Source organism: Thermobia domestica, chromosome 5 (genome assembly GCF_964235325.1).
Source record: "Thermobia domestica chromosome 5, izTheDome1.hap1.1, whole genome shotgun sequence".
NCBI classification, from domain to species: domain Eukaryota; kingdom Metazoa; phylum Arthropoda; class Insecta; order Zygentoma; family Lepismatidae; genus Thermobia; species Thermobia domestica.
In genome coordinates, this window is record NC_137458.1 from 216,205,741 (window position 1) to 216,277,829 (window position 72,089).

General features: G+C 34.7%; 1 protein-coding gene across 1 annotated transcript; it reads left to right on the top strand.

The window, feature by feature from the left end:
• Window positions 1-17,004: 17,004 nt before the first annotated feature.
• LOC145686401 (uncharacterized) lies at window positions 17,005-49,070 on the top strand. Its single transcript, XM_081759687.1, has 3 exons — window positions 17,005-17,327; window positions 43,982-44,164; window positions 45,736-49,070. Exons 1-3 carry the CDS (start codon window positions 17,255-17,257, stop codon window positions 45,951-45,953), a joined length of 474 nt encoding a protein of 157 aa, XP_081615813.1. The 5' UTR covers window positions 17,005-17,254; the 3' UTR covers window positions 45,954-49,070.
• Window positions 49,071-72,089: the final 23,019 nt, after the last annotated feature.

The following is a 72,089-nucleotide window of genomic DNA, read 5'->3' on the forward strand; positions in this document are numbered from 1 at the left end:
GTCGATTTAGAGTAACCTCTCTTCCGTGTAGGCGTTCTCCCAGCTTTCTTTCTTTCTTTTTTTTTTTTTTTAAATAGACGCTTCATTCTTCTCTTTGTGAATTTTGAATTTCGGATTCTGATTCGCCGCTTGAAGTTCGTGACACCATTTCCCAAAAATCGGTTGATAGCTTGGTTTTGTGTTCCTAGCGTCTGTTCTGGGTTAGTACGTGATGTTAAAGAGTTTCATAAGCACTTGCGAAGATTGTAGATAAAAAAAATTTGGTTCCTGTGTGTCTGTGACGTGATATTTGTGATATCGAGGTACTTAGGTAGTGCGACAGTATGGCTGGAGTAACAATAGTAATTTCATTACCATCGACTGGCGAGGTAGAAAGGTGGGTGGTCTATTAGTGCGGTTGACGTTTTATGTTTTTTTTTTCTGAAAAGCAGAGAAACTTCTTTACCTGGGACAAATGAAAGAGGTTCGCTTGGCTGCTAAATGAAACAAAATAAAATTTTCCTTGACTTTTTAAAATAAATTGAATTTACATATAAATATGTTTTAATTTGAATATATTAACAATTAATTGAGTGTGTGAGAGTAATTGTCACTTGTAACTGCTCCAAATTTGCGCTTAATATATTTTTTCGCTTGAACGCAAACTCTGCGTTAGTGTGCTTTGGTGACGTTCATTTGAATTCGTACAGTTTACCTTGTATGTGCCTTCCGTTGATTGTGCTGCCACCTGGTAGTACTGAAAGAAAGGAGAGTAGAAGAAAAGGAAGAGAAAAGTTAAGAGAAGTGTGCAATCCATCAGGGGGGCAAGGTGGGGCGCTCTCCCCCTAGAGGAAATTGTACTTCGGAATATCGAAAATCCAATGGAATTTTTACATTAGTTACAGTTACAGCAAAATTTGAAACTATTTTTTGAAACGTCGCTGCCCCCCCCCCTTAGAAACTACAACATGGGTGCCCTTGGAAATGAGTGAGAAGAAACTAAGATATTCTGACTACGTGTTTATGTGAAGCATGATTCAGCATATTTTCTTTGAATTTGAATGTTAATCTCGTTCACATACGTTAATTCAATATATTAACTGCGTAATAACATAAGAAAACTTAAGTATGATATGTTGTAAGTTATCTACAAAATTGGTGACTAACGCCCTAGTGACGTTTACCAGTGTTCCTTTAATACTAAAGTAAAACTCTACCACGTCATACTTAGTAATAAAAAGTGATTGAGGACGAGATACCGATTCCGCGGACAAAGCATTCTGCGGAAAAGTGATTATGAAGAAGGACAAAAATACTGTATTCCAGTAAAATCATCAAATATTTCAATGTGCTATGAGCAAAATCTATAATAACCTCACCATGAGGTACCTACGAAGCAATCATCTTACACATTCGGCAGACACGGCGATATAGACATTTATTCCCAGAAGATTAAGTGGATATTGGAACGAAAGGACTTATATTTCGCAACGGCGATTGTGCACGTGCAGAATAAAACAAAGATAGAGCAAGGGAGCTTTGGTCAAAATGTGTGTATTTTAATTTCTTTCCGGCAGAATATGCAAGGAGAGAAAGTGTTCTTCAAAAGTATTGAGATAAATCTGTTCGCCCAATAAGTAATTAATCATTATATCGCTTGTTGTAGAGTGTGGATTTGTTTTTTTTTTTTTTTCTTTAATATGTTATATAGTACAATATTTTTAATTTCATTCTTGGGAAAACAAAAAGCGTTACATGTACCTCTTAAACTATTATGGTTATATCGGAAAACGAAACAAATCACTTTCATAGGCGAGTACCATGTAAACTTCTTCATATAACCCGCTCAAAGCTGGTTTGTTTGTAACCAGCTAGCTGAACAGGAAGCGGAAATGACGTTTACTTCACCAGCGTATATGCTTGTTTTCGAAAAGTGGAGATGAAAACTGCTTTCATTTGTTCCATAGAAATGAAAAAATGGATATTCAGAAACACAACAAACAATTTGATGTGTCATGTTATGTTCTCAAGAAAGGAGAAAAATGTAAAAACAAAATATTACTAAATAGAAGTATTATATTTAATAATAAAATATTCAGTTCATGCTTTTTAAGTATATAAACGTAGTCGTTGTTTCATTGTGGCACAACAATGTAATAATATGTCAGAAGAAAGGTGTTAGGAAAGCAAGAAACGGAACAAAATATATAAATAATTGTTCACAAATATTTAGATATGCAATTGTTTGTTACTGAACCAATGCCCACAAATGTGCACATAGTACTTTTTGTAAAACAATAACAAAAATTCAAATTCTGAAACATATATGGAAAAATATGATTTTAAATTATGCAGCATACAAATAATTGAAATATGGTTTTAAAAGGTTAGTAGTCTGGGACCGAAGGGGTTAAATCAATTCTGTTAATTATAGCAACATTTAGAGTTTAGAGTTTAAAAATGTAATACTATCTAATTTATATATCAAAATAAATACTATAAATTTATATATCAGCATTTTCATATTATTAAGGCTGTCCTAGTATTCACCATTACCGTCATTAGATCATACTGGAATCTGTGTAGCACTCGAAACAGACCGCTTTCGAAGGTGTATCGTGTATCTGTACAAAAGCACAGCATAACTATTTTCAAAAATATTTGTTTTAATATTACAAAGATTGGTCAAATACAATCCACTGTAGTTTGATAATGGTAAATATTAAACAAATGCAACTTCGTAACCACCTAACTTATATTGCAGTAATACCCCTCGTTGCCACTCAGCGACTTGTATACTGAGTAAAATATGAACTTAATAAAATAAATATATCTGCTGAACCTGTAAACAAAATATTTACACTTGTATATGACAAGATTATCTAGGATAAAACTTAAAAACACAAATACAAGTGAAATTCAGAAAACACTAACATTCTAGGGTTCGGGAAAGATTTGATAGACCTTTCTTCCAGTTGGATGCAATACTTTATTTTTTAATTATCTCTCTAAATGAGTGGAAAATTTACTTAATTGAATATACTTACTCTAATTGTTTCAGAAAGTGAAACAGGCCTGCTTCTCCCCTCCTAAATAAATGCTTAATAAATTGTGCACTTCAATTAATGAAGTAATTTCCCAAAAGTTACTAAGTTCGCTTAAACGACAGAGGTCTGAACGTGCCTCCTTATATATACAAATCATCATGCTCTTAAAATTCTCTAAAGACAGACTCAGTAGTCAGAGAGCTGTCTGGCCTAGAGCCCCGAACATGGATTGCCCTTAATTGGACTAACCATTAAAAGGATTAACTAGATAGTATTGCAAATGAAGGATAGGTTGGATAAAGTCAGGATAATTTCCTCATTGAAGAAATATAGCAAAGATGTTCAATAATAAGGTGAAATGCTCTTACAAAGCTTTCATATTCACGAACATGAGAAATCCACCTCAAATCAACAAAACAGTTGGCCGTAAACAGCATGACTGCAAAAAACCAGAAAACCTTGGTCCTGTTCTAAAAGAAGGGGAAGAAACTTGGGCATATATTGGGAAATTACCTTCCCCAAATATACGCCTCCTGAATCAAAGCTGAATTTTAGCACCTATTTCCCAGCCATTATTATAGAGTGACATTAAAATTTCCAGAACACCGGAACCCAGCTCAAAAACGAGATTGTGTGCAAATTTCTAATTGTTTCTTTAAGCCGATCATGTCCCCGGTTACTACTACAGATGTGAAATTCGTGCACGAGTCTGCGTTCTAAGTATAAACTCCGAACTAGAGGGAAAAACTAATACTAAAATCCTGCTTCAAAATAGGCAAATTAGAACAGAGATTTTTCGAATGATTCAGAAGGCTTTTGGCAAGCAACGAGTCTTCAGAATAACATTTAAGAATAGCAAAGCAGTATTGGAAGAATGAAGTCAAAATGATCCTCCAGCGTGCACTAATCTCGTGACATACACAAAAGAACGGAATAGTTTTTAAAGTTAATAACATATTTATTTGTCACTTTACACAGGCATAACTCACCAAGTTTTTCACGCATTATCGGCTGTTAGTATCTCATGATTACTTCTGAGCCCGGGATCAGTATCTAAGATGGCGTTACAACAGCAGAAGGCTTCTTGTGTACTTCGTTTTGAGGTGCTCAGATAGTTATTACAACACAGCGTACAAAACGAGCCACTGAGAATAGCATGGGGAAATGGTCCTATACTTTGTGTAAACTAGATTCGTGACGTTTCAAGAGTCATCGTTTATCGTTTTCTACGTGATGTCTCGCAATAAGATGTATGATCCAAAATCCTTCACTGAAGGAACTGTGTCAGGAGACTCATGTTTGAACTCGGTAAAAAGCTTATACCAATAAAACGAATGAAACTTATACCAACAAAACTGAATACCAATAACTATTATATTCTATAATTGGACGGAGCTATCCTCATATTCACAGCAAGATGAGAATGCTTTTCAATGATGTTCCACAGTGATGGGATCGAGCACAGTGAAAATGAAGACAAGAACCTTTTATCCTTGGCCAGTCCGTTAGCCGGATTTTCATTCATGCGATCCCTTTTTCAAGATTCCCTGAAGACAGCGTTTACGTTACCACCATTGCAAAGTCAACCCAGGATTTCATGATCGAATAATGTATGCACTACGGACCATAACAACGGACTTCCCATCATATTGCTGGAATAATTTTATAATGTCTTGCGACCCAAAGTGCAAACTTTGAATAAACACATCAGAAATTTGAACAGTTCCGTTGCCAATGATATATGTTGTTCTCCTGTATGGCAAGAAATATTTTTATTAACTTTTGAAACCACTTTTTTAAGTAAGCCTTGTATGGAGAAGCTCCCATGCACTGGCGTAAATAAAAGGGTTATTGTGAGCTTTTAACCCTTCAACAAGATATTAAGAAAAAATAGTTAGTATATATGAAAAGTATCAAATTTCTAAAAACAAAAGATATAATGAGAGTATACTTTAGTATAATCTTATCTTAATAGGTGGCGTGGTTTAGTTTTACAAAAATATCCATTTTTCTGAATTTTTTTTGAAAAGTACGTACCTGTCGATTTGGTGTATGCCTTACCTGTAAACAAGAGATTTCCATTTAATGCTAATAATATTGTAATGAAAAGAACATAATTGTTCTTCGCATTTATACTTACTATGAATGTTATGCTGAATTCATACCATGTATTATTACCATGGGTAAAAGTGAGGGGGAACGAGGGGGACATCATTCCCCCACTTCCAGAAAATATCTTTGGCGTCCCCCCGCTTTTTAAAAATTACAATAGGCAAAGAGGTACGGCTTGACGTCATGCGTCCCCCTATTTTCAGATCCACTTTTACCCTTGGTTATTACTCAGTCCAAAATATTTTGTTGTCGCGGATTCTGACGAGGAATTTCAAGCTTAACAAATATAAAACGATAATCATGCCTGTTGTTCTGAATGGTTGCGAAATATGGTCGCTTACCCTGAGGGAAGAATGTAGACTGAAAGTATTTGAGAATCAGATCCTGAGAAGAATATTCGAACCCAAGAGGAACGCAAATGGGGAATGGCAGACACTTCATAACCAGGAAGTACATACAGTAATTTATACCATTTATCAAACATTGTTAGGATCATCAAATCGAGAAGGCTCAGGTGGGCAGGTCGTGTATCCAGAATGGAAGAAAGTAAGAACTCTTCCACTGTATTAACTGGAAGTCCAATCGGAAAACAATCATTAGGAACACCTAGGCGCAAATGGGAGGACAATATTAAAATGGAACTCGCAGAAATAGATATACAAGGTAGAAACTGGATTCAGTTAGCTAAGTATAGAAGTCAATGAAGAGCTTTTGTGAATGCGGCATTGAATCTAGGGTATCATATGCGATAGAGTTGGATAGTTAGTTTGTCTTACTTACAATATTTGCTTCAACAAACTAAATTTTCTAGTTGGAACTCGTCGTCATTGAATGTGACAGACGAAAACACAATAATATTTTACAAAACATAACTCCCTGACCCAAGATAGGATTAATGAGATCACCATTATAATTTATATCTTATCACTAACCTTAGATATCGCAATGACCTTTCCAAACTTCTCGCAAAAACATATTTGACGGTTTATAAGGCAGCTGTTCGACAACACTTATGTTAAGATTAATCTTCACAAACTTATGTATTGCAGGTCAATAATCAAGTCTAAAAACAAATATTTCGTGTTCAAATACAAAAATAAATATACTTCCAGCTAGTGGCGTAACTACGTTTCATGGACTCCCCCGCGAGAGAATACCCAGGGCCCCCGCCTTAACAACATTTTTTGTATGTGAAATGATAGATATAATACTACTTTCCTGCAGAACCGCAACCACAGGGGGTTAGGGGGCCTGGTCCCCCTAAACTTTTCGTGGCCCCTCCAGTCCTTAACACAAAATGCTATTATTAATACAAAAAGCACAATTTAGTTATTTGTAAGAGAATCTTTAATGACTTGGGCCCCTCTAACATATTCACGGACCTCCAAACCTCTATGGCTGGTTACGGACCTACTTCCTGTATTGTAAATATTGAATTAAATGTATTGAACTACTAGGCCTAAATACTCATAAATGGAAACCACTTTGTTATACATATAATTTATTCAATAAGCTTCACAATGGAAGATGGATTACCTCTTTGCAGTTAGTGACGTCAGTCTTCACGAGGAGTAGCAGGAATTAATTGAATAGTTTCCTTCTTGCTTTCCTGTCGGCAAAATCCTTTACTAACTCCCGTATATCCATTTTTTCAGTTTCTTCCGCATTTATTGAGAGCAGTGCTAGATTACTGAATCTATTTTGGCCCATTTTGTTTCTCATATAGCTTTTAATATTATTATTTTTAATTTCAATTTTGAGAACGAGCTCTCCGCAGAACTGACAGAGATAGGGAGTGTCAAAAACAACAAATACGCGGTAACAAGTTCTGAAAAGCTAGACGCCAATGACATATTTCACAATTAAAAGCGGTGTTAGGTCAAACACAGAATTCTGAACACTCAGCTGTGTATTTCATATTTCAGCTGTTGCACTAAGCAAATTACTTCCATCGGAAACGAAAACCAATATCACAACTGTAAGTTGTTTGAAGTATCTGTGCCCTTATTATAATTTCGTCATCAGTGAGATGAGTTATATTGGCAGGCAACAAAAAGGAAAATTTGGATACTATATCACGCAAAGATGTAAATTGTAAAACAACAATGTAACTGTGAACCCGCCAAAGAAAAATATATAGCCTATAAAAGCCGGCCGAACCGACATTCCGTCTTTTTTGTTCGCGGTGTGTTTGGCCTACACGTCGAGCCTCCCAAAGATAGCCGAAAAAAGGGGAGAGTGGAAGAAATTGCCGACTAATACAAAACTGAAAAGCAAGCTGATTCAACCTATTAGGAAGTTAGAGTAAAGGCCAATCTACACCATAAAAGATCTTGTACAAGATTTTGTAGCTGTCATAAAAAAATCTTGAAACCCAATCTTTCTATTCTTTGTGGTGGACAAACACCGTGTGCGTGGGTTTTCTCGGGGTTCTCCCGTTTCCTCCCACTTTCTTCATTCCACCATTTCATTCATTACTCATCATCACCGTCTCCTTTAGCCTAACCGGCATAACCGTGGGACGTAAAACTCAAAATTTCATTTCATTTCATTTCCAATCTTTCTATTTACTGTCTACACATATCAACTTCTTGAAAGCAAGAAAGACATTTCCACCCATGCAGCACTGCGCTCTAGTGGACAAATAGTGAACCTTCTCATTACAGGGTTCTGCCTCGATGACAAATGGGTTTACCTGAATCACCTGAATGAAGTCTATCTATATATCGTATTTTTCTTCACATTTATGTGGCTTTCAGATATTCACTATTTTTAATTAAGAGTTCAAATACAGAATTACACACCTCCAATTTAAAACATTTGACCTTTTTCTAAATAAAGAATCGCAAAATTTGAAATATTAAAGAAATTGGCCTTCATTCCCTTTTCAACATCGAAATTTTTGACAACGCTGCAGCATGTGTTCAGTTATATATAACAAGGTGTTGATATGCCGAATTTCACGTCCTTTACTTAAGGGATTTCTAAAATACTCTCGGTAAAACATTTGAACACCCATTACCGCTTCCCCATTTGAGTTCGTATTTTAATTTAAAATCCTTTCTGATTCCATGCTATCATATTAAAATGATTTTTCTTCCAAATATCACATTTTTTAGTATATTAGTATGACCTGGGCCAGTGGTGTAACTACAATGGAGCGAGTGGAACAGTTGCTCCAGGGCGCACAGTAAAAGGGTGCATGTGCGAACGGACTTTATGCAAAGAACGTTTGAAATCATTTCAAAAGGTACGCTATGACTATTAGCAATTAATTGGCAACAGCCGATACCGGAGGCGGATCCAGAAATTTTTGAGGGGGCGTATAAAATGGCTGTAGTAACGAGCCCTGAAACCAAATCCAAGCGGTCAAAATGCAAGGAAAATTCTCACAAGAACAAAATCCATAGGACAAAATCACAGGAATATATTGGATGTATCAATGCACACTATATATGATTTTCTCCCTTCAATTGTCATATATTCTAAAATGTTATCGGTATTTTTTCCACTGAAATAACTTTCTCTTTCTTTTAAAATGCTGAAAACTCGTAAAATGCGTAAAAATGTTAAATAAAAGGGCAGATTAACTTTAATTACTTTCACATAGGCCAATATGAAAAGTTCTGGGTATTCCTATTTATTATATCTTTAATATATTTGAACTAGGTTTAGCGTATTACAGTAAGACCATTCATTTAATTACTAAAAGTAACTGTGATGCTACTTGATTTTTAAAAAGTCGTTCTTCTGTGGTAGCATATAGGTCTTTTTTTGAGTAATGTATAAATATTTATTTTAATTTTGAAATACTGATCAAGATTTTTTAAGCAAAGATTAAAATGTGAAATATATACTTACTAAAACAATCTTAAGTCTTTTATTGGGTTTTCAGCATTTTTAAAAAATGTTATTTCCGTAAAGTGAAGAATTTCAGGTAACATTTTAGATACATAATAGTTGAAGAAAAAAATAATCATTATTTTATTAATCTGCGCCTATGACTCTGTCGCTTGCATTTAGCCGTGTCGGATTTGTCCTCTTGAATTTTGTCCTGGATTCGTAATAATCACTTTGGAAATTGTAATAGAGGCTGTAAGAAGTATAACTATTTCTCCAAGTTTCATCATAAATTTTAGATGTTATTCTTGTTCTTCTCGGAAAAATGACGAGGATACAGTTCTTTATCAGCAGTGTTATTCACATCTACTTTAGTAAAGATAAATGTAATTTTTTAAAAATACCTGCGGGCAAATGCAAAATTGATTGACTCAGTTGCAAGAAAACCGTTTGACATTGTAACTGAAACAAACATAAAATAAACTTAATTCGGTATAATATCAAATTATTTCACATCAAGATTTTATTCATTTTTTTCAGTAGTTCATCTCTAACATGCTAAGAGTCGCAGCACGTAAAAGGTGCCACAGTTCACATCCTCAAGATATATTTCACCATATATTAAGCAAAAAAAATGCAAGAGGATTTTGACCCACAGCATCTTGATGAAGCGCAGTTGAAACCGTTTCTTCGACTTGTTGAATTCCATGAATAAACTTCCAAATAGTTGGGTGGGACATTCCTACCAAATGATGAAACTTCTAGTTCCACGATTCGCAAATATTATTTGTCCTAGTTGCTGTTCAGGGTGGCTTGGTGAACATTCCAAGTGTCTGGGGAATATAGAAGGGGCACATTACGTAAGCGAATATTCCCAGACCAAGCTTTAACACGGCAATACGCGCCGGACACGTAGTACTATCAAAATAGTCCAGAAGTTCCAGCTCTTCCTCTGAATTCTCTTGTATTAATTGATGCACATCTGCTATGAGAAGAAATGCCAATCCATTCGTTTTCTCGCAAAATAGACGAATATTTTCATTGCTCTTGTACCGTTCTGTGAGTCCAAGCTCTTGGACCTTCCTTCATGTTGACTGAGTCAGATGAAAAACCCAACGGTGTATACGACTTGAATTTCCAAAAGTTGCTTTTACAGCCGCATTTCCTCTATCTTGAAATCCATAACCACAGTTACAGGGTCTGGATATTCACTAAATTCATTGCACTGATGCACCACCACACGAAACAGTTCTTCATATGAATTTTGTGTGTTGCAGTGCATTAAGGCGTAGGCCTACACCTAGTAAAGGAAGTCTTACCTCAAATAACATATACGTGATTTTTTTTAAGGAATCATTGAAAAAATGCCGTCCACCATCCATGTTTCACTTCTCAATAGCTCCATAAGGCTATATTTAAAGACGCTTATGCTTTGCCTCTATTTAGTTCAACAAAGGTGAAAAATAACCGTGACAAAATTTCCTATATGATAATATTTCTGTGAAAGAATTACTGGAAATTTAATCTCTAGTCTCAAATACGATATCTAAAATAGGGCTATGTAACTCATTATTTAATAATAGAGGAAGCAACTACAGTTTTAGAGGAAGCAACTACAGTTGCCCTGTACAAAAGCTCCAATTTAAGCAATACTTTACATGCAGTAACATAACTAGGTGGTTGCATGTTAAAAGGACATTAGAAGAACTTAAAACACTAAAACGGCGTAATCGAATTTTCCGAAGAAATAAAATTAATTTCGATGATTTTTTCCAAACCAAACTTTGACTTTCCGCTGAATAAAGTCGAAGTCACTACTCCAAAAATGAAATGAAATGAAATCTCTAAGTTTTACATCCCACGGTTATGCTGGGTAGGCTAAAAGAGGCAGTGATGAAGAGAAATGAATGAAATGGTGAAATGAAGAAAGTGTGAGGAAACGAGAGAATCCCGAGAAAAAACATGCACACGATATTTGCCCTCCAGAAAGCTCACGTGGCGCGAGTTGGGATCGAACCAAGAACCCCATGCACCAGAGGTAAATGTTCTACCACTGAGCCATCGCGGCCTCTATTAATAAAATTGCAAACCTTTATTCATGTTATAAGTCTACAGCATACAGTACATATATACATTGTATTATTTATACCTTTTATAAACTATGAGATGTAAATAATGCCACGGACCTTCTAACGTCGTAAATATATTTCACGTGAATTACTTTTCTATATTGAAAGTATTTATGGCGAAAACCTATCAACACGATATTTTCAGATTTCGAACATCCAAAACTGGAACGTTACGCGCTAAAAAGTAGGTCAGATAAGCTAGTGAATCTGCATGCATAGTAAAACTAAGTGAAGTTGACTGATAGTAACTCCCCCTCCATCACATTTGGTGCCTCAACTCTCTGTGCTATTCGCCTATCTTCACAAAATTGATTCCCTCCCTTCACAGTGTTTCACGAAAAGCACTTGGACCCAATAGAGCGCTCAACTCTTACGCGTTTGCTCCATAGGTCAATTTCAGCCACTGTCAAGTGAGCTTTTGGTGGACAAACACTGTGTGCTTGGGATTCTCCTGTTGCATCCAACTTTATTCAACCATTATCACCTATCTCATCATCAACCATAAGTCACGTTAACATGTTACTAATATATTAAACTTAAAGCGAGTTATACTAAAGTAATCGGTAATTAAAGGAATATTTAATTGATGTTATAATAACTGTTGTACTTACTCAGGCTTTTGTTTCCTTCCTTTGTTCTTTTTAGTTGTAAACAAACCTCGTTCAGTAAATGACTCATCATCATCATCATCTTATTATTATTATTATTATTATTATTATTATTATTATTATTATTATTATTATTATTATTATTATTCACCAATTTAATGCCCGAGGCTACAAATATCGTTCGGTAGTTAGTAAATATATGAAGCTTATAATAAACTAATAAGAGCGTGTTGCGTAGTAAAGTATTAACAGCACGAAGTAGAAGATATAGAATGAGGGGTGTTACGACCTCCCATGCCATGATACGATATGCATAAACCGACTCGCAAGAAAACGACAGTTGTTCTTTGTTCAATGACGTCACTCATGATGAAAGAAACAACTGTCCATAGGCGGTCAGAATCTCACATACAGATGGATGTATGAAATATATAGCTGACGTATGTGATATACGTATACATGTGTAGTATACGGAAGTTTGTTAGATGTCAGACACCCTGCAGCGACATGATATAATGTTTAAATGAGAAAAAGGCAGTAACTATGTAGTATATGGATAACGTATGCTCCGTACAGATTTCCGTACTAATCGTAAGGATTCCATATATTTGTACAACATACCGCTGTCCGAATAACGGATTTTTCTCAGTGTACACATAATTCTATACTATATGCAATAGTATCATATATACTTTGATTTTCATATTTATATTGTCAATGTAAATAGCAGCAATACAAAATATCAATATCAAAATACTTGTATGTTTTTTTGTAGTTTCAATCAAATCATAGGGTCAGATAATGGGGGATCAGGGCCGTCTTACGCATCCTTTTGCATTGTTTGCTTAATATATGGCCAAACATGTCTTGAGGCTGTGAACTGTGGAACCTTTTACGTACTGCGAGCAGTGGCGGTTTTAGCGGGTAGACACGGGGCTACCCAAAAATATATAAAACTGAAAATATATAAACACTAAAAGATATAATAAAAAGTAAATATATTTTCACTTTTTCTATTAATGGTAAATAATTATTTAATAAACAGCATCAACAACTACTGTAAAAGTAATTTCCTATTGTCATTAATCAATCGAATGTGCATATGTATCCATACGCGAGGAGCGGACCTACCCAAAATTAAAATCCTAAAGCCGCCCCTGACTGCGAGCTTTAGCATGTTGGAGGTGAACTACTGGAAAACAATACAATTGAAATGACTTGATACTAGACCGAAGTAAGTTTGTTTTATCTTTGTTTCAGCTATAATGTCAAACGGTTTACTTGCAACTGAGTCAGTCAATTTTCAATTTCTATGCAGTTAGCTTTCTTTCTTTTTTTTCTTTTTCTTTAATCACATTCATTTTTACTTATATAGATGTGAATAACGCTGCTAATAAGAGAATAGTATCTAGTTATTTTTCCAAGAAGAAAAGTAGAATAACATCTAAAATTTATGATAAAACTAAAAGAAAGAGTTATTCTTCTTACAGAATTATTGCGAAAAAATGAAATGAAATCTTTAAGTTTTACGTCCCACGGTTATGCCGGTTAGGTTAAAGGAGACGGTGATGAGATATGAATGAAATGGTGGAATGAAAAAAGTGGGAGGAAACGGGAGAACCCCGAGAAAACCCAGGAGCATGGTGTTTGTCCATCACAAAGTCCACACGGCGCGAGCTGGGATCGAACCAGATACCCCAAGCAACGGAGGTGAACGCTCTACCACTGAGCCACCCCAGCTTCTATCTATAATCAAAATATAGGCATAATTAGAATAATTGCAAAACCTAAGGATTTCTGCTCAAGTACAACCCTGAAAACTATGTACATCGGTTCAAATTTCCATTTAATCCATCATATATATATATATATATATATATATATATATATATATATATATATATATATATATATATATATAATATAACATTATTTGGTGACAATCAGTTTATCGGAAAAAACATTATTATTATTATTATTATTATTATTATTATTATTATTATTATTATTGTTATGAAAATTAGTAATTGTGAAAGATAATAATTTCGATTAAAGCTGCTATGATTACAGAATTTAGCTTGTAGTACCATCCTGTGAGGAAGCTAAATTATTTCGATGCCTACATTCATGGAACCGAGCTGTTAACAAAAGAAGAGACACTTGTTTTCCCTGGCAGTCGTAAAAATGTGTATTTTGGCTCTTCCCCCTCCAGCCCAAAAGAAACCGTTGTTTCGGAAGCGGCGCAACTGGATTTTCTTTTATGTCAGCGGGAGGGCGATAGCAGGTAGCAAGCAAGACGGCCCAAAAAGTTGGACACTGTTGAACTTCTTGCAAGATGGAAAAAATGTTTTATGACCCTATCAAGACTATGTCTACACGGGGAAATATGGTAGGGTTTCAAGATTTTTTTTATGACAGCTACAAGATCTTGTACAAGATCTTTTATGGTGTAGATTGGCCTTAAAGGGCCCCTTGGAAGTGTCGGGCCGCCCCGCATTGTGGGGTTTCGCGCCATAGTAGTTACGCCCCTGCTCCCAGCTTCTCAGCCATTACCGTACTTCCAACAGATATGGACTTGTTTCTTTTGCCATAAAAACTATTTCACGGCATTCTCTTCAACTTTAGTTTCAAATCAGAGCATAAGTACAGGAACATAGGAACATGTTCCTGTTCATAAATACAGAAACTTTTCTCACCGATCGGTCCCGATTACCCCTTTTTAATACATTTTTCCATAGCCGATCGATATGAAATCTCGTGAGGTTAATGTCTTTCGAACCCCTATTCAACGTCCGCCCTCATCCCCATCAACGAACAGATGGGAAAGTATGAGCAACTTCTCTTAAGCAACCACGTTACTTGAATCTTATGAAACAACCACTTGTCAATAGGACAAAAATGCCATAAAGAAAAATATTAAGATAACATTCTATTCGCTTTAACCCTTTCTCCATTTCCTTGACTGTAGCCTTGAACGTTCGGTTTTCCGGGCCATCGCTAGGTTCACTCAATTTCCGCTCCCTGTTTAGAGGATCCAGTACCCTGTGATTGTGTCAAAAATTCTACCCAACCCTTGTTGTATGTATATGACAGTGTTTGCAGGATGTTGCCACATCCTCAACAAATGAAGATAACAGGTGGAAAAATGAAGACATAAGTAACTTCTGCATAAAAGAGAACATTTTGCTATTTTCTTAAAACTTCTTTTTACCTATTCACTAAGGACTGACTGTTGTTTTCTGATAGGTAGGTGGTGAAAGAGGTTTCATGAAATAGAGGATTTCTTGTAATGAACTTCTTTAATATATGTTACAGTGTGTGTCAAGAACAGTGTTGCTTCCAAGCACACTTTCGACGGGGAAATTTACGCTCCCGAACTTCCCTCTAGCTAATATAAATTAAAATACGGCCCTTAATATGGAGAATATTGTCCGAGTGCTACCCCCTCAAAATTTTATTTTATCCCCTCACCCCAACCTAGAGAAACTTTTCTAAAAAAAAAAAAAAAAAAAAAGGAAGTTTGTGAAAACTCTTTTAGTTTTACATTTAAAATCTCGTGTACGTGAAATGAAAAATGCTAAGTGTTGAGAACAGGGTACCCGTGATTAAAGAAAATGCAAACACGTAATTAAAGAAAATGCGAAGTGTTTAACGAAAATAAATGTTCGAACATGAAACACACACCAATCGACAGGCAGTGTAAAAGATCATACGTAGTTTACGAGTAAAATCGAGAAAACTTTTTTTTTTTTTTTTTAATGTTTGTAAACCTAAAAGTTATTGCAGTATGAGAAGCAAGCCCTCTATTAAAATGAAACTGATACTGAACTATACCCTCATCAAACTCTTCGTTATGAAGCTAACAAGGTGACAGTACATGACATAGTTAGTGGAATACAGTCTAAAATTATCATTAACTTTTAACTTTTCATTCCAGTTTATGTTCCAGTTTATATTCATTAACTTTCCAGTTCCAGAGTTATGTGCACTCATGTCCAAAATTATTGTCACACGTCTATAAATATGTTGTTGTAGGAATATAATTTGATAACGAATTTATCCGGTATTTCTTATAATGTTAGTGTCTGTATAATCAGCAAAGACATGTATATACATGGCAAATGTCATGTCAAAAGAGCAGTAAATAAGAAAAATAAAACGAAAATAAAACTTTCTTGTCGATTTAGTAACATTTTGTTTTACTCATTCTAATGTTCGTGTTTATATTCTTTTCCTATGAAATTTACCACAAATATACCTTTCCCGATTATACACATAGTATCAGTATTAAAAGCACCCTGCAAAATCATTATCAAATTATATTCTTACAAGAAGACAGTTATAGATATGCGATAATCATTTTGGACATGAGTGTATATCAGTCCATAGATCATGTCGAGATGAACAAGATAACATACTTGAGGATAAATTCTTATATGTAGTTTTCGAGAAAATAAAAAAAAGGAAGTTTTATGGTACTAAACATACGTCGTCTATTACCGTGACATTTTCTTGTTTTGCTCTAAGTTGTTATTTATTTGTATAATGTATGTGTAGCACAACTGTTAACTAGCAGATTGCAGTTTTTTTTTTTTTTTTTTTTTTTTTAGCCCTAAAGATTAACACAGCACTCTTTACGCTTATTCTACTTGTTAACCAATGAAATTCATTCGTTTAGAATCTTAATATAAACTAGGGGCCGCGGTGACTCAGTGGTACAGCGTTCACCTCTGGTGCTTGGGATCCCTGATTCGATCCCATCTCGCGCCAAGTGAACTTTGTGGTGGACAAACACCATGAGCGTGGGTTTTCTCGGGATTCTCCCTTTTCTTCCCACTTTCTTCATTCCACCATTTCATTCATTTATCATCATCACCGTCTGCTTTAGCCTCGCCGGCACAATCGTGGGATGTAAAACTTAAAGATTTCATTTCATTTTTAATATAAACTAGTTCTAAAAAGATAAACGATTTTTCTTCTTTATGTTACTACTACTACTATTCTGTACTTTAAGTTCTACTATTATCTCTAATACTTGAATGTTACTGTTATTGTGTTAATACTGTTATTATGCTGGTATAATCATTGTTAAAAAAAAAAAAAAAAAAAAACTTTTCTTTCTTGGAGGGAGGAGGAGGTGTAAGAGAATGACAGAATATATGACCTTTTGTTCGATTTTCTTATCCTTTATCTCATGGATGTATCCAAGAAAGTAGGAACGAAAGCTTCGTGTGTTGAATTACGTTGATGGAGGAAGAAAAAAGCATTGTCCCCCACGTGAATTCTTTGTTGAAATGCACGAAGGCCTTTAGCCTTTAGAATGTGAAATGAGTAGCCGGCTGTTTCTGGCTGGCCATCCCACATCCTGTAGGGAGCTGCTATCAAGTGATGAGAAGTAATTTGCTAAGTAGAGACAATTTTATTACTTGTTGTCTGTGTGTGTGTGTGTTTGTATCTTTCAACAGTGAAGAGTGGAACACTGTCTTAATTCGAGTGTTCCACAGAAGACTCTAAATCAAGCTAATTTATTGATTGAAGAATGTATACCTGTACGATACTGAACAATTATTACTATGTGCAGATCCTCTTGGTAATAGTGTCAGCGAGAACAAGTAAGTACGAGGTATCATCATTGTCTTTAATTCTAAAGTTCTTGTAATTTATTTCTTTTGGTGTAGATTCCAAAAGCACAAAAAAAAAAAAAAAAAGATACTATCGTTAAGTGCTAATTAACCACCATTAAGCAGAGTGAAGGTTCTGTGAGTTACCAGAACTCCTAACGGAGCAATAATAACAATATTAAACTTCATTTTACGTACTGAGAACAACTGAAATGCAGCAAAAATACAGCACTTTGTCACATTCTACATCATCATTTTAAAACTATAGTTTAGTAAAAGAGATAAATAATGATTAACTTTTTAACATGAATTGATAATAAGATAAGGATTATGTCAATTCCTAAAACATCGAGACGTCAAAAATTAAAAGTAAAGATAAAAGCAACTACTAAGGTATATTAAAAATTCTAACGAAGTCACATTTTAAGATATGCATCTTTTATAGCTTGTTAAAAGCCTAGAGATTAAAATATGTTTCCTATTATGTGGTTGCAATAATTTTTTTTACCCTTCTACCGTATATTGGAACTTTAAAATCTACATTTTCCAAAATATAGTCCGAGTTACTTACATCTGTTGTCAAGTATCATTTACACAAATACAGAATCAATTAAACTTCTCCTGTAGCGAGTGGTTTCAAATTAAAATACGTTTTCCAGTATTCACACGTGCTAGAGTAACAAGCCAGCCCTAACTCAAAACAAAGTATTATAAGAAAACACTTTTGGATCGTATGAAGTTTGTTCACGAGAGTGCTTGTTAGGCTGTTCCAAATCACAATAATAGTAATAATAATAATAACAATAAATTTTAAGTTACACATTAACATGAGCGACTCGGACGAACATAGCGGTAAACGCCACTTCTGATGAAATTGAGTTATTAGGAGGAATAGGTTGTGATCGAATTACGAGAAAGTCTGTAGGTAGTTGAATTTCGGGAATGTATCTGCAGATGGCAGAATAAGCTTGTTTGATATGTGTTATTGCATTGAATTGCATGGAATGTTGAACAAGTTAGAAACTATGACATACTATTATGTCTCCTCCAGCCGCTCATATACGTATATTTATATTACTGCTTATAGAGGTTTACAATACCAGAGTGTTTAATATGTAAACTAACTTTGTGAGCACTTAAATTGTTAAGCCGATTCTGAATGCAAATGTCATTTCTTAAAAGATTTCATTAAATTATGTTATTAATAATTTAGTACTCCTAAGTGAAATTAAAAGTTTTACTTTAGTGTCGCTTATTTGTGCACTCTAGACTAAATGAATGAAAATGAATAATGTCGAAGTAATTGTTGAAAAGAAGGTGGTGGAAGAGAAATGAGAGAATCCTGAGAGAACCCACGGACACGTTGATATTCACAACCTCAGATTAACTGAGATTGAACCTACGATCTCTTGCATGAGTAGTGAGCACTCTACTACTGATCATGCACCTTACGATTTTTTAAACGAACAATGCAGAGCAGATGTATCGGTCGTTGACAAAAAATTAGTTGATCTACTTGCATATATATTTACTCGTGTTTACTGTATTTACTCGTGTCCTAAGAAAGGCGCCCACGGACAACGGAGCACTATTCTACAGGCCAAAATAAAGCAAAAATGTTATATGATGGAAGTCCCTCCGGGGCCTCTTTCAACCAGGGGTGGACTGGCTATGTAAAAAGGGCGCGGTCACATATTCTGGGAGGGCGCCGTCCATCCGAAGCTTTCGCTTGTATGGAATACTCCCTCCTAATAAAAGGAAGAGCCGGGGGCTTTCCCCGGTAGTACACAAAAAACAACAAAAGATTAAGTAGCTATTGCAGTTAATTACGATAGAATTATACATGTTCAATATTTTCATAAACAAAGAGACTTTGAGTACTAAATATATTAGGTCTATCTAAATCTGCACACTTTAACTGAGACTACAAAAATCACACCAGTTGTTTAAATTCTTCGGCTACATTTGTTAACAGAATAATTATAACTGAAGATTTGAGTTAAGTTTGGGGCTTATGCTATTTTTCATATTTTGTCCTTTTAAAGCTATGTTCATCATAACATTAACTTATTTTTCATCTATTTTTAAAACCGTTGATAAAAAGTATACATGAAATATTTACTACAAAAGTAAATTTAGAATTATATACCTCCTAGCAAAAAAAGAAATTCAAAAACAAAACTGGAAAATGAAAGTAAAGTCACTACTTTATGCTTGAAGGAGCCTTCGCATCTCCTTGCTTTTCTCACACATTTTGTCAATAATAAGATTGTTGTCTATTTTGGTAAGAATGTCTCTTTCTGAGTTCATCAAGAACAATCAGGGTGCGAATTACCGGGGGAATGAGAGGGATTTTCCCTCTCAATCACATTTTATTCCCCCCAAAGAAGTCAGCTGAAGTATACCCACCGGGGATGCTCGCTTCCCCCTCCCCCCAAACTATGCTCAGTAGAACTCCAAATTTCTTCGGAATGATCGATGTAAACTATTCAGTTTGGTCATTTCTACTTACCACCTAATTACCCACTATTTTCAACGTTGTTTAGTTGAACTATATTATTATGACTACGGTTGTTACTTGCAACTGTACCTTCGTACCCTTCAGTTCGTCATCGTTCGTGAATTTGAATGTACTAATTGCGTATAACAAAGCCACATATGGATTTATAAATGTTCTTAGCGGTTGGCCAAGAAGAAGTAAACAAATAGCTTCTTCCACCATACTTGGCGAAGTTCGGACATGTCATATTCATCCTCTACATTTGTATCGATTATCATCTTATTTTAATTTTTGTTATAACATGTTATTTCATTTTCCAGTGTACTCTTTGTTAGCACATGGTCTTCATTCCTTAGTAGTTTGTGTGTATGCAACTCAAAAGTTGCATTTAATTTGCGATAATTAGCATAGTAATCACTGCCTTTGACAGTTTATTTACGGAAATGAACTTTTGAAACTGTTCTCAAAATCTGAGAAATAGGTATTCTTTCGTAAGTATATGTTAACGTACGCGCTGGGGATACCCTCCTAGTAAGCAGACATGTTAGTGAAGGAGATTTTTAGGTGAATAAGCGCATAATTGAAGATTTGTTTCAGCATTTGTTAATACGACTGGTTCTCTGTGTCATTGTCCGTGTCTATATAAGCATTTCAACTGGAGCGTTTTTTTTTTTTTTTTTTTTTTTTTTAAAGTTAACCCTTCATTTTTCCATCCTTCTTATCGCTGTACAGTTTGCTGTCCACGCTAATAATATTGTCTGAAAAACTTTATTTGAATAACGTAGCCCATAGTGAATCAACTCATCTGCAACCTAACAGTAAAGTAATTGTAAGTGTTGACTTCCTGAGCCCCATCATGGAATCGATATTTGGAGGGAAAAAAGTCGTGAAGAGCGCAGCTTTAGCGGGGAGTAGAAGCACAAGCTCGAAATTTGAATTGAGATATTTTAAATATTTGGCCTTCGATTTGACCTTGATGTCAGAAATCGAGACCAGCAACATTACATTGCTCCTTTGATAGGCTAATATCTAGATTTTCTTTTTCTTCTTTTTTTTTTTCAATGTCCGGTTTAACATAATTTTAGTGGTTTTCATAAGACTGAAGTTTTTTTTTTCTACCTGTATGTAATAACGCAAAGTGGAAGATTTCAATATGAGTGGAAAAATTAACATATGCTTGTGATCATGGCTATCGCTCGGGCCGAATTATTAACTAAATAAACCTTAGAGAGCTACGGGGACAAGAGTGAGCACAACATTTAAATACGTTCAGAAAGGTTTGGTGGTGTGTGTGTGTGTGGTGTGTGTCAAACAATATATACGTGCATAGTTATTGTCGGTAGATTTATTAAATTAATAAATCTCTTTTTTATTACAGATGTCACATACACACAAACACACACACACACACACACACACACACATATATATATATATATATATATATATATATATATATATATATATATATATATATATATATATATATACTAGCAGCGTTCACCCCGCTTCGCTGCGGTCACCCCGGAACGCAATAAACTTTGTTACTTAGATAATTTTTACTTTTTCGCTTTCAAGTGATATGATAAAAACCATAGAAGATTGCACTAATGTTAACATTATATCGCCTGTCATTTATGTTAACCCGCCCCGCTTCGCTGCGGTCACCCCAACCCGCCCCGCTTCGCTGCGGTCATCCCGGAACGCAATAAACTTTGTTACTTAGATAATTTTTACTTTTTCGCTTTCAAGTGATTTATAGCGCCTCTCAGTTATGTTAACCCGCCGAGTCACAGGGTCATGCGGGTTGCATATAAATACGTTTATTTTTATACCTATGATGAACTAATAACAAAGGATTTGTACGTATGGACACCTGAATGGTCAATTATCTCAAGACACTGGTAATTGAAAATTAAAGTGATATGATAAAAAACATCTAGGGTCCACATCCTAACAACCCCCCAAAAATGAAAGAAATCGGTTCAGCCGTATTAGCGTGATGAGCGGACAAAGGATTTTTTGTACGTATTGACACCTGATTGGTCAATTATCTCAAGACACTGGTAATTGAAAATTAAAGTGATATGATAAAAACCATCTAGGGTCCAAATCCTAACAACCCCCCAAAAATGAAAGAAATCGGTTCAGCCGTATTAGCGTGATGAGCGGACAAAGGATTTTGTGCGTTCTCTTTTATATATATATATATATATATATATATATATATATATATATATGGGGGGTAAGGCATTATTGTCTCATTTTGAAATTTGCACCTTCAGACTTTATGTTCTGTTGGCCTAATTTTATCCCTCAAATATAGATTATCTAATTCGCACACTGAGAACAATGATTCCAGATGTTCATCTGTAAGTCTTGAATGGGGTCTTGTTTTTATGTATCTGAGCTTTGAAAATGCTCGCTCACAGGACACTTGTGTTGCCGGTAATGTAAGGAGATACTTATAAACTTTGAATAATTCTTGAGTACATATGGTACTGCAGAATCACATCGAAGGCGCGCTTAAAGCAAGAATTGCACTTCACTCCATCACATTCTATAGACCTTAAATCCACAATATCGTCAGTCGGCCCCAAATATTCCTTCTCATCCTGCATGAAATCTTCAGAAAACTTGTCCTCTTCAATCAAATCTTCAATCGTACGAACCTCAACAGATTCTTGATTCTTATCTTGGTTGTCATAAGGGGATTTTGAAAAGTCTTCCCACATTGATGAAAACGAAAGAAGCTCTTCTTTAAGTTTTCCCTCTTCACAATCAGGAATTAATTCAGTGATTCTTTTCAGTGACAACGAAGCCAGACTTAAACTCTTGACCTTCTTAGGATCAAAACACTATAAATCTAAGTATAAGCTTTGATTTTCAGCAAATCGTTCCTGCATGCTGTTAGAAATTTGGTCTAGAACACAGTTGAAAACGGTTACTTCAAATCTTATTTACTGTCTTCAATTACTTCATCAGAAGCTGATTCTCCTGCCATTTTCTTTCTTTTTCTGCATCTTACCTCAGGCAATTCTGTTTCTATAATAACTTGTTCTAGACTAGGAACATCTGTAATGAGTCCTTCAATACTTTTTGACATTTCTGTTGCAAAATGTTCTGCTGCTTTGTAGACTTCGTCAAACTGATCCCTAGCTTCTTTCAACCTATTTTGAGTTGAGGATATCAGGCGCCATGCTTGGACACAGTCTAAGTTTTTTGTTTGCAAGTAGTCTGATAAGGTGTGGTATGCTGAAAAATCAATAAAAACATCACAGCCACAATGATAGTCTCAAAGGAGCACAACTTTCGAATGAGACATTGCATCATGTCTGACTTTGGAATTGAATTCTTGCGAGTTGCCAATCACACTTAAAGCTGTTACGAGTTCCACGTGGCTATATACTGGTTTTGATTTTCTTGGTCTTGTATCCTTTGAGTCAGGTGCCCAGTAATGAAAGTGTCCAAATATTTTTACAGCAGCGTTGCTTTTACTTCTCCATCGAGTTATCCCAATAGCCTCAAGACGGACGCTTGGGTTTTGTTCCAAGTACACCTCAAGTCGTTTCTGGGATTCTTTCAAAAATATCTGAATTTCCGGGAGAAGCCCAAAGAAAGATATACAAACACCCAAACTCTGGACGATGTCAGTTATCACCAAGTTCAACACATGTGAATAGCACCATATGTAAATGTGTTTCGGATGTATCTCTTTCAGCTTTGCTGTCACACCTCTATGTAGTCCACTCATATTTGACGCTCCATCAGAAGCGTCTGCCACAAATTTTTCGATAGGTCTTTTTACTTCAGCCAAAGACTGTTCGAGGGTTTGAAAGAGGTCCTCTCCTGTTGTTGAAATCACATGTTTGAGGGCAATAACTCTTTCCTGAACAAATCCATTGTTCACATACCGAAGCACTATGGAGCACTGGGCATATGAGGAGACATCTAGGGTCGTGTCCATCATGACAGAAAAAACTCCAGCTTGGTTAACTTCTTTGGCAATTGCTGTTTTAATTTCAAGTGTATATTCTATATACATTACGTATTTGGGCATCTTATAATTTTGTATATGTATACTTTTTCAATGTGCATACGTACGTAAAATAATATATCTACTATATTATAAATGCCATTGTATGTTTGTATGTATGTATGAATATGTTCCACATCTCCTCCTACACAGTTCAACCGATTTTGAGCAAACTTGGCATAAATATTCTTTGGCACCAGGTAATCAACACTGTCGGGGTTAGCAACCCCCAACGCTCCCTTTTGCAGAGGGGGGAGGGGGTGGAAACTTGAACCCAATGCTATTTAAATGGGGGTTATAACAGTACGAATGGTTTTAATGGTATAACGTAAGAACGAGAAAAATAATTTTAACGAAATTTTGGAAACATATAGGTTATAGTGTGACATAAAACAGCCTTGGTATATAACACCACTAGCGGGCCTAACGGCGGGAGTGGGAGGGAGAGACATGTAAAAATGATCCAAAATGACCGAGATTAGAGTCAAATCAATATATTTCGAAGTCGCTGAGATCATTAATGGTAACACCAAAGCCTAAAACAGAAAGAGCAAGGCCGAGTAAAGACCGGATCTGGGGGCGAAGTTTGGGGTTGGTAAGGGTGATATGTAAAAATCATCCAAAATGACCGATATTAGAGTCAAATCTATATATTTAGGGGTAAATCTAATATCATTAATAGCATTCCCACGCCGAAAACAAAGAGCGAGGCCGCAGGCCGAGCAAATACCAGGGTCTAGAGTGGGGTCCTAGCTGGTCAAAGGCTAGTGAATTTACAAAATAATTATGTAGCTTTGTTTTTTTTTCTTTTGTTGTTGTTGTTGTTTTTTTTAAATATGTTCTGAGAGGAAACTGTGAGCCTTCCCGAGGCTAACACGGGTCTTAGTCCCTCCCGAGGAGGGCGCAAAGGCACTGATGTGAGGAGGGCGCAGCGGCCATCGGGCCGGTACTTGATTATGGCCAGTCCACCCCTGCTTTCAACCGCTATGGAGAATCAAAATTTTACAATGTGGCAACGTCGCAGATTAATATGGAACCGTTAGCAGTACTCTACGAATGCATCAAGCAGTTAAATTGATTACTACACTAATAAGTGATGCTAGTGTTCATCTTTATCGATTTTAGCTACCATCAGGAAAAAAATCAATGTAACTATTTGATAGATTGGTAGACTGCATGGTTCTTTATTTGGGACGTTCTCACATAGTGCAATTCGTGACTCCAGATAAGGACCCGAAAGGTACAAATATATATTACTTGTAGATTAGTGTTCTGTGGTCCATGGGCGCCATTTTTAGAACACCCGATATATATATTGCAGCATTGAAAAAATCCAAATGAAACCTTCAGTAAATGCCTTAGTTGTGTTTTAGTGTTTTAATCAATGTTATTTTATTTAGATTAAATTTGAATTGACTTTTACCCATTCCCAACCAAGTTGTAACTATAATTATGCATTTTACTTTTAAGTTATGGTTTCACTTTTACGTGATGTTTTAGTTTTACTATACGTTTAATTTCTGATTTTATTTCTGTTTATGCGTTTTAGATTGGTACTCCACTTTATGTAAACGTTCTGACCACTTGCTTTATAGTATGATGAGGACAGTTTCGTCGCTTATTTCTCCATTGAACCTCCACTCAGTCAATGGGGACGTATCAATTCAATTTAGCACCTTAATAAGGCTTATAAGAAATATATGAAGTAAATGGTAAATACAAGTGAATGATAATAAGCTCATTGAATGACATTAAGATAATTAGACATGCAATGATTGACGGGAATTCACTAACAATGTGATTGACCAACTTAAATAAGAGAGTCACCGTAACTGAACCGTGCTTTGCGTATCAGATTTGAGTGCTAGTCGCGTGCCCAAGGAGTTCTTCTTATTGGAAGCGGCCCGAAATAGAAAAAAAAAAAAAATCATTCCGTCTTTGTCAAAATTCATATTTGTATCAATAAAAACATTCTACCTTAACATGTAACTTATTAAACGTTTTACGTTATAATATACGCTAAACGCCATATCAACGCTGCACAAAAAAGCTAATGGTCGACTAAGAGACCTCTAATATGCTTTTTCCTGGCATTTTAGCTCGGAATAATTATTATTTTAAGTAACTCCTGAAATAATTTAGAATGCTAGGTCGAGTGAATGCTAGACCTAGTGATAATCGCAGCTAATCCACATATATAAAAAGTATGTTTTAACCCTTCAGTTATATGAGACACATAACATTTCTCAATGTGCCTGGAACCTAAAACTTTGAACTGAAGCAATATTATCTTGAAGCATTTTCAACGTCATTAATCTTTAAATAGTTTTCATTTCAATTTCTCCGAAAATAATAAAAAACTGTTCTATGAATAAATAAACTCACATTTGTAATATAAAACAAACATCATAAACTCAAATATTTATATTGATTCAGTTGTCATTAAGGTTTGATTTTCGGTGGGGATGGAGTACTTGCTTCGAATACAAACCCTAGTAGTGGTCCGGATCAGGCGCGCACCCAGCAATTTGTGTTGAGCTGGTTTCCAAGTTTTTGGGGGTAGGAGTCGAATATTATAAGAGACTACGTTTATATAACTTGGTAGTATTAAACTGATGTTATTCTACATCCGAAAAGAACATAAGTAATTGATAAGCAGTCACCTATATGCTAAGAAAAAAAATATAGAACTGAGTGTTCTTATAAGAAAGAGTATAGATGAAATGTAAGAACAAATTGATATCCTACATTAATACATTCTCTTAAGTTGATTTTGAGTTTAACGCCCCTTTCAGCAGCGAGGCTATAAGAGACGGGCCCTACTGATTAACGTGGAATCCGAACCACATCAGCTCCCGCCGGGGATCGAACCCGGGTCTCGTACGCCAAAGGTGAGAACGCTAACCGCTTAGCAACGAAGGAGCTTTAAATAATCAATTCTCTGCTGAACAAGTATAGTACAGTGAAACCTCCCTTAACGGACACCTCTCAATAACGGACACCTCTATAATGCGGACATTATTTTTTGTCCCGGCAAAAATATATGTCCTCTTATGGAACAAAACCCTCCCTTTAGCGGACACTCTCAGATACGGACGCGGACAGTCCTTTTCCCCCCCAAACGTTTCAATAACCTCTTCATAGCGGACAGGAATTATTCTCGGTTCTGCGATACATTACCGTAGACAGAAAAGTCTTTTCCCACAAATGTATCTATCTGACCTGGTGAACCATCATATAGAACAGCTTCAAGCTGAACTTGAAATTCTTCTTTTTTCTGTCTGCAATAAATTGCTTTCTGGTGGAAATCCTAGGAAACCTTCAATAAGCAATAACATTCATGCAGGGTCAGTCGTGTGGCCAAGAATTCTATGCGAAAGATCTTCCCTTCCCTAACAAATTTAGCCCTTTTGCCTCTGGGCCTTGCATCTTTCCCGACAATTTCATAGATAACAAAACATTGTTTGTTTTACAATAACATTTTCAACGAGCAATGTTTCCTCTCTTACTTTTTTTTGGGGGAGGGAAGCAACATTTTTCTTTTACTTATGGTGCTGTAACAAGCCTGGGTTGGAGTTCTCCCGGCTTCCTTTTTTTTTTTTTTTTTTTTTTTTTTACTTTCTCTAGTCTTTGTGATTGGGACCAATAAACAAATGCACTCTCAATAACTTGCCTTTTCATCCATTCCGCCAACGAAGATACCGCGTCAGTACCAAGCACACATGTTTCTTCCGCAACCGCACTGAGGATTCTCAGAGGACAGTTGCTAATGAGTTTTATTGCCCTTGTAGAGGGAAAAGCATGCCTTTTTCGCTAAACAAAAGAGTTTAGCCAGTTAGTTGGTTCCTAACGCATCTTTTGAGAAGGTTCTGAAAATATGAAATAAATGAAAAACGCTTTGCCTCCCGCTTTCCCCTCTCATGTAGGAAAATATCCAAACATCTTCGGCATATTATTCTTCATCAGTTGATGCAGTGCAAAAGAGAGTGCCGTGTTGTGCGTATAATTTGTGGGTTGGTTACATTTAGTTAAGTACGATGGCCGCGAAGCGGAAGACTTTAACAATTCGCGAAAAAGTTGAAGTGATCGAATGGGTTGAAAAAACGAAAAGCAGTGCCCGGGTAACTGCCGAGAAGTTTAATGTTGGTAAGACTCAAATTAGTTCCATTCTACAGCAAAAGGACAATATTTTAAAGTAGTGGCGTGAAAACGGCACCGATAGTAGGAAAAATAAATTTCCAAAAAGTGAAGGTCTAGCTGTCGATAGTGTTGTCTTCGAATGGTTTTCAGTAGCAAGAAGTAAGAACATACCAATTTCCGGTCCTTTAGTTCAGGAGAAAGCTAGGGAAGCAGCAAAAGAGCTAGGGTTCGAAAATTTTAAAGCGTCGAATGGCTGGCTGGAAAAATTTCGTACCAGGCACAACATAACTTTTAAAACCATTTGTGGGGAATCAATCGACGTTCCAGTAAAGCAGGTTGAAGACTGGAAGGATAAACTTGAGTCCATTATTTCAGGCTATAGTGAAGAAAACATTTATAACGCAGATGAAACGGGTCTTCTCTTTCGTGCTTTACCTGAAAAGACATTAAGTTTTCGCGGTGAGAAATGTTCGGGTGGGAAAATATCAAAGGAACGATTAACTGTGCTTTTGTGTGCAAATATGGCAGGGGACAAAGAAAAAACATTAGTTATTGGGAAAGCAGCAAAACCTCGCTGTTTTAAAGGCATTGACGTTAGAAAACTACCTGTAGAGTGGACAGCGAACAAAAGATCATGGATGACAAGGGATATCATGACAGAATGGGTTACAAATTTTGACAAGAAAAATGCAAAACAAAAAAGAAAAGTTCTACTTTTCCTCGACAACGCTTCTTCCCACCCACAACTAAAATTAAAAAATGTAGAGTTAATTTTTTTACCTCCGAACACCACATCAGTCTGTCAACCACTGGATCAAGGTATCATTCGAGTATTCAAAAGTCATTATAGGCAGATGATACTCAGACGTCTTATTGCAAAAATGGACCATTCAGTTTCTTCTACAGCACTTAGTAAATCGATCAATGTACTCGATGCCATTGGTTGGGTAAATTTGTCGTGGAAAGCAGTGAAAAAAGAAACCGTTCGGAACTGTTTTTCGAAAGCTGGGTTTTCTGCCCCGTGCGAGCCAAACGTCGAAGACGTAGAGGGTGATGAAATCAAAAGTTCTATCCAGACACTTCTCGTACAAGCTGGACATGGACATGTTGAGGCGTCCGATTACACGTCTATTGATAAAGATTTGTCAATTGAAAACAACGGTACAGAAATCGCTAAAATCGTAAACAATGTGAAAGACAATGAGTGCAGTGAAAGTGAAGAGGAAACAGCAGAAGCAAATTCGTTGGATCAACTCGAGATACCAAACTACAAATTGGCGTGTCAAACAGTTGAACAGTTAAAGAAATTTGCCATTAATCGCGGTGACACAGAAGCTCTCCAATTGATCCAACAGTTACAAGCAAATTTCGAACAGAAACTAGTGTCCGTAGGATGTACACGGCAGACAACTATTGCAGACTTTTTCCCAAGAAATTCATAGTTGGTAAGTTCGTTCTCAACATTTTCAATATTTAAAAATAATACTGTATGCACTTGTTAAGCTATTTTTACTTTTAGTATAGGCGGTATGTGAATTAATGGATTTTTTACAGGGTGATGACATGTACTTAAGAAAATTACCATACACGCATTATCTTTTGCAATATACAAATATATTAACACATCCCCAGCAATATTATTATTTAACAATTGAATTTCTCCTTCATCCCTCCCCGTAATTCAAATACTGTACGTACTAAATACAGTATTTTCATATTGAATTTTACGTATTTACGCTCATACATAATGTTTTTACTGTATATTACTGCATACAATTACCGTTGGGAGAAATTAAATTTCTGAACCTCTCTGTAGCGGACACCTCTCAATAACGGACAAAAATTAATGTCCCATTGGTGTCCGTTATTCAGAGGTTTCACTGTATTACATAAAAAAAACGGATATGTATTGAGAGGTATAAATTTGAGCGGAATGTGCGGATCCGACATACCCGACCTGAGTAAGCCCCGTTGCAATCCACACTAAACAATAGGTCTCGTCAAACAGTGTTGGTGCTGAAAGGGAAAGTTAAACTCTAAAGAACCGTCAAATTCAACATCCCTTCGATAATCGAGTCCCTAGCAATACCTCTGTAGGAATTTGATAGTTGACGACTTGTTTATTCACATTCATGGACAACATGTTTGAATAAAAAATATTAGGTAGACATTCTGTGTCCCGGGCATAACTTCAGAATCCGCCATTTTGGAAAATGGCTGATTGACGCTTGTCAAAGTTCGCAGACATGCACTTTAGCGCCTCTTATGCCTCTTCTAATTATCCGATTGCCATAAGTAATACATCGTTTGAAAGCACATAGAACAGAGATTCAAATGATATATAATTTGTACTCATACTTTCTAAAGTTTAGGAGAAGAAGAAGAAGAAGACATCTTAAAATTTAGGAAAAATATGTTTTTTTTATTCTTGGGCAGTTGGCTACACTTACGCTTATCGTATGACGACAAAAATAATCCAAAGTTTAACTTATTTATGTAAAACATACGCAACAATCATGCAGATCGGTGTAATACAAAGTAAGAGAAAAACCAGAAAACAAAATTGCCAATGAAAGACATTTAATGTTAAGCTTATGGTGCCCCAACATATATGGGGGGAAATTTAACATACAATGTATAATATAGTTGACAGATACATTCAGAGTAATCAAAATATTCCAGTGTTGCGGATTTTGAGGTTACGTCCGGTATGCAGTACGTCTGCTTGAGATATCTTAATTTGAACAATCATGTTCTCTATAGACTGAAATAGTGTGACGTCACATCCGTCTGGTTGCTATGGTGATCGTAGTTTTATTTTCTAAACATGGCATTAGAACCTAAGTACAAAACGAAAACAGTGACGTGTTAACTTCCGGATTACAAACATCAGAGTAAAAGAAACTACGAAAACATAGAAAAAGCAAGCAAATAGGTAAATAATATGTTGAAATATGTCAAGCGTTGAAAGTGAAACGTTTCCCCTGATATCACAGATTTTGTGTTTTATACATTTAGAGGTTACGTTAAGTGTCAAAATATATTTAGCTTATTTTATTATCGGATATTAAATTTAAATAATTGTGGAAAATAATTAGTGCCATCGGTATCACACATTACATTCCAAACGTGTAGGTCGACAAAAATAGTGTTTAAAACTTGTGCTGAACCCCTCATAATTGGATGTTTCCTTGTTATTATATTTTTAAGGTAAGTAGGAAATATAAGGAAAGATCCAATGCATGTTAACCAACCAGAAATTGGTCCAGATTGAAAATTCTCAGAACGTACATGGTTACAAGCTCCGTGTATTTTTTTATTGATTATTTCTTTATTTTGTAGCGACTGCAACTATGTACTCGTATTTTAAAGTGTGGGCGTAAAATATCTGAATATGGCAATATAATTAACAACAAGGATTTCAAAGTAGACTATAATTTTTTCTTGCAGACATATCAAGTAGCCCTATTTGTTCTATTTTCATTGTGCCGACAGCTTATCAGTCTGTACTTTACCAGTATTTGCATCGCGTGTAGTTGCTTTTGTTCATTGTGCACTACCTGGTAATGGCATTACTTATGCAATTTCTATTTTATCAGATTACCTAGAGATGTGCCCCCTGTACAAAATTGTTCTTTATATGTTATTCCGTTAATTACTAGATTTCACTCGTAAATTTTCTAAATAATGGATCCATATTCTTAATCTGTATCTTTTCGTGTCAACTTCACTTTGTTCTCAAAATATTCTAAAATTATTATTAAATGTGTGTTCTTATTAGCAGTATACTTCATAGTATTCCTATCGCTGCATGCGTTTGTTTAGAAAACAACATGGCGATCACTATGGTAACGAGGAGGAAATGACGACATCACTATTTCAGTCTATGAATATGAAGAGAAATGTCGTATGAAATATGAAATACGAAGTATGAAATTTTGATAATTTTGATCATAAGGATGTTACTTTATCGGGATTACATGGAACATACAACATTGTCATTTTGATCTTTCGAGATGCGTCAACGACTCTTAAAACAAAGCCAAATGTTTCATCCATGAATTTAGACAATGAAAGCAAAAGAATGCCAATGCACCTACCATGTCAAATCCTTAGAAATTATCACCATCGTTAAAGGGTATTACATCTCCCAGAAACAATGTAATTTCCAGAATACCTGACGAATTTAAGAATTTCCAGAACATCATATGAAGAGATCAACTTAGTAGCAAACAAAAAGTTGTCAGTTTGTGCCGAGCCTTGTCTCATGTCGAGGACAAGTATGATTCTACCATATCTACATTGAATAGATTCAATGCTGTTATATTTTCGGCCAACGTCCCAGAGAAAAGAGTAGGATTTCTTCCAAGTATTCCATATCCTGCAACAAATGAGGCAGTTGTATATACAGCTATGAATAATTTCCAAGATATAAGGAAACAGCTTCGTCAAGAAGCACTACCAACTGTTTGTGATGAAGGAATCTATAATATTGCTGCTATAACTATAACTATAAAACTCCTGAACCCTGAAGAATTTAAAGATATTATCTTGATATTATTATAGTTCTACATGTCCAAAATTGTTACGAAATACATTGGAAAGTATTTGGCAGGACCTGGAACTGAGCACGCTTTTACAGAGAAGGGTATTCAGTGTCAACTTAATGTCATCAATTCTAAAATGTAACAACTACAGTTGTTCGTTAAAAGCATTTTTAATAGTAGTAGATGCTATTGAACGTATGCAATGGAAATATTTTTTTCAGAAATTTGGGGAACAGTTTCAAAAATTAAAAAAAACGAAGCAAAAATCCTCTTAGATGAAATGCACGATAGGAACAAGCCTTATGCTCAAGAACATCAAAAGCTGGGTGAATAAATTTCTGACCTTCGTCAGAAGCTTTAGCTTTTGTCTCAGATTGCATGGAAAGAAATGAAATGACTCGTTATTGGAATGGATTTTGGCACATGGTAACACTTCTAAAAAATTCTTTCGAGCTGATAGGAAAGGACTGTGGCTACTACATTTAGAGACAATACAACAGTTATTACCAATATTTAGAACTTTTAATTGTATTAAATATATCAGATGGTGTTCATTGTACTTGGGAACTATGAATTTGCTGAGCAGTGATCATCAAAACAACAACATCAAATTTATTGAATTTCATTTTGTTGTTCGGCGAGCAAATACTCAATTCAATGCTGTTAAGCTGATATGGCTTTGGAACACACTATAAACCGGAGTAAAAATTCAGTGGTGGGATAATTGGAGAAACTCGGCGAAAAGGATATGTTGCAGAATGGGAATTAGTCTACCACAAAGTTGTCTACTCGTATATGCAATACTTTTAGGGAATTGACTAATATCAAATTAGTCACTTACGAGCTTGACTTACATCATGAACTGACAAGAAGTCTTGCAGTTCAGCTTGAATCTCATGTTCAGTCCATTCTACGATTTATGCAGACTCATTGTGGCAATCCATACGAACCACATTATAGAACTGTAAAGTTGTGTAACTTTCTGACTAAAGAAGTTCGGAAGATTCAGAATTAATTTTGAGTTTTTTACAGACAGAAGTCAAGGTTCATGAAGATTTTCGTCTTGATAGATTTGTAAATAAATCTAAACTGCTATCTGATCCTATTGTAAGACTGAAGGAACAGAGAAATAAACGAGATCAACGAGTTAAAGAAAAACAATCTTATGGTAAAAAAAAAAAAAAAAACTTTGAAGGAGACCACAAAATGCTATAGGATTCTTGAAATTGCTAAGGAAAGAGGCTATGATACTGATGTAATTTTGAAGTACGAAAGCACACTTTCCAATAGTTTGTTTGATTCAGATGGCTTTACTTTAGCAACTACGAAACATACACTCTTATCTGAGCTACTCAAGAATTTAATACCTGATAATTGTAACCAGTAAACCTTTTTGTATTGTTGTTGATGTGATGAATCAACTAAGAAAAATTCCAGCCAAAACATTAAAACTATCCAGGAAATATGCACAACGGTCTTGGATATGTCTGTAAACAGCAGGAAACAATGTCGGGTAGACTTTGTATTGGATAGCTACCAAGAAGTGTCAAAAAAGCAAGGAACAAGAGAGAGAAGAAAGATGGCTGATACAATTGAACTCCTAACAATTGATAGCTCCACATGCTGTCCCGTGCAGATTGAGACATTTCGGGCGTCTTCTAGAAACAAAGAGTTACTGCAGAAGTGTTTTAAAGATACAATAATTGCAAAGGCACAAGAATTAGAATTTCGAACATACCTAGGTGCGTTAGTAGTCCAGTAAAGATAAGATTGAGAAAGGAACAAATTAGTAACAAGCTGAAAATTGGTATGGAAGTAGGGGGATGTGTCAGGAATAACATACTAAAAGTCCCCTAAAATCCCACTGTAGCTTTTCCCGCAATTTTGAAAAATGTCCGCCATCTTTAGGTGACGACAAGGAATTTATGGAAAGCGTCATCCTTTATGTTTATTCTTCTAGCCACCGTTCTAATTATCACAAAGCCATGAATCATATATGGTTGGAAAGCTTGAAAGACAGAGAATCTAAGTAAATAACATATATGCCCATCGTCTAAATTTCTTTTTTTATTTAAAAAAGATATTTTCAGAAATCGTGAGAAGTTTGCCACACTGACAGTTATTGCACACCAACGAAACACCACCTAAAGATATCCTTGGTATTTATCCCAATCATAGCCAACAATGACACAAATTGGTGCAATACAAGCCGAAAAAAATAACTTATGTTACTTTCTAACCTCTTTGTACAAAAGTGCATAAGGTGACATACACTTTCACGGTTGTAGTCAGCTTCTTTTATCACATAGGACCAAGAGTTATATATATATCATTAGAAATCTTAAGAAACGTAAATTCAAACGAGGTAACACTTATACTAAGCAACCCCAATTTGTGTCAGAAGCGCAAAACCCAAAATTTCGGGACAAAACGTGATTTTCGCATAAATTCTTTAAAACTTGAAACACTGACAATTATCGTATGTTATAAAACTCAGCCACCGTTTTCACTATCATCATTATTAATTTACTTTTAAAATGGCCAACGTTTTTCCCAATGGAGTAAGCTTTTATGATACATAGTTTTACATCACTTAAATATAGCACAAAAATCATTTATTGACAGCATTAGAAAGTAGCAGAAATTGATAGTCTCCTATTCATAGGAAAATCATAATTCACACACTTAAAATCACTCTCAACTACAGTAGTCATTTGAGTGTTTTTTCAAGAACTTCAGCGAAATAAATTTGTAATTCTGAAATAAAATTACATTCTGAATTGGAATTTGACATTGAGGAAGCAGATCTTAGAATTATACCACACTGCATCGATAATCGTTCTAATGTCATCTGATGCGTATGTTGCCATACTACTTCTGCGCTTTTAACAGATGATTTCTTATGGAATACAGGAGCTTTGGTTGATGAAGTCAGCAAACAGCACAATTCCCATTCATACAATAGCCGAACGCTTGAGTCAATCTTTGTGTAAATCTTTACTTGCTCTTCATATATGAACTGGTTGAGATATCACTAGTAAGATTGGAACTAAAACTTCAGCCTTAAAAGCACATCTAGAACTCTATTTACAAGATTTCGGGCTATCATTTCTACCGGATCAGAAGAGTTTTTCTCAAGCTGAAGAATTACTTGCTAAAGTTATTAAACCGAAGTGTGAAGGAAAAACGTTATATGAGTTGAAGTGATAAATGTACAACAAAAGTTTGTTGAAATCAGTGAATGAACAACTGCCTCCTACATCACATTCTCTGTGTACTCATCTAAAACGTTGTTACTATGTTGTTCATACTTGCGCATCAGTCATGGCGCCTCATCACAGAGTAAATCCAGTGGAATATGGATGATGCTTTGACCATGGGGTTTTAATGCCTGTACAGAACATAAATTTCATTCCTGAGAGAATTTTCCATTATTGTGGGTGTAAAAGTGGTTGTTCGAATATGATACGTGCTTGTAAACGTGAAAATGTTATATGCTGTTCAGTTTGTGCATGCTGCATGATTTGTGATAATTAGCAAAATAAATGAAGATTAAGTGTCACAAACCTTTGATTACTGTGAATTTATCTGTGAACTACACGGTGACAAGAAATAACTCGTACAAATTTTGGCATATCTTGCCAGGAACGTAGTGTCCTCTAGCCAGATAAGTGTTGTTTTGTTGGATTCTTGTGTACCTGTACATGTTTTTTTTTTCGGCTTCCGCACGAGGGTTTTATTTTTTATTTCAAAATGGCAACCAAACGTAGGGCAATGTTGGAACTGCGCTACCTTTAAGATTACAAACATTTGCTTGTGTTCCAGAAAAGACAGTCTCAGACGCAGTTCGCGATTTCAGAAGCTCGGCCATGAAGGCGACCGTCCCGGAAGATGAAGAAAGCGCACCATCAACACGTCCAAGAACAGCAAGATCATCAAAAAGCGAGTGCAACGAAATCCGAGGGTTTCCGTGAAAAATATCGCTCGTGAAACTGCAATCAACAGCGAATCGGTGAGGCAAATAGCGAAATTGTAGCTCAACCTCAAATCTACAAGTTCTAAAATGTTCAGCTGCTTACGGACAAAAGCAAGCGCATGCGACCCATTTTTAAGCACGGGACTGCAGGTCAGCGATGGGAGTGCATTCTCTTCACCGACGAGAAACTGTTCATCGTAGAGCAAACGCACAATCACCAAAAACCTGGTTCGCAGAGGCTCCCGGCACCTCAGCCATCGTCGAACACCGCCAAAATCCGCAGTCGGTCATGGTCTGGGGCGCAATTTGCGCAAGCAGCAAGACTCTCGTGTCCGTGGGTCAAGGGTCAAGATCTACCACAAGGTGTACCGACGCGACATTCTTGAGACAGTGGTATTTCCGTCTGCTAAGCGGCACTCCGGCGATACGGAATGGACTTTTCAACAGAAATCCGGACTTGATGTGGTCTACAGAATGGCCGCCCTACTCGCCGGATCTCAACCTCATGGACTACGGTGTATGATCGATTTTGGAGGCCAAAGCATGCACTACACGCCACAAAAGATTGAAATGGTTAAAGCAATCGGGAAGTGTAACCCATTGTCGCCTAGGACCTGCGGCCTATCGCCGAACATTTGAAAGCACGTTGGACCTCTCTATCGCCGCCAACGGCGGCTACTTCGAAACCGGCTAAACATATTGTTCCTCAGTACCCATTCTCTTGGTATTATGTGTTGTTTCGGTTTAATAAATGTATGGTAGCAAACATTCGTCCGGGATATTTCTTGTTACCCTGTATATCATATGTTATATGTTAAATTTCCCCTCATATATGACGATAGATCTATAGTCGAAGTTGAATTATATGTGGACAATTTAGTTTTGGTTGCGTAGTCTCAGTGGAGAACATTATGGAAAGAGGAGGGGGCACCACAAGCTTAATATTAAGTGTGTTTCATTGGCAATATTTGTTTTCTGGTTTTTCTCTTACTTTGTATTACACCGATCTGCATGATTGTTGCATATGTTTTACACAAATATCTTAGTTAAACTCTGGATTATTTTTGTCGTCGTACGGTAAGCGTAAGTGATGCCAACTGCCCAAGAATAAAAAAAAATATTTCTTCCTAAATTTTAAGATTTCTTCTTCTTCTAAAATTTAGAAAGTATGAGCACAAATTATATATCATTTGAATCTGTATTCTATGTGCTTTTAAACGATGTATTACTTATGACAATCGGATAATTAGAAGAGGCATAAGAGACGCTAATGCTCGAGTATAGCTATGAACCATTTCATACCGTACTGTGAACACACTGTGGAACGTATAAAACATGGAAATGACCATAAAAGATCTTCCTTATGACGTCACGACTCTTCGTTATATAAGAAATACAATAGTTCAGTTCCATATTATCTGTACTAATGCTTTGGAGAATGAATATAAAGATATAATGTTACAGTCTATTTTGTTAATCATGGAAGATCTACTACAAATCCAAATTATAGCACCATTATTGAAATTTTTTCCTGGCAATGATATGTATTTATTAGTTCCGGAAAAATAACACAAATATAACACTAGCGAAACCAAGAATTATATAGCTATTATATTGTCTTTAGTCTACGAGCAGAGGCACTCCCTAAGCAGGTATATCTTTCACATTTAAAAAGAATGAAGGAAAGAAAAAAGCTTTTTAACGGGTTTGCATCTGCTCGCCTGTTGTGGGCTTTGTATAAGAATGAAATCAATACAGATATTTTTCAATCACACTCTTTTATTTCACATAAGCTAGTTATGCTTTCGAATATGACATCAGTATGAAAATGAAATCTTTAAGTTTTACGTCCCACGCTTATGTCGGTTAGGCTAAAGGAGACGGTGATGATGAGTAATGAATGAAATGGTGGAATGGAGAAAGAGAACCCCGAGGAAACCCACGCACACGGTGTTTGTCCACCACAAAGTTCACTTGGCGGGGGCTGGGATCGAACCCGGGACCCCAAGCACCAGAGATGAACGCTCTACCACTGAGCCACCACGACCCCCGACATTTTCAGTATATAAAGCTACATAAACTGAAATAAAATCACGAATACTTACGGTTGAAGTGTAAAGTTGAAATTATGCTTAGAGAAATCAACAGAAAAATTGTTAAAAAGATATCTTTTACATTTTCAGGAGGTAAAAAACAGGGATAAAAAAATTCCCATATTATTTTTGAACATGAAATTTCATGTTTTAGGTAATTGAAATTGGAATGAAAACTTGAAATTCGGTATGTTATTAGATTTTTGATAGCGTTATCTAAGTAAACCATCAAAATTAAATATTTTCAATGTTAGTGGAATTTTATGGAGAACTAAAAAAAAATCTTCCCCGTGTTATTAAACTGGGACGCCTTTTACATCCCATAATTATTAGCCGCTTCCGGTAGAATTATTATGATAAAATGATTCCTTCCTGTTTTGCCTATTCCTGTTTCGCCTACTGTTTAGACAAAGGGAAATTTTCGAACTGAGGACTTTTCTTGGGAATTTTAGTTTTATATGAATCCAGGATACTGATTTAACACTAAAAGGACCGGATGAGTCAAAATGACCCATCACCATATTTTAAAATTCCACTGTAAACGTACTTGAAATACTAAGTGAATAATATTTTATGAATTTGTTAATGCTATTGGCCTTAACAAATTCATAAAATATTATTCACTTAGTATTTCAGGTACGTTTACAGTGGAATATTAAAATATGGTGATGGGTCATTTTTACCCATCCGGTCCTTCTAGTGTTAATGTAAGTCACCAAAAGGAAGTAAAAACGTTTTAGCATGAAATAAAACTAAGTGATTAGGAATAAAAGAAATGAAAAATAGAAAAGAGCTATGCTATTCTATGTGTTCGCTTATTTGTCCTTTTTTTCTGTCTTACATTCATAATCAATTTTCCAAATTATGCAATACGATATATATAGTATCAACGTAGTCCATTAAACCTATAGCTCTAGATTTTATTCTCTCCTTCAAAGTATTAATTCGCTGATCTAAGCATTTTTGTACTTCAATTTTGAAGGGGCCAGTGGCTCCGTGGTACAGTGCTTACCTCTGGTGCGTAGGCTCCTTGGTTCGATCCCCAGCCATGTAAGTTTGTGGTGGCCAACACCGTTTCCATGGGTTTTCTTAGGATACTTCCGTTTTCTCCCACTTTCTCATTCCACCAATTATTCCATTATCATTCTCTTTCTTTAATCATTGTCCCCCTTAGCCTAACAAGCATAAACGTGGTATAGTAAACTCAAAGATTTAATTTAATTTAATTTATACTTCAATTTCTGCACTTTTGGCCGGTACGCTACCCCCAGCAACAACATTAGATTTTCATTCTTCTGTTGTTCTTGCTTCAATAACTCCAACAATGTAAATTCTATTCAATTATGAATGTGTTAAAATATTAAATAATACTTTTGATAAAGTGGATAGTTTCAAATATCAAGGATCAATATTAACAGATGAAAATCATATTCATGAAGAAATTAAATGTCGACTAAAAGCAGGGAATTCGTGTTATTATTCAGTCGCGGATTCTATCGAGGAATTTCAAGCTTCAAATATATAAAACGATAATCATGCCTGTTGTTCTATATGGTTACGAAACATGGTCGCTTACTCTCAGAGAAGAACATAGACTGAAAGTATTTGAGAACAAGATTCTGAGACGAAAATTCGGACCCAAGAGGAACGGGAATGGGTAATGCCGGAAATTTCATAACGAAAAACTACATAATTTATACGGTTTACCAAACATTGTTAGAGTCATCAAGTTCTAGGAGGCTTAGGTGGGCAGGTCATGTAGCTAGGATGGAAGAAAGTAGAAACGCTTTCAAAGTCTTGACTGGAAGACCAACGGAAAACGACCATTAGGAAGACCTAGGCGCAGATGGGAGGACAATATTAAGATGGATCTCGCAGCGCAGAGATAGGAATACAAAGTAGAAACTGGATGCAATTAGCTAAGGATAGAAGTCAGTGGAGAGCTTTTGTGAACGCGGCATTGAACCTCCGGGTTCCATAGGCCATAGAGTGAGTGAGTGAGTTGTTCTTGCTTCAATAACTCCAACAATGCAAATATATTGAAATGATCATGAGACAATTTTCTATTCAATTTTGAATGCCTTCCCTCAACACTGTTAGTCGTTCCTGCCGCTTCGCTGTCGAAGTGATTCTACAGTACTCTAAAACAAAATAAACAACGAAATAATTACAGCAGTGCAATGATATATCTGAATTATCTTCTAACTCTATCCATAACGGCTATGGATTTTAACAGTAATAATTAAACCTTTCTGACCAGAGCTACTGTAAATACTTAATTTATTTTAAACTAAAATAGAGTTGCAGTTTTGATAAATTAACGTAGCAGTACTAGATTATTTCCATGCAATATATGTATTTCTTTATAATTTTTTTAGTTTTTTAAAAATATTTTTGTTATATTTTATGTCCGTTATGTATGAGTAAAGGGAACGGATTTGGATTTATCGAAACAGGTGGCCAGTTTTTCACACGTGCACCGTAAGAATTTTTTTAATATATATATATATATATATATATATATATATATATATATATATATATATATATATATATATATATGACAAATTTGAATTATCTACATATAAAAAGTAAAATCAAAACATTCTACTAACCGTAACTGAAGTTAAAAGGAAAATATCTTACATCCATATAACTAAAATTTTAAATTTAAAGTGCAATGTTAATTACTAGAGCCCGGATTTCCATGTAGAAACAAACCCTGAGATATGCATGCAAATATGCACGAAAAATATAAGAAAAATATGCATTAAAATTTAACATTTGCACAGAAAAATGTACTAAGAAAGTAAAATTTCAATTTCTTTCAATACCTTAATGACTTCTCTTGCATTGAATTATGAATGTTTTTCTTAGCTTTTCTTCTTTAAACCATCTGCGTTAATAAGTGAGAAACGTTTAGAAGATCGAAAATTTCCTTTCTACATCAGCAGAAGTTACCGGTGCATATAAAAAACACTTAATTTGAAAGCAATCAAAATTGAATTTACCTAGGATTATGAGCAACAAACTCAACGCTATTTTTCCAAAAAAACAAATTTTATTCTGCAACTGCGTTTACAAAGTGATGCAGTTCACTTTAAATAAAGGATATTTTCTTGTGATATACTTTGAAATGTGCTAGTATGCAGCAATAAAATTCGGACATATGCAGTATCCTGAAAAGTTTACGAAATATGCATGCACATCGAAATTCTGCACTTATATGTATGCGCTATCATATGCCTCCCAAGCGAATCCTTATGTCCGTCGGAAGGGAAAAAATATTTTCCATACGTTTCTGCATGTTAATATAAACATGCATTTTGCATATAAATCCGGGCTGTATTAATTACTAATGTACATTTTCAGTGGAACTATATAGTCGGATTTTGTTACAGACTTTAATAAAATATATCTTCGGTGCGAGTGGTTGCGGGTTTGATTTCCAGTGGGGGCACTCTGTCGAAAAAGTGTAAAAAGCTTTTTCAGATCATCCATCCTGAATGAACTTTTCCTGGGTTTTCCTCATTCACACTGGGTGGCACCTAACTTACAGGTCCCAGAGAACTTCCATCCTTCCCCAATCCTTTCTTCCTTCCCTTTCCCCGGATATATGCTCGCCGAGGGATGTCATCCCTCATACGTGACGGGCTAAATGGCCATAGATGCCGAAAGCCCAGAAATCCAAATCCTAAATCCTAAATTAGTAAAATAAGTGAAGTATGTGTGAAGAATAGTTATAAGAAATTCACATAATGTGATACAACAAAACCGTATAACAGAAACTCTAAATAACTAATATAAGATGAAATAGGAAGTCTGTATCCACCTGTTTGTTTATACCTAACACCATTAAATATTGGCAAAGCATCAGACACTTCTTTACTTAATTCGGCTTGGGTAATTACCTCCCAATAATGTAATTTAAGTAGATAAGCTTCAATTAATATATAGTTTACATTGTTATGAAGTTTTCTTTAAATATTATAAGGTTTTTTCATGTTACATTTGTTAATATTTCATACAGTACAATAAAATAAATGGGTGAGTAGCGTAACTATGCAATTTTCTTCACTTTTCCACTTGGCTATTCCACTGTATATATATATATATATATATATATATATATATATATATATATATATATATATATATATACGATATTACGAGCTATCTTATATACCTACCTGGGTATAATGTATATAAAAATATAAAAATCCATTTCTTCTTAATTTTGGTGCTAGAGGATAAATGAAAAGTGTTAATTAATTTCCGTAATAATCTCTAGAAGTTTTGTTTCATTTTCTCATTATGCTATCTTGTTTCACAATGGTGCCGTTTTAAAATTTAAAACATCCATAATTTCCTTACTATTGTTTGTAGAGAAAAAAGTGAAAAAAGTAGATATGATATTTTATAAAGCTCGGTGCAAGGTTGTAGATCGAGCAAACGCGGAGGTTTGGGTGCGAAACCCCCAGTTAGCCGAAGGTTAGTCCCAAAGGAAAAACAATTACGCAGTTCACGCAAGACATTATGAAAATAACATAAATAAAAATTAACTACTTAAAAGAACATAGAAATAAATTGATTTTAACACTTGTATACATGTTTAGCATTATATGTAGTTCCATCGCACAGTCTAGGGGATTTCATACTGTATAATGCACACGAAACAATTGAGGGTGTTTTCCCTCGTTTTCTTAAAGAGGTCTGTCTTGTCTTGAATTTCTTCATGAAAATCCTGTCTCTACAACAGGAAAGACAGGATTTTCAATTAGTCTACAACAATTAGTCTACAACTTGTTAGATCGGGTTGTAGGTTTTTTTTTTTTTAATTTTATTTCAAAGTTCTATTTGAAGCCATTTTCCAACTGGATAATGCGCGACTATGTGGCATGTAACATCTTATACTTTGGTTGGCATGTTCACCTGATCTCTCACCCGTTGATCACTTGTGGTACACGATCGCAAAATACGTCACATACACTAAGACCTACTCTACCTGCAATTGATAAGTTTTGACAAAGTATTGCAGAAGTAAAATTGCCATATCCTAGGAGAATATCCAATGCCTCGTCGCCTCGCAGCTGTTGTGGACATCCTTACAAATACACGTGCTACTGACCTCTGAAATTTCTGTTAGACTCTCTTCGCACTGTTATACGTTGCACAGAACGGTAAGTTTAATAATTTCACTTTTGTGCCTTAATCCGTCTGCCTCCTTTATCTGGGGTTGCCATCTCTTCTTGTTGTTGGTGTTACATTTTAATGTGCAAGAGTGTATTTAGGAATAATTTTATACTATAAAATACATTGTCAATTAATACAGCTTCAATGTTTTCTTTTTCAGTTTATGCACCCACACTATGTTACGTTTGCAATAGTTTGTACAATCCAGGATGTGAAGACAGCCCACCTCCAGAACAGTACATAACAAATTGTACAGAAACGAAAGGTTATTTGGAATTTCAAGCACATTATCCTGGACCGTGTCGAAAGATAAAACAGTTTATTGATTTTGAAATGAATGAAAGTAAGTGAGTAGTAGTAATTTTACTGTTGCATTAATTGATATGACAAAAGTTAAATAAATCCAGTACTTTTTTTTCTAAAATAAATAAATAAAATAAAATAAAATTAATGGTGCGGTTACTCATCATGAATTTGTTGTTACAACAATTTCAAAATTTTAACATAAAAAAAACCCTGTTGTTTCCAGATCGCTTCTTGTTCTTGGTATCCACGCAGAATGGCAAAATCGGAACAGTGATGAGTTCATTATACAGTTGTATCGTGTTCATTATAGCTTTTGAAATATTTCTTTAGTGTCTTGTGTTAACTGCAATGAGAGAAATCATGCAGTTATCGATTTGGTTCGGAATTGAGCTTTTAAAACCTTTAAAACATTTAAGTAAATCACGAGGTGTTAGCAAGGAATGTGTACCGATTTCATTCTCATAGTAAGGGGCAAAAGATACTATCCAGCGGTAAACATGCATAAACTTATGTGACAGAGAATACGTTTAAAGTAAATATCTTGAAAACCGTTAAAGCAATCAAAACAAAAGCTACACAACATAATGAGAACAAAATGCTCTATCGAAAACCACAGTGTTGCCATAAGCAAAGTAGTGTTGCCAAAATATTTTGTTTGAAATAGCGCCATATACAAGTGGGCACAGATTTAAAATGCACTATTATCACTAAACATAACAGTGAAATGTAGTGGCTCAATGTTGCACACTGTTGGAGCTAAGTGTGCTGGAAATGTTCAATGGAGAAACGTCCCCAACGTGTTGTGCTGACAGTACTCCTACTCCCCCCCATAAGTACGGAACGGTTGCGATAGAGGGTTTTTCCCGCTTATGAATTTTCTTGTTCACTATCACAAATCGATTGACCATAGTCTTGTTCCACATTTCGCGTGACACCTGGAAAAGGTCCCTTGTAAGTACTGATACTGGTACCACCATTCTAATATCAATATTTGTAGATTGCATGCATTTTTGTGTAGGAAGTGAAAGGTATAAATACTGAAGGGAAAACATTGCACAGAAACATTGTGTTCGTATGTTGAACATCCTTTATTGTATGTTGGGCAAAGTATCCTCATCTATGGGGTTACTTTGTATCAAGGTTTATATTTAAATAACTATGGTCATAATAAATGTTCACTAATACACTTGCGCGAATGTTTTCCTTATATATCTAGCTTATTATATGTTTAAAATACAGCGTTTTAAATCATTTCGTCTGTAAGTTACATGCTATTTTCTTTAAAATTCCTTAAATCTGGTGCAAAGTAACCTCGTCTTATGGTAACTTATATGAGATAAAATCGAATTCTTTTCAAGTTCAATGCCACTTGTTAGCACCAAACCAATGAGAGATGTTGAATACTTTTACACAAAATCCGAATCACATGTATCCCCATCAGGAACTGAATTCGATTCAAAAGCAAGAATACTTGTCATTTAACTATAATGCACAATAACTAATATATCTTCATTTGTTATAACTTATTTATCATAATCTACTTATTGCGTTACTCCATTAATTCTATGTAGTTTGTGTATAATATACATGTGATAATTTGTATTCCAGTGCCTCCTGACGAACGAGTAATTCGAACGTGTGGTTTCCTTGGTCCAGATGACTCGGGACGACCAAAAGGAATGTGCGTTTTCAAAGCTGGATATGGAACAAGGCAAGAAATCTGCAGTTGTGGCACAGATTTGTGTAATGAAGCTAATGTACAAAGAATATCTTCGTTGTTGTTAGTTAGTGTTGGTTTTATTGTGTTATTTATTAAAGCAATGTAAGCATTTGAATAGAATGCTGAATACCATTACAAAAGGAGCGACGTAAATTAATGAACTCAAATCAAAAATGTATTGGCAGCTTATGTATAAAAAATATACGCTGAATCCTACGTTCTATGTTTCAAAATTGACAATCATCTTGTTACTTGAAGTAAGGCAAATTGGTTCAATGTACACTCATCAGTCGTTTTAAAGGAGTAAAATGGGGCAACAGCGCTCCGTTGTTGCCAGTTCCCAGTTAAGTTCCGACCCTAAATCTGCAAGAGCTATCTCGTGGCTATAATGGTTAGCATAGTCACGTCTTCAGTGCGGGAAGGTCCTTGGTTCGATCCCAGCTCGCGCCAAGTGAGATTTGGCCGTGTGTGTGTGAATTTTCTCGGGGTTCTCCCATTTCCTCCCACTTTCTTCACTCCACCATTTCATTCATTTCTCATCATCACCGTCTACTTTAGCTTAGCCGGCATAACCGTGGGATAAAAACTTAAGATGTAATTTCTTTTCAGCACGGGAGACCTCGATTCGATTCCTGGAGGGAAGTTATGTTGTTGGATTCCACATTTAGCTCTAGTTCCACGTCTCTTACAGCTTCGGTGCTGAAAGGGATGCTAAACTCTAATCCAATCAATCTAACTCAAAACTAAACCCCCAGTGGCTAATATTCACATCACAATTACATTAAAAAGAAAGATGAAAAGTTGTACTTTTAAGCAAGTACACTATACAATCAGTACAGTGTCAAATATTTGGTACACAGTAAATTTAATTATTTTAATTTATTGACATATAACACAACAAGCACAGGTCTAATTACAGTGTTACATAGTATATACATTATAGAGATTACATGGATTAATAGAACTATTGGTAATAACTACATTCGGCTTACAGAGTTAAAAGACTTCTTGAAACTTTTTATGTCCACTGCCAGTACATCAAGGTTGAAATTTTCTTTAGTTAGTTGGAGGATGCACTAACTCTCATATAGGAGATTTGCTTAATACGTTTGTTTCCGCTGCCGTACAAAAAAAAATGTATTTTTCGAATCAGCGCGCAAATTAGTGGATGGTACTTTGATACATATTTGTTCGTTAAGAGCAGGACAGTCGATTTTGCCATGAAAGAGTTTATGTAAAAATAATAAATCAATATTTCTTCTCCTGAGTTCTAAAGTTTCAAATTTAAAATTTTCAACAAGATTAATGTAGCTTGAAATTTCGGGTAGAATTTTGTTTTCTTAAGTGTAAGAAGCTTTAAAAAGATATTTTGTGTACGCTCAATCAAAGCTGAGCATTTCTGTATATTAGGGTTCTATATAGTACTACACTATTCTAATTTCGACCTGACATATGCATAATACAGCACAATTAAAGTTTGGTCATTTTGGAAATCTTTATTGACTTGATAAATATATCCAAGATTTTTGTAGGCTTCTTTGCAAATAGTTTCAATATGTTTAATAAAGGATAATTTTGAATCAAAAATAACTCCCAAATTCCTTGTAAAATCAAGCTTTTCCAGTTTTCCCCCTAATAATGAATAATCATATTGAATATATTTTTCTTTTCTAGCAAATGTTAAAGAACTGCATTTACGAACATTTAACTTAAATTTATTGATTTTACACCAAATTTGTAATCACTGAAGTTCTAAACAGTCCTGAATTGTTTGAATTCTGTTGAATATTTTAAGGTCATCAGCAAAGAGTAGATTTCTAGAAAATAGAAAGCACTCAGGTAGATGATTTATCGCCAAAATGAAAAGTAGAGGTCCCAGATTCGAGCCTTGAGGGACTCCAGATTTGATTTGAGGTTTGTGATTTCGATACAATACAGTTTGTTTACGATTTTGAAGATAGGAAGCAAAGTATTGCAGAGTTGATTTCGAGAAGTTGAAGGATGCTAGTTTGTTTAAGAGAATGCCATGGTCAATAACGTCAAGTGCTTTAGAAAAACAGTATATATGACATCTACGAAGTACACAGTAAAGTCGAAGGATCAGTGTACCGTATTATTAATGATGAAAGTTTCCATTCTTTCCACCACTTAAATTTCTTTCTTAGTTTAAATATAAACGACTTCATATAAATCTACTACTGTGTGGGGCAGCTGAGTTGACGTTTTAGTTTTAACACTGCTCTCACCTCGACCAATCAGTTTCCAGTGATGTTGCCAACCCTGTGATGTGGAATTCAGATTTGACTGACATGCGAATATTCTTGGTGAGACAAAAATCGTATAAATACATCATACCATTCTCCCACAAGAAGCAAATTTTTTACTGGACATTGGCAATAGAGCATCGTGAGCTCATTCATTGATTCACGCCAAACGTCAATTCGGCTGCGACTTCCATTCAATCCTTTAAAAGGCAAAATAAGTCACTTTCTATTCAACTAATTTGGAAGTTAAGAATTGTCTAGCTGTTCTTATCAACATCAGTGATTCAATAACAAAGAATTAATGAAATTCAAGAGAAAGTAATAATGTTGCTCATTCATGGATGATTGACAAATACGTATATATTGTCATAGTAGTTCGCTATTGCTAATTCAACTAGTGTGGGTAGGAATAAAGAGATGCAAGCTTTTCATAATTGAAGAGCTTTTAGTCAATGAAAAGATTATATAAGTTTTTTTCCTAAAATTCAGTGAATATGTGTTTCTTTTCATAGTAAATGCAAATGTTACATGGATTATATATAAAGTTTGCTTCACTTTTTATGCAAACAGGATTAGATACGTAGATATGAAACCAGAAAGAGGAATATTAGAACTCAATTTACTCCATTTTCTTCATTTTGACTTAACATAGCCTTTTCACCCCATAAGACCTTCAATTGTTATCAAAAATTGTATCTGAAATAAAATAGTAATATGTAGCTATTTCTATTCATGTGTCAATGAATTGTTCCTCATTTAATTGATGAACATTTTTTATGTTATGACACACGTGAAGTAATTTGTCAATAGTTTAGTTTCTATGTGATGTTCATTCAAATAAACGTCAAACGTTACAAACCAGAGTTGTAAATTTACTGTGAGATATGAATGAATGCATTGACAATATTTGAATGTTCATGGTAATATTTAATTTAATAAAGTTTTGTTGAAAAAGTGGTAGATTGGTTTATTGTTATTGGAATAGTTATTTGCAGTAGCAAAGCTTCAGAGTAGGCAGGATAACCTTACCTTACCCGAAAATTTTTTGAAGAAGAGAGGAAAATTTTTTCTTTACATAAAACAAGTAATATCTGTGGATTTTAGTGGTTGGTTTTTTTGAGTACTATTTCATACTATGAAGCGAACTTAGCTTCTCTCGAGATAAAATCTTATTAAAAGTCAAACTTCGGTTAGTACAACCGTAAGAACCGAGGCTTACCGTGAATTAGCTGGATGAACATAAGTTCGCATCTTCTCTTCGTAACATACAGCAGTAAGACATAACGAGTAGAATTATTGGACACTTTTCACACTTTTCACTTACATTTTAAATAAAAGCTGAGAGCAGGAGAATGACTCAACACTGTAATACACTTAACTACTACAGAACATATGCAATAAGTTAATTGTGAATAAAAGAAATAAAACTTACTTTCGTAATTGTATAAGCAAGAACAGAGTGGGATTCGAATCACATGTAATCGCAACAACATTGAGCCAACCAGTGATGACGTCAGCTTTAATTTCTTCGGGTACCCCGAAGTAAAGAGGCACAGACATTTTCAGAAGGGCAGAGTGTTTTTTGTATATCGACAAAAATAGTTTTATGTTGCTTAACTTACATTAAAATACAACATTCTGGGTGAGCAGTCATTGGGTAGATGCCCCCTTGCCTCCTCTAGTGTCATTACTGGAACCAATACAATACGTAGACAAAACAAGCGAACAATCAGTGGAAAAGAAATTGTCAGTTCTCACTTTCAAAAACCAAGTGATAGATTCTTTTGTGGGCATTTATTCCTAAGTTGGTCGTCCGCTTGGTTTTCGATTTAAAAAAGTATAATAACAGCTGCGAAAATTTAAAAATTATCAATTTTAGGATCGCTTTAAAAGAGTATAATAGAGTAGGCTAAGTTAGAGTAAGGTAGGGATAAGTAGGGTAGAATAGGGTCGAGGTAGCTTAGGTTTAGGTAAGTTAGCACCGATTTTGTTAAAATTAATGGAGTGTTATTTCTCGTCTCTGCGTGAGGGCACCAATTGGAGCGTCTCTGTACACCTGCATGCATGTTCAGAATACAAATACCAGTTACTTTTCCACAATCCAACTATGCGGTAACCTTGTGCGAAGTAGTTCCCTCCGCTTGCCAAATAGTTCCACGTTTATAACCGCTTACAAAGAAAAATGAACACAACTTCTGCTTTCCTTACATAGATCTATTTTGTCTTCGACAAAAGCGAATTTTCCCTATTCTCTACATAGTCTTTCCAAACCAAAACAAGACATTCTATTTTCATGTTCTGCACATCAAGATGTATAGCAAACGTGCAAATTAGCAGAAAAAAACTAAAAATAATGGAATTAGTACCATTTGTTCTACAAAAACCACTTTAACAATTACCGTTCAAATGAGATCAAATGACAATCACCTTCAATCGAAAATTGATTCTTTCTATCACTAATTTCTTTAATTTTGTTAAACCTTCATCTTGATCACCTCCCAGGAGGTGTTTTATACTGGCGCAGATGTTGAAATCGTCTCGCCAACAACGCTAGAATGATGTTTGCACTAATTTGCAAAAATTTGATTATTCTGATGAGTTTGAAGTGTATCCGGTAAAATTGTCATGATTGTTACCAGATGTTTTAGTTTATTTTGTTTTATTTGATTTTATTTGATTTTTCCCACCGGATGCAATGTACAGAAAATTTACTGCTTACATGTTGTTATCTTTTTTTTTTTTTTTTTTTTTTAAATATTTACATTGTTAATTTGTAAGAACATTGTTAGAGTTTTATTGATCTGTACATTATTTGATGATAAAGGAGTTTGAACCTTATGGGGGCCCATGCCCTGATATTTTTTGATTACATCAAATAGCATATTTCTATAATTACTATAATGGTTTATATCAGCCACTTCCTCCCCACACCAACAGCCGGGGATGTCTTTATTATTATTATTATTATTATTATTATTATTATTATTATTATTATTATTATTATTATTATTATTATTATTATTATTAATTTTAAATAATTGAGCTGGGATTAGTTCAGTGTGTAGACGAAGCTTAAAGAGGTTTATTATGTCTGAGCGTTTCCAGTGTTGGATTTGATCCCAAGGTTACTTTGTGGATCTGAGATGTCCCAATAATATTTACCGGGACCCATCCTGATTTGGTGCCGGTATTGATCTAATAATATTTTAAATTTTTTCTTTGATAATAGGCATAAAATTGTCATATGGCAGTTTTATGTTCGCATGTAATCCTTCTCTAGCTGCTATTTTGGGTGCTTCATCTGTTATCTCATTAAAAATAATGTTGTTGTGGGCTTTTGTATATAAAAAATTGATTTCTATACCATTAAAATTTAGAGAAAGAATGATACTTTTAATTTGTAATTGAAACCAAGTTGATCTTTTGTTCCCATGTGTTGATGCTAAACTTTGTAAAACACTAAGGGCGTCAGAGCAAATGCATGCTTTTTAAAATTCGGATCGTTTTTATGTATAGTAGTGCTTGCCTAATAGCAAAAGATTCTGCTTCGTAGTGGAAGTGTAAGGTGGAAGTCTATACTTTATAGTTTTTTGATCCTGAGGTATGTAGATAGCTGCACCCACCATATTCTGAGTTTTAGAACCATCTGTACCGATTATCTTAGTATTTGCTGAAAGTCTGTCAATATGTGGTTGCCAAGTTGCCGGTATTATCTTGGAGGAGATATCAGATGATAGTTTCGTCGGGTACGCTGGGATGATGGAAAGGATTTTTGATGAAACTGTGGTGAACGAAGCACAAAAACAGGGCAATAAAGGAACTTCATAAATTTGATCTTGTATCTGTCGTAAATCCAAAAAGCCTCAAAAATTCATGGGAGTCTATTATAATAAGGTAGTCGTTTAATTTCATTATCATATAACATCTGATGCAACTTTTCTATGAGAGGAAATCCTTTTATTGCAAGACGCGAAAAGCTTGTTTCCTTAATTATAAATCTAATGGAATGGTTTGGGCTTCTTCGAGTAATGCATTTTTAGGGCAGAAATTCGGTTGAGAAAAATTAGTTTTAGGCCTTTATATTGAATATCAGTTAACGATTTTATGTTATCTTGTGGTATGGGGGAGAAGAATATCGCACCGTATACCAATTTTGCTTCTAAACATTGTTTATATATCGTGTACAGAATTGAAGGGTGGACGCCCCATTTTTGAAAAAGTTAATCCAATGAAAAGTTTAAAGAATTTGGAAGCTTCAGTTTTAAGATGTTCTATGTGTAGCTCCTATTTTATCTTTTCGTACAATATGTCATTATATACATATTAAATTGTTATGCTTTGTTTCGTACTAGAATATGTTTTCTTTCTTTCTTTCTTTCTTTCTTTCTTTCTTTATGTATTTAATTTAAAGAAAGAAGAAAATTTAATATATTGGGTGTATCCAATATATTAAATCATATAATACATAAACATACTAAGTTATAAAATAACAATATACTTAATTTTAAGGTAATATAATAAAATAATACGGAAAAGTTAAATGGTACAGATATTAACAAGTCAAATTTCCTACGTGTAAGTGCCAATACTTCTCCAAAGGCAATCGGACTTCATAGATTCCCTTTATTAATAGGGAATTTTTATATTTCTTATGCAAAGAATAAAGAAAAGATAGAAAATGACTCAAATAAGCAAAAGCTTGTGTGTGAGCCTGATTATTGTATTGTATTGTATTTATTTATTTATTTTCTTACCATAACATATAAGGTTTATAATTCTTACTTTTAGTTAACAATAGTTTTTTTTATATAGTTTTTTGATTCTTTTAACCACTGCAAAATTAACCTTTCATATACTTTGAAATTACTTTCCTCTTTGATTTGGAGTGAGAGTTCATTATAAATCTTAGGAGCTTTGTAGTATGTTTGATATTGAGTTACATTTTACTCGTTGCTATAATTTCTAAATTTTTGTTTCTCACATTTCTGGTTACGTACATATGTTTTATTTCATCCCATTTGTTTCTATTCTTTTTAACATATATTGTAAAACTCGTTCCTATATAGATTTTAGGTACAGCGTGGTAATAAAAAGAGTGTCCGGAATCGACTCCCACTACCGGCTTTTATTATAAAATTCACTAAAAGCAGTGTTACAAAAAATACTACAGATAATTTTTCTATGCTTGTAAGGTTAGATATAGGTAGTCTTTTATCGAGAGGTCGCAGACAGGGTCTCCACAAAGCCCCGTAGCAGGCTAGAGAGAGTGGCGATAGGGTTCCCCAATGCCCCGTGGCAAGCAGTGAGGAGGTTAGGTGTTCACAGAGCCCCGAAGCAAGCTGAGCCAGGAGAAAGGAAAAGCCAAGAGTCCCGAAGCAGACTAGAGGCTTGGGGTTTTGTTATTTCTAATGTTCCGAAGCAAACAGTAAAAGGGACACCAGTGAACTGGTGCTGGTCCACTGTCGGCTGCTGTATTTATAGATTTCCAGACGGTGGTGGCGCTGCTGCTCCAATGTCGTCGTCTGCTTCGTGGGAGGAGCCAGAAGTCCGTCGTCTGCAGATTGCCGTGGTTTCCTGTATACAGACGATGTATTGCGTTGTAAGTCAATTTTAGCTTTTAAATGATTTAAAATATCTTCACTAAGGTAAGAATTCTCCATGTTCCAAAATTCAAAAGTAATGTGAAAATGTTGTTGATCCAATTTTGAATTTAATTAAAGCAATGTACCGCAAATTTACAATGGAATTCTCAATTCCTCTAAGGTTGATATTAAAAGGAATTAATTGCGCGTTTGGAGGAACCATTATTGAAATCATCAGGAAATACGCGTACATCTGTTTCTAAGGTTAGGTTAAAGATAAACTGCAAAGGTTTTAATATATTTTATTTCGTACGTTTTAATACGAGTACAGTTGCTGATAATCCATATATACCATTTTGTTCTAGGTGATAATTCATTTATGAATCGGTCTTGTTCAGTGATTGGAATAAAAAGAGTTTACTACTTTGGTTTGGGAATTCAAATTAATATTTACTGTATCATCAATATCTTTGTTACCTATTGTTTTGCCAACACTGGAAAAATGCTCATTAAAACTTTTCAATATTAAGTGGATCATGTTCAAACCTTACTGATAATTTTTAGTGTTTTCATTTATTTCTACAAATTTTTTTTGTAATTTTTATCTATAATATCTGTTATTACCTTTCATAATTTACTAACATTGTTATTACATAATGTAATTTGTTTTCTATAGTAGTCTTTTTTAAACTTCTTTTATTGATTGTTTAAGTTTCTTTCTATACCTTCTGTAATATTCCTTAAATTCTAAATCGTTTTGGTTTTTTATTACTAAACAACTTAGTCTATCTCTTTCTCTTATAGAGTTGACTAATCCTTTTGTTATCCACGGTTTTACTTTACGATATTTACTACTTACTTTTTAATTTTTAATGTTAATACGTGAATTACTTATACAATTTTTCATCATTTGGATGAAATTCGAAGCTACAGTATTAACACAATTACTCTGTATTACCTGATTCCATTTACATTTTTCAATTCTTCATTTAATAAAGTATAATCTATAATTGTTGTTTCATATGACATTTTCCCCTCTTTTGCATTGTAATGGAAAAATTTATATTAGTGAGAAAGCGGTCAGTTATACTTGTTTGCAACACAGCTGATGTGACATTCAGTGGACTTTGGTGTTTTAAAAAATATGATCTATATAAGTCTTACTATATTCTGTGACTTTAGTGTGTTTATGCATGAAACATAACCATGACTGTATATTAAGTTTAAATACGTATCTATATTTTCACAGTATTTGTCACTTAATATATCTAGATTGATGACCTAAAAGCAAAGTGCAAGTTGATGAATTTTAAAGTTCATCATTTAGTGATTGTAGAAGAGCTTTCTCATCACCACTTGGAGTGCGATATATATCTATTATATTGCAACATTCTGCAGTGTTTAAATGTAAGCGCATTCCAGTGGCGTCAGCAAGATTCAGTTCTTTTAGCTTGTCAATGTCAACCTGCTTGTTTACAAATATCATGACTCCATCTGCACGTATTAAGGACCTATTTGTATAACAGCAATATCCATTTATGTTAATGTACAAGTTCCTCCATTTTTCCATATTTCTTATAGCAATATTTTGTAACAATATTAAAAATTCATCTATTTTTTTTCTAACACTTCTAATATTCAATTGAATAATCGTAATCTCTGTTTTATCGCTAAATAATTCATTAAAAGTGTCTATATCATTACAGATGTTAGTGTCTATATTTTGATATAAGAAAATCTCATTAAATACCTGTTTCATCTTGAGTTAAGTTGACAGTCTTGTTGAGCCACTTAGGTTTGCATGTTTTGTTTTGTAGATCATCTAGCTTTTTGATAAGTTTCACTCAGGATGTTTCGTCTTTCCTTAGAAGCACTTTTCCATGACGCACCTAAACAAACCGGAAACCATTGTTCCTGGCGAATTGTTTTATTTCGCATAGCACTTTTCGATTGTTTGGTGTTAATTGTTCATTAACAAATCTCGATTGTTCGGGAATTCAGTGACTTCTGACGCTAGTAAATTCTTTTCTTCTCAAAACTTCTGAATCCAGTTGTACCTAATTACCTTGGAAGAAAGTATAGGTATAATTATTTTGGGCTTGTCTCTTCTTGATGTAGGTAGTCTGTAGGATTTTTGTATATCTTCACTTTTTGTTATTATTCCAGCTGCCTTCGCTACCTTCATCACCATATCATTGGTTTGTTCTTCTTTTGTCTCAGGGATTCCAACTATTTCAATAGTTTCATCTAACTGCTGTTGTTCTAGTTCACTTACTTTGTCCTCTAGTGTTCTAATTGCTTGTTTCAATTTTTTGTTTTCTGTTTCCAAAGTTTCCGACCTTTTTGTTATATCACTGACTGATTTCTTTAGATCACAAATTTCCTTAGTAAAGTCATCAAATTTGTCCGATAGAAAGTTTATGGTTTTCCCTAGATCACGAATATTATCTTTCATTTGTATAATTTTTGACATATTTGCATGAATTTCATTCACTTGCTGCACTACCTTCTTCAAGTCAGTATCTTGGTTTCCCCTTCCACTGTTCTTTTCTTGCTCCAAGTTTTCGACTATTTTCAGCATTTTTCAAGGATGTATATTTGGCATGAAAATAATTATCACAACCACCGGTGCACGAAATAATTTCTTTCAGATTGACACCTGATTTTTTTTTCTTGCAACTACCACACAAATCAGACATGTTTGCAATGAAAGCAAATCTATAGAAGCGATTGTACTACACGTCTTGCTTGCACGAGCGCTAACACGAGAATCCATGTCTATATCTTCGAAACTACTTAACATAACTTAACGAATAATGCTAGTATGGGAGGCAGGGCTGTCCCTGTGTCAGTCTCGCAAGAACGGTCCTCTATTCTTGCGGGAAAGTAAGTTTCTGTCCATCATATTTAGTACTAATTCATTGTTTTTACAAAATATAACATATTCGATTGCATCATCCCTGACATTGACACACCACTATGTGGGTTGGAAATGACACCCGAGGAAGAAATATGTATATTTTTCAGAAATACAAACAGAACTTACGTTAATTGTTGCAAATTATAATTTTTTCTCCAATTTAAATGATAGTTTGTCTTCTACAAAAGTGAATTTTCCGGCACCCTGTATATATCTTTTTCCAAATCAGAACAAAACATACTACTTTCTTGTTCTATACATCAAGATTCATAGTAAAGGCACGAATTAGCAGGGAAAAAAAGCATAAAATAATGAAGTTAGTTCCACTTGTTCCACAAGAACGACTGTAACCCTTACGTACTATTGAGATCACATGACACTCATCTTCAGTCGAAAATTGATTCCCTCTACCACTAATTTGATTCCCTCTACCATTAATAAAACTACACTAGACTAGGTTTTAGTCTATTATCTTCAAATCTAATTAACATATTTTAACGAAATAAGGCTCAAATTGGAGAGCAGCACCCTCTCTCTGCTCTTTCGCAAAAACGGTCTACTACTCTTGCGGCAAAGTGAGATTCTATAATTCTCACTAATAATTAATAATAATTAATAATTAATTAATTATTAATTTAATAATTAATAATTATTTCTTCTCTATTAATAATTTATTCTTTTTACAAAATATAACATATTCGATTGCATCATCCCTGACATTGGCACACAACTATGTGACTTGGAAATGACACCCGGGGAAGGAATACTGTATGTGTGGTTTTCAGAAATACAGAAAGTAGGTTAATTGTTGCAATTTTTCATTTTTCTCAAATCTAAAAAATATTTTGTCTTCTACAATGTGAATTTTCCCGCACCCTGTATATATTTCTTTTAAACCAAAAGAAAACATGGTACTTTCAGGTTCTACACATCAGGATGGATAGGAAAGGCACAAATTAGCAGAAAAAACTTAAAATAATGAAGTTAGTTCCATTTGTTCCCAAGAACGACTTTAACCCTTACCGTTCCAATGAGATTAAGTGACCCTCATCTTCAGTCGAAAATTGGTTCTTTCTACTACTAATTTCTTTAATTGGTTATAATTATCTTATTTCGTGTAAAAATGTTTAGCAACCTTTTAACAATATGTCATATGTCATTATATACGTATTAAATTGTTATGCATTGTTACGGATAGAATATATATATTTTAATTTATATCTTCAAATCTTATAACATATTTAAGCGAAATAAGTCTCAAATTGGAGAGCAGCGCCCTTTCTCTGTTTTGTTGCAAAGAACGGTCCCATGTTCTTGCGGGAAAGTGAGTTACTGCCTATCATATTTAGTACTAATTCAATATTTTTACAAAATATAAATATTCGATTGCATCATCCCTGAAACTTATACACCACTAAATGGCTTGGAAATGACATCCGAGGAAGAAATATGTGTAGTTTTCAGAGATATAAACAGAACTTATGATAATTGTGGCAATTTTTCATTTTTTCTTAATCTAAATGATATTTTGTTTCTTACAAATGTGAATTATCCTCCACCCTGTAATTTTTTTTCAAGCCAAAACAAAAAGTGCTACTTTCATGTTCAACACTTCACGATTGATAGGAAAGGCACAAATTAGCCGAAAAAGCTTAAAATAATGAAGTTAGTTCCATTTGTTCCCAAGAACAACTTCAACCCTTATCATACCAATGAGATCACATGACACTCACTTTCAGTCGAAAATTTATTCTTTCTACCACTAATTTCTTTAATTTTGTTATAATTATCTTATTTCGTATAAAAATTTTGTTTGGCAATCTTTTAACAATATATCATATGCCATTATATACGTATTAAATTGTTATGCATTATTACGTACTAGGGTATGTTTAGTCGATCTCCGAAACAAATTAACATAATTTAACGAAATGAGCCTAATATGGAAGGGCAGCGCCCGCTCTGTGTCCCGTTCGCAAGAACAGTTCCCTATTTTTGCGGGAAAGCGAGTTTCTATCCATCATATTTATTACTAATTCATTGTTTTTTCTTTTTTCTCTTCCTTTTCTTTTTACAAAATACTAGCTGAATCTGCGCTCTCTATACAGTGTATCATTCGCATATGAGCATAAATCTCCTTCTCATTCCTCACAACATATGTACATGTTCCTTTACAGACACAAGTGAAAGACGTCTTGATTTTAAAAAAATCTGCGAGGGGTATCATAAAGGGGAAATTTTTTCGATTATTTTTTCTCAATATCTCGCATCGTTTGCAAGATTTGAGCCTACTTCCGGTTGAAGTTTCTAATTCATGTATGACCAGTGTTTTCTTTCTTCTTGCATGCAGTACGTAATAAGCAAATACATTACATATACAATTAATTATAATGTCAGTTATATATGGTGTTCATTGGGCAAAATACTCAAAAAATAAAGATTTATCTTAAGACTCGAGAAATGGTTAACCTTCCTTTTTCACTATTATTTGGCCATGGAACAAACGCCTGAGACATATACAACCCCAATATACAACATTGTGGTGTTGAAATATATAATGTTGAGGTCCTGGGTTCGATCCCAGCCCCCGCCAAGTGAACTTTGTGGTGGACAAACACCGTGTGCGTGGGTTTTCTCGGGGTTCTCCTGTTTCCTCCACTTTCTTCATTCCACCATTTCATTCATTACTCATCATCACCGTCTCTTTTAGTCTAACCGGCATAACCGTGGGACGTAAAACAAAGATTTCATTTTTTTTTCAATTAGAACTGGACAATCTACGCAAAATTTCCAATTGATCAGTGAAAACGTCATCTTTCTAGAGCCTGTAGTTTCCGATATCTCATTGCCGAAAGGATTTACCACAAAGATATAAACATAGTTTAAAAGAACTTGGAAGATGGAATCACTACTCACATGCATTGATTTTAGAGAAGACTTATTAAGAGGGAGAAGGAGTGCGCCACAGCGGCCGGAATATTGGTGTTCAATTTAACATGGAATCTCAACCATTTTTTAGGCAAATCACGGTTTCATTTCGTTCTTTCGCAAAAATGTCTCAGTAGCGCACTAAATATGATGCATCTCATTTTAAAGGTGCAATTTGAACGCTGTGCGTGATATTTTCTTCTTATAAATACAGATAATTATAATCCAAATTCCCATAAGAAAATGATCAAAATCAGACGGAAAAGTATAACTGCTAGATGGGCACTATAGTCATTCCTCATCCCCCTTTCCTTCTCAGCGGGAGCCAGTCCTTTTGAAAATCTACTTTAAACTTCTTAACAGGGGCGGGAGGAAGGAAATCATTGTGAAGAACGGGAACTTCAAACACGAGGAATGGCAAAATTTATGACCTCTTTGGTTGATGGTTTCTGTTTCAGCAGTACAATGTGTTTGTAGATGGTTTCTGTGAGAAGAAGTAATTTGTGTTTGTAGCGATAAAGTCAACCTTTCGACAAAAATTTGTGAAGGAGAAGCCGAACCAAAGTCTTCGTTTATCTATTCCAAGAAAGAAATGAAAACTTCCTGCAGGCTAAGAATATACATGCAAGAGAAAAAATAAGATACATTATTATAATCTTTAGGATAGCTTAATTCCCGAAATATTCTTTGTTTACCTGTCAAAAAGTCAAGAATAATATGGTATAAAGCTCTTTCATCAGCTTCCATCGTACAACATACTAGACACACACATTTATATACATACATACATGTACATATATATATATATATATATATATATATATATATATATATATATATATATATATATATATATATATATATATATAGTGGCGGATCCAGGATATGATCAAGGGAGGAGGTAAACCATAGTTTGCCTCTTTATCCAGAGTAAACAGGATTGAAGCCTATTTTATCCAGTGTATACCTGAGCGTCAAGGGGGGGGGGCTATAGCCTCTAGAGCCATTCTTGGATCCGCGCCTGTATATGTATACTATTTACAGTGCCGGAGTTACGTGTAAGCGAAACGAGCTATAGCTTAGGGCCCCGCTCTCTTGGGGGCCCCAAAATCTAAAGAAAAATTGGATTTCTAAAATATAAGAAAATTTAAAAAATAAAGTAAAATTTATATATACGTAGCAACAGTGCTTCCTGCTGTGTAGCCTACGTTCGTGTAATTAATAGGGCTCCTTCTACCAGTCTGCTTCCTAAATTATCTCTAGTTTCTTCATTGCTGTATGTAGGGTGCGTATGTTCATCTGGACACATAAAGGACCCCATTACCTTCAACAGCTTGGGGCCCCACTAAACCTAAATCCGACTCTGACTATTTATGCATGTTTGCTCCCTCTTTTTTCGAAGCAGTGCTTCTTTGATATTGCTTCCAATTTCGGCAGGTTTTACCAGGGGGGAAGAGTCCTTACTCATTCCAGGCATTCAAACTAGGGACTGGACTACTTGCTTCCAACATTCTGTCCCCCATGTTTCCCGGTCTGAATCAATTGTCTAAAGCCCATAAAACATTCAAATTCATATTATAACGAAATACTTTGGATAGATTAATAATTACCTGTACCTTAGGCAGAAAGTGCTCATACACAAGCACTATACCTAATATAATGTTAATGTAAAAATAATAAAAGAAGAATGTTTTTAATATATGTAAAAAAATATATTATGGGATAGTATTATGTAATTAGTTGCTATGTAATTGTTTATGGATACCTAATCATCGTGTATGTGTGCATGACAATTTGGATGAAAATACGTAAAAGTGTATCAACTAATAAACCATTTGATACCGTTCATCGACTTTATAATTTTGATAGAAAAGGTGAGAATAATAATATGTATAATTATTAAAGATATTTTTACATGCAAACTATTACTACCACTCGAGATTCATATATCACCGATCGAACCAGGTTGACGACTACCCTTGGTGAGTCGTTATAAAAATTTTGGTTTACCTCACCCGGGAATTTTCATAAATTCATATCCCGAAGCAAAGTAAGGGTGAATTTACTTTTGTAATAAAGTTAATGAATACAAATTTCACCAGACTAAGAAGTGGTAGAATAATTATAAGAAAAATGAACGGTGAGGCAATTGAGAAAGAATCCAATAATAGTGACAACGGTGAACATAGTGTAGCACCAGGAATGACATCAGAAGACCGAATCTTGCTAGCCTTACAGCGACAATTGATTCAGATGTCTACCGAATTAAAGCAGACGATTGAGCAGAAGTCCGAAGAAGCCAACAAGCAATGTGAAGAATTGAAACAGACGATAGAACAGAAGATAGAGCAGAAGTTCGAAGAATCCAACAAGCAATGCGAAGAATTAAAGCAGACGATTGAACAGAAGTCCGAAGAATCTAACAAGCAATACGAGGAGTTAAGGCAGACGATAGAGCATAAGTCCGAAGAATCTAACCAGCAATATGAGGAATTAAGTAGACGTATGGAACAGAAGTCAGATGAAACGAAACAGTCAATTGTCCAGGCGATGAATGACATCACCTCGCAGTTCGAGGAAAAGTTAAAAAGAATATCCGAGGATTGTCAGGATAAGCACAACCACCAAATCCAAGAAATCAGTGATGTAAAAAAGGATTTAGAAGTAATCGAATCTTCTGTTCAACAGCAAAAGATTCAGGTCATCAATAATTCTAACAACATACGTGCAAATACGCAATTGATAGCTACTCTACAGGAAGAAATTAGAACGCTACAGGTTAAGGACAACACATACCACAATAATATGGGTAGTGATCGCTTGGAGTTTCCCCACTCACCAAAGATGACTTCGCCTTCACCTGTGTCTGATGAGGATATTATTTTGGAAGAAATTTGGAAGAAAAGGGATGGTGCAACGACACATCACGTCATGGATAGGAATTGTCACCCAATAAGTACACGGAATGATAAAAGGAAGGTAAAATTAAGTGTTAAGATGAGTGAAATACGGGCTATGAGTAAATTCAGTGGTAAATGTAATGAGAACGCTACTTCTTTCCTGGAAAAATTTCAGGACGAATGCAATATAATGTGTATAGATAGATCACAATATATGAAATTAATCCCTCATGTATTACTCCCACCATGTTCTTTATGGTTTAAAGCCGTACGTGATCACATCAATACTTATGAGGAATTCAAAGCAGCACTGATTGCGAATTATGAAAATGACTTTTTGCTTGCAAATCGAGATGCCACCATTAGAAATCAACATTTCAACCCTCGTTTGCACAAATCTGTTGTAGAGTTTGTTGTAAATACATACAACGAATTAAAAGTCGTTAATCCATTACAATCGGAATCTAGAATAATAGCATCGATTCGAAATTTGCTCCCATTTAAGTTACAACAGATCTTGTTTTCTACACAGTGTATGAGTTTCAATCATTTATTAATGCTTGTCCAATGCTATGAAACTCAATACCATGCTATGAATCAACAAGCAGGAGTAGGTAAAAATGAAAATAATTCAGATCATTTTGTACCTGTTCGGAATCTAAATATCCGAAGTGTGAATGATACGGAACACAACCTAAGCCGAGTAAATTCTAGCAATCAAAACGAGCAAAATAAGCAAAGTTACGTAGGGAATACGCCTAACCTAATTAATCGTAGCAATCCTTATGTTAGATCATATAATCAAAACAGGTTTAAAAGTAGACGGAATGTATGGCGAAATTCCAGGAATACAACAAACTACGTGGATAGACGTAATTGGAGAACAAGAGATGGCACTTCACATCAAGATCCAGGTATCGAAGTAATTCCTGTACAGAACAATAATACGGGACATAATCATGATTGTGCTGTACAATGTACTTTATTGGAACCATACACGAGTATGAATTTAAACTAATTGCGGCTGATGTGGTAGGGGTTAAACCCATATCAGCTGTAGATTCTCATGAACATTTATCTACAAATTTAAGCGATAATTCTTATGAACATTTATCTTCCAATTTACATGTTCATGTTAATGATGAAAATGATCTTTCACATGACGTCTCTGTAAATAATTATTCGGAAATAGCAATTAATAGATGTCAGTACCAATTTATACCTGTTGTAAATCGTTGTTGGTTCGAAGATGATACTGTCAATGATGGTTTTAATATTGAAGAAAATTTTGTATTTTTAAAATCATATAGTACAGCTAAAATACCTATTAAAGTCAATGGGTTAAGTACTGAAGCTTTACTTGATACAGGAGCAAATGCCTCTCTATTATCGTATTCATTGTGGAAAGCAATTACTAGTAATTATTCGAGTCCTAAGCTACAAAAGGCTGAGAACCTTATTATAGTTGATTTTACCGGTAAACATAAAAAGAGAGTAGCTGGAATTACTCGTGTGACAATAACTATTCAAGATTTTGAAATATCAATCCCTATTCTGGTAATAAAGGAACTTAACGAGAAATTAATTATGGGTTTAGATTTATTATCTCAATTACGTGTCATGCTTGATTTTAAAAACCAAACGTTGACTATACCTGGTATACCTCAGGAAATCGTTCAGAAACTGCTTCCAAAATTAGATAATATTGCTTGTCAATATAATAATATTTCTCATGTAGTGAATAATGTTTCTGTTAGTGCAGAAAGTGGTAAATTAAATGATCAACGAATGGAAGACACACAAAATTTGGTGGTTTTAAATGACGATGTATTGTTTTCTGAACGTGTTAAATCACTCGAAAGCAATCTTGATTTTACAGATGATACAGTAAAAGCCGACTTTAAGAATATCCTATATAAACATAAAAATGTCTTTTCAGAACGTCCTGGGCGTTGCAAGGATTTTGTTTATTCTTTTAAAGTTAAAACAGACAAACCCATAGTAACCAAGCCTTATATAATTCCATATAGATACAGGGAAAATGTACGTCAGCAAATTACAGATATGTTAAGAGATGGGATCATTAGGCCTTCACGAAGCGTGCATCTTAATCCATTACATGTTGTTCCAAAGAAAAATGGTTCTCTACGTGTGGTATTAGATTTGAGACGTACGAATTGTCACATTGATCTGGAACAAGTGAGGTATCCTCCAGTGGAAGAAATACTAGCTTCTCTACAAGGGAATGCTGTCTTCGGAAATTTAGATCTAGTAATGGCATATAACCAGGTCGAACTACATGAAGATTCGAAACCGTACACAGCATTTAGTTTTGAAGGTCACTTATACGAATACAACCGTGTAGTTTTTGGGCTTATCAATGGTAGTGCGGCGTTAGCATCCTGCTTGAATAAAGTCTTGGGTCAAGACTTACGTAGCAACGTGATAACTTACGCTGATGACATCTTAATCATGGGGAAAAATCTACATGAATATTTGAAATACTTAGATATAGTTTTAGACAGATTGGAAAGTTCGGGCCTTACTATCAATCTACAGAAATCAAAATTTCTGCAGAATTCCATAGAATTTCTTGGATACCAGATTGATGCCTCTGGTTTACAATTCAGTCAATCTAAAGTACAAGCCATAGAAGATCTGCCTGCCCCATTAAATGTGAAACAGACACGGCAAATATTAGGGCTCTTCAATTGGTTTCGCAAAGCAATCCGATGATTTGCCGAGATAGCCCAGCCTTTATTTATGATTATAAAGAAAGGAGTACCATGGCAATGGGGTCCGATTCAAGAACACAGTTTTAATAAGTTGAAGGAGTGCGTAAAACGAAACATCCATTTGAATCACCCCCGATATGACGTTCCTTTCTATGTTCAGTGTGACGGTTCCCAACTTGGAATCTCTGCAGTACTCTGGCAACCTAATCCAACTATTCAGGAACCGGCTGTTATACATTGCGCTAGCCGTACTTTAAAGAAAGCTGAAAAGGGGTACACCACGACAGAAATCGAACTTTTGGCTGTACGTTTTGCGATACAAAAATTTGATCCATATCTTAGCGGATGTCATTTCATAGTACTTACAGATCATAATTCATTGAGATACCTTAACAGCGTACAGGGATATAATAACAGACTACTTCGCTGGTCGTTAGATCTTCAAGCTTATGATTTCGAAGTACGACACATTAAAGGGGTAGATAATGGACCCGTAGATACCTTATCACGTCTGTTTCCTGGAGAAGAACAACATATCTTGTCCATCAACGAATTTAAGATCTTACAGGATGAAATAGCTACCATTTCAATAGAAGATCTACGAGAACATCAAATGAATTATAATGAATATAAACAAATTATGGAACATCTATCTTCATGCCGTGAGGGATGTAATTGTCCCAAACATTGGAATTCCAGATTTAAATTAACCAACGGAATTCTACTTATTAAAGATTTTAAATTCAAATCTAGAAACAAAATTTGCATTCCACCTACGCTGACAACACGCATATTAAAGGCCTATCATGACGATTTCGGTCATTTTGGTTATGTAAAGGTATGTGCCTTGATTAATAAATCCTTTTATTGGAAGGGAATGAGAACTCAAATCAAAAATTATATCAAGGACTGTATTGAGTGCATGCGAATTAAACATAATTACCAGGCTGTACAAAAACCAATGCTCTCAATAACGCCTGAAAGACCACATTCATTTCTGTCAATCGATCTATATGGACCTTTACCAAGAGCAGCTACTGGAGAAACTTATTTACTAACAACCATGGATATCTTTTCACGGTATGTAGTAGCTTATCCTCTGCGTAGAGCAACTTCCGCTGCTATCATAAATAAAATCTTGAATGTATATATTCCACATTGTGGCCCTATCGAACACATATTATGTGATAATGGTTCACAGTTCAAAAGTGATGTATTCATCAAAGCCATGAACAAGGCTAACATCAAAATTAATTTTGTAACTCCGTACCATCCTAGTAGCTCTGTTGTAGAAAATGTACATCGCAATTTTGGTATGTTGTTTCGACACTTTTGTAAAGACAAACATGCCGAATGGATCAAGCATGTCAATCAAATCACGTACCTTTTGAATCATTCTATATCAGATACTTTAGGCGTGTCTCCTGCTAATGTGCATAATGGTTCTGATTTGATTTTCCCTGTGGAACAACATTTTGATGTCAAGTTAGAAGATTCAACAATTATAGATTCTTCCAGTTTAGTGAATATGGTAAAAATCCGAAGACATAACAAATTTTTGAAACGTAATTCTCAAGTAGAGTCTTTGCAAGAAGGAAAATATCGGATCAAGGTCAATGACTTAGTTTTTGTTAAACAACATCCACAAAGTAATATGTTGTTAAAGAAGATTTATAAATTTTGTGACATTTTCTCAGGTCCTTATTTATGTTTTAAGGAAATAAATCCTAAAGTTTTTGAATTGTTGAACGCTAAAACGGGTACGTCAATTGGACTTCGTAATATAGATGAGTTAAAGGTTTGGAAACCTACTCAGTATACAAAAGAAAAATGGATGCATCTAGTGAAAGAGTTAGTTGCGCCTGACATTCTTGCTCAAATAAATAGGAATGAAGAAGACTGAAAAAAAATATAACAAAAGGGTGTCTTCTGTTTGTGTAAAAATAGATTTATTTTCTTCCTTTTTGGTTATTCAAACGTAGGTTATGTTTAATTTTTGATTTTTGTTCAATTTAATTTTCTTTGATTTTCATTAACTAACGATAAGTTTCCAATGATTTTTATTCTTTCTTATTAATGTGAAGGATTATAATTTAATTCATGATTGATTAAACACAAAAATTGTTTTCATTATATTAATTTGTGTTGAAACTTTATTGTCAAAAATAAATATTAATGAAATGAAAGATTTGTTATAAATGTATCTATATCTATGCTATGTAATGAAGATACATACGAGGGGCGATCAAAATGTGAAAGGCATAAGTAATGTAAGACCATTATTGTAAACGGACCAGTGGTTCTTGAAGATAAAAGCCAAGCTTGCTTATGACTTTTATATTCAGTCCAATTGTCGGGCGACATTTTATATAACGAAATACTTTGGATAGATTAATAATTACCTGTACCTTAGGCAGAAAGTGCTCATACACAAGCACTATACCTAATATAATGTTAATGTAAAAATAATAAAAGAAGAATGTTTTTAATATATGTAAAAAAAATATATTATGGGATAGTATTATGTAATTAGTTGCTATGTAATTGTTTATGGATACCTAATCATCGTGTATGTGTGCATGACAATTTGGATGAAAATACGTAAAAGTGTATCAACTAATAAACCATTTGATACCGTTCATCGACTTTATAATTTTGATAGAAAAGATGAGAATAATAATATGTATAATTATTAAAGATATTTTTACATGCAAACTATTACTACCACTCGAGATTCATATATCACCGATCGAACCAGGTTGACGACTACCCTTGGTGAGTCGTTATAATATGTAGATGTTGCTCATCAGTGTCGACACCTAAATATTTCTCAATCAACGGTAGGGGTGTTTGGTATCCTCAATCTGTCTCCCTCTTATTAGCGGAGCGGTAGTAATATTCGGTAGTAATTCTTTTAAAAAAATGTTTTTTAATGTATGTAGTAACGCATAGGAAAGTAAATTTTAATATACCCTACTAGTATAGAAACGTACATACGGTACCTTACCAAAATAAACACCCTATGCCAAGGACGCAAACATTAACAATAATAAAAAAAAGATAATAATAAACATTTTAAAGATATTCTTTCATTAATCAAGTCGCACTTAAAAGTTTAAAAAAAATGTTTATGCGTGACTAAAAAAAAGGGATGCGCTCTCATATAGGCTTACAGTTACTTTATAAATTCTTAAAATGACGCACTCCATTCTTTTTATTTAGTCTTGCATAAACAAAATTATTTTTAACTTTTTAGTGGGAATTTATTAACAAAAGAATGTCTTTAAAAGGTGTCTTATCATTTTTTTTAATTCGTTGGACACCTTTTTCAAATCCTAAAGTGATATGCAACCAGGGATACCAGGGCTGGTTAAAGGCTAGTATTTATTTTAGGATAGGGAAGTTGAAAATAAAAACATATTAAAATTTGCTTTTAAAATAAATAGATATATTGCAAAGTATGAAAGTAAGAATGGAATATTGTATTGTCACCGGACTTACATCGCTCTGCAACAGTTCTTAGTTCTATGATGTCAGGAAACAAGTTCAATTTATACGAACACTTATTTAATGTTTGAAACAAACACCTGTTACATCCTTGTACACTCATGTCCAAAATGATTGTCGCATATCTATAACTGTCTTCTTGTAAAAATATCATGTAATAATGATTTTGCAGGAGACTTTTAATACTGATACTATGTGTACAATCGGGAAATATATGTGGTAAATTTCATAGGAAAATACAATAATTATAAATACGAAGATTAGAATGAGTAAAATAGACCGTAAAATGTTGCTAAATGGACACGAAAGTTTTGTTTTCGTTTTATTGTTCTTATTTACTGTTCTTTTGACATGAAATTTGCCACATACATGTCTTTGCCAATTATACGCATACTAACATTATAAGAAATACCGGGTGAATTCGTTATCAAATTATATTCCTACAATAACATATTTATAGACATGCGACAATAATTTTGGACATGAGTGACACATCTTTTAATTCTATTGTTAATGAAGTGGTCTATTTCCCCCAATAAAAACCAACATCAAGCAGGGCATGTGCTTCCTCCTGTCCTTCTAAGCCGGCCCCCAAGGCTGAATGTAACATTGCGGTTTTTTCCTGTTATAATAGGAAAAACTCAGGATGGTCAGCAACTGGTATCGAACCCAGGACCATTCGAATGTGAAGGCGAGAGAGAGGGTAAATCTGGTGGTCATATTTTGAAAAGAAAATAAGGAAATGGATTCCACTAAAAAAAAAATCACATTGTCAATACATTTCAAATCTTTGTCTGGGTTTTCTGCCTTTCAATTCCAAGTTTTTTTTTAAACCACGAAGGCTCTAAATAAATTAGAATATCGACTCTCCCGTGTGTGTGTTTTTTTTTATTTATTTAAATATTGGCATGGTTCTTCATTTTATATCAGATTCTTCCCGCACTATTCTGTTATTTACCATAGGTAGAATCCTTTGAGAAAGAGACAGGCGACAAGTGCTTTAGTTCTCTATGGTATGTTTGTGACCGTTGTAGATATTTGAGTGGCTCTCTGACAGGGAGCTGACGGCTGATATCATGTTGGTCCCTCTTATTTATTTGTTTCTTCAGTTCTGTTTCTCTTTTAGCCAAAAGAAAAGAATTTCACTCTTCTGTCCCATTTACAGCCGTAACCATCCCCCTCCTACGCTGTCCAACTTTGACCACATGCAGGGGAAAACGAAGGAAAAGGACGGATGCATTTGCTTTGACGGCATTTCAGCGACAACCCCATCTGTTGCCAAAATAAGGAAACACTTTGCACTGCGATATCTTCGATTTGTCAAGGTCACTTGACTCCCGCCGGCTCTTAAAATACAAAGGCTTTGAACAATAATTTTATATCATAAATTTTATGAAAAAGATATAGTTAACTAACTTAGACTATTTAAAGTACAAATACTTAAAATGTTTGTCTCTGTTAAACGTGAAATCACACATAACCGTAAATGAAACATTTGAAAGCTAAAGTTATAGGTTGGAGCTCAGGCGCTTTTAATTGCTATTCTAGCATTTTAATAGATAGATAACATATACGATTGCATCATCCCTGACATTGACACACAACTATGTGACTTGGAAATGACACCCGGGGAAGGAACATGTAGAGTTTTCAGAAATATAAACAGAGCTTACGTTAACTGTTACAATTTTTCATTTTTCTCAATCTAAAACATATTTTGTCTTCTATTTGAATTTTCCTGCACCCTATATTATTATCTTTTTCAAACCAAAAGAAATCATGCAACTTTCATATTCTGTACATAAGGATGGATACTCGTAGGAAAGGCATAAAATAGCAGAAAAAACTTAAAATAATGTAGTTAATTCCATTTGTTCCACAAGAACGACTTTAACCCTTACCGATCCTGAGATTGAATGATCCTCACCTTCAGTCGAAAATAAATTCTTTCTTCCACTAATTTCTTTAATTTTGTTATAATTATCTTCTCTCGTGTAAAAATGTTGTTTGGCAATCTTTTAACAATACATCATATGTCATTATATATGTATTAAATTGTTATGCATTGTTACGGACTAGAATATGTTTTAGTCTATATCTTCAAATCTTATTAACATATCTTAACAAAATAAGTCTCAAGCTGGAGAGCAGCGCCCTCTCTCTGTCCTGTCGCAAAAACGGTCCCATATTCTTGCCGGAAAGTGAGTTACTGCCTATCATATTTAGTACTAATTCATTATTTTTACAAAGTATTACATATTCGACTGCATCATCCATGACACACACACCACTACCTGGCTTGGAAATGACACCCGAAGAAGAAATATGTGTAGTTTTCAGAAACACTAACATAATTTACGATAATTGTTGCAATTTTGAGTTGCTCTTATTTCACCTAGACTAGACTTCAAATTATAACCAGATTTTCAACGAAGTCCTGCAAGGAAGTAGCCACTTTTTGAAATGTGCTTTGCACTATACCTTATCTATTTAAAACATGGATGTATTTATTGTTGCTTGGGTCACCACCACGCGTTCTGAAGTGGAAAAGTCTTCACAGAAGATTCCAGTAAGTGTAAACACATCTATAAAACAATCACATCGCGCGGGACAAGGAACACCTCAATTGAACTGACTTATGTGGGTGGTACCATCGTTAATTAATTACATTAATATATATATTCAAAGAAACCAAATATAACTATAATAACTTTACTAATTAGTATTCAGATACGATTACAAAAACTTATTAGGAAAATGTAGAACGTTATATAGCTTGTGCTCAATTTTATGAAGTTTATGTTCGGCATATGACGTCCTTAGAATTTTCAATAATCATTTCCAGATGGTAAATTTTAACGCAATTTAGGCATACATATCTGTTGCATGTACGAGTTACTAGAAAATTGTTCTTTACATGTACTTTAGTTATTCATTTACATACATATCTGCAGGAAAATCTTATTTGTCTCCATGCAGTTTCATAATATCGGTTAGCATAGCGTTTCAGAGATATCATTTCGCAGTAGAACGAATAGGTGCCTAGTACATTTAATCATCATTGTACTTTTACATCTTGTGACAAGGTTAAAACTTCATTTTATACAGGGGGCGCGGTGGCTCAGTGGTAGAGGTTCACCTCCGGTGCGTGGGGTCCCTGGTTCGATCCCAGCTCGCGCCGTGTGGACTTTGTGGTGGACAAACACCGTGCTCGTGGGTTTTCTCGGGGTTCTCCCGTTTCCTTCCACTTTCTTCATTCCACCATTTCATTCATCTCTCATCATCGCCGTCTCCTTTAGCCTAACCGGCATAACTGTGGGACGTAAAACCTAAGGATTTCATTCATTTTTTTCACTTTATACAAATTATTCTCTCATTTAATATAACAATCACCATTCTTATTTAA

Bases quoted from the DNA above. Each gene is read 5' to 3' on its own strand.
- LOC145686401 (XM_081759687.1), top strand. From the start codon at position 17,255: ATGTATACCTGTACGATACTGAACAATTATTACTATGTGCAGATCCTC. The intron at 17,328-43,981 runs GTAAGTACGAGG...TTTCTTTTTCAG, and splicing joins AATAGTGTCAGCGAGAACAA to TTTATGCACCCACACTATGT. The intron at 44,165-45,735 runs GTAAGTGAGTAG...TTTGTATTCCAG, and splicing joins TGATTTTGAAATGAATGAAA to TGCCTCCTGACGAACGAGTA.